Genomic DNA, 70,310 nt, shown 5'->3' with positions numbered 1-70,310 from the left:
TATGTCGTCTTGCCGAGTAGCTTGTGAAGATACAAGCGATTTGTTGCATGACAAGCTGTCTCAACCACTTCCACCCAAAAGTGTTTTCGAGTCTTGTACTCATAAAGCATCGTTCTAGCCATCTCAATAAGAGTTCAGTTCTTCCTCTCAACAACTCCATTTTGTTGAGGCGTGTACGTAGCCGAGAACTCATGTGAGATCCCTTCTTCGTCAAGAAAGGTATCCACATTTGCGTCCTTGAACTCTGTTCCATTGTCACTGCGAACCTTCTTGGTCTTCATTTCGAATTGATTTTGGGCCTTCCTAGCAAAGTTCTTGAAGATCTTTTGGACCTGCGATTTATCATCAAGAAAGAACACCCACGTAAATCTTGAAAAATCATCAACTATAACCAGACCGAATGAGTTACCACCGAGACTTTTATAAGCATTGGGACCAAAAAGATCCATATGAAGTAGCTCGAGCGGTCTTCTCGTGGTCATAATGTTCTTCACGGGGTAACTTCCTCCAACTTGTTTTCCTGCTTGACAAGCACTACAAAGTCTATCCTTGTCAAATATAACATCTTTTACTCCAAGGATATGATCACCTTTAATAAGCTTATCAAGATTTCGCATGCCCACATGACCTAGCCTTCTATGCCACAACCAGCCTTTAGAAGATTTAGCAATTAAGAAAGTTCTAGGTTGAGCCTTTTTAGTGAAATCAACAATGGAAAGATCACCTCTACGTATACCGGTAAAGACCATTTTATGGTTATCTCTACGAAACACTCGGCAATCTACTACAGTAAATAGGACATTGAAACCAAAGTCAGCAAGCCTAGATACGGAAAGCAAAATGTAGCCAAGAGATTCAACGAGCATAACATTTTGTATGGAGCTATCATGTGAGATGTCCACCTTACCAAGGTCAACCACCTTACCCTTTGAGTTATCACCGAAAGTGACATACTTTCGAGGGCCGTTGTTTTCAGCAAGCTCACGAAACATATCTTTGTCTCCGGTCATATGATCAGTACATCCACTATCAAGGACCCATTCCTTTCCTCCAACCATGTAGTCGCGAAGATTAGCCATAAGACCAAAGTGTCTCATCGCATCATCAAGATCATAGTCACTATCATCATCCTCATCATAGTATCCATGTTCAACATCGTCATGTGATGGATCAACTCCTAGAGAGGGTAATTCATTAGAAGTATGACCGTAACAATGTTCATCTCTATGGATTCTAATGACTTCGGAAATGATATTGCTAATAATTCCAACATCTCCTTTTGCACTCGTAAGATTAGTAAGCTCAAAAAAGCAATCACCAAACTTGGGATCATTAGAACTCATCTTACTCAAGGCAATAGACTTATGAAGAATCTCATCTAGAATTTTTAAGGAATAATTTGGGAATCGTTCCTCAAGAAATCTCCATAAGGTGTAGGCACAATCACAAGTAGGCAAGCTAGCAAGCAAGTTTCTAGGCAAACCTCTAGTGATTAAATTGACCATTCTAAGATTACGGATCATTTCAATAGACTCATCAAGGGTAGGATGCAAAGGATCAACAATGCGAGCACAAGGAGTAGTAATGTACTTGGTCAAATGATATTCATTGAAGATCTCAAGCATCTCATTTTTCCACTCATGAAAATACTCTCCATCAAGAATAGGCACTCTACATCTAAGACTCCACAACATAGACTCATCCATCTTCCTCCAAAGGTGTTTAAACCAAAGAAATGGAGACTAATGCTCTAATACCAATTGTAGGATCGAGAAGAGGTGTCTAGAGGGGGGGTGAATAGACTCTTAGCAAGAAAAGTTACAGTTTTTAATTTCTTTAAGTTGAAGTGGAGTTTTGGCACAAGTTTGAACATTCAGAATACATATCAAGCAAGCATGACAAGAGTATATGAGCAGCGGAAAGTAAATCATGCAAGTTGCAAGAATGTAAAGGGATGGGATTGGAGTGTGCAAACGCAATTGGAGACACGGAGATTTTTGGCGTGGTTCCGATAGGTGGTGCTATCGTACATCCATGTTGATGCAGACTTCAACCCACGAAGTGTAACGGTCGCACGAGTCCACGGAGGGCTCCACCCATGAAGGGTCCACGAAGAAGCAACCTTGTCTATCCCACCATGGTCATCGCCCACGAAGGACTTGCCTCACTAGGGTAGATCTTCATGAAGTAGGCAATCTCCTTGCCCATACAAACTCCTTGGTTCAACTCCACAATCTTGACGAAGGCTCCCAAGTGACACCTAACCAGTCTAGGAGACACCACCCTCCAAGAGGTAACAAATGGTGTGTTGATGATGAAATCCTTGCTCTTGTGCTTCAAATGATAGTCTCCCCAACACTCAACTCTCTCTCATAGGATAGGATTTGGTGGAAAGATGATTTTAGTGGAAAGCAACTTGGGGAAGGCTAGAGATTAAGATTTATGTGGTTGGAATGAAGTATCTTGACCTCAACACAAGTGTAGGTGGTTCTCTCTCAGAAAATGTATGTTGGAAGTGTAGGCATGTTCTGATGGCTCTCTCCACGAGTGAAGAGTGGGTGGAGGGGTATATATAGCCTCCACACAAAATCTAACCGTTATACACAAATCACCAAACTCGGTGGGACCGAATCATACAACTCGGTCAGACCGATTTAGTTCATAATGTGACCGTTAGGGTTTTCGGTGGGACCGACTTGATCAACTCGGTGGGACCGATGTGCTAGGGTTAGGGTAAAGCCTCGTCTCGGTTGGACCGATTACACAAATTCGGTGGGACCGATGTCATGTTTCGGTGAGACCAAAATTAACGCAATAGGCAATAGAGAGTTTGCAAGCCCATCTCGGTGAGACCGAATTGATTAGGGTTTCTGGCAGTGGCTTTGTCAAGAGAACTCGGTGGCGCCGGATAGAAAGTTTTGGTGGGGCCGAGTTTGACTTTTGGTTTGGGACAAATGTGGATATGAGAAAGCGGTTGAGGGCTTTGGAGCATATCACTAAGCACTTTGAGCAAGCAAGCCATTAAGCAACACCTCATCCCCTCTTAATAGTATTGGCTTTCCTATGGACTCAATGTGATCTTGGATCACTAAAATGAAAAATGTAGAGTCCTGAGCTTTGAGCTTGAGCCAATCATTTGTCTTCATCATCTTGAAGGGGTCCCACATCCTCTAGTCCATGCCACTCCACTGTTGGACTTATGTGAAATATGCTAGATGAAAGTATTCGTCCAACAAGAGATATATTGACATTAATTACCAAAATCACCTGGGGAGCACTTGTGCTTTCACCGGCGCCAGATCTGGTCACGAGCGGTAGCAAGCAAGCCCCTCTAGCTGCAGCCCGACGCACCATGGGTGCCACCTGACGTTGCCGCCGGGAGGGCACTCGTCGCGTCACCGCGACCCACCAACCGCGATGCACTCGCCGTGTCGCCGTGACCCACCAACCATCGGGACGAGGAGGCGCCGGCCAGGCTTTGACTGGGCACGCCCTGTGACAGCGACGATAGAAGGGAGCAGAAGGTGGGAGGAAGGCCAGCGGCGGCTAGGGTTCCCTCCCCATCGCATGTGAGGGTGACGTGAAAGGGGTGGGTGGAGAGCATGCTCTCGCATGTAGTGTCGAAAAACTTTACATTATGGGACGGAGGGAGTACTAAGGGCATGGCCAACGGGCCAAGCTGGACGGGTGCCCCATGTGCCACATCGTCCTGCCGAACGCCAGCTCCGCTGAACCTGCTGCTTGCAGGGAGAAACGGGATCCCGCAGAAGAACTAGCCTCCTCCCTACCAAAAGCACTGAGGCAGCCGCTCGGGCGACACGATGTGAGTTTCGTAGCTCTGCTCGGTTTAGTACCACCGTTTGCATGAGTTGAAAAGTGGGTGGGATAAAAAGTAAAGTGATGACATAAAGAAAGTAGCCTCCATTGGATGACCGTGGCATAAATCATAGCTTGATTCAAGTTTATCTAGGTGGAAGAGGTTTTTTTTGAAAAGGGGAAGCTCCCCGGCCTCTACATCAGAACGATGCTTACGGCCATTGTCGGTGTCAAAACCGGCGGATCTTGGGTAGGGGGTCCCGAACTGTGCGTCTAGGCCGGATGGTAATAGGAGGCAGGGGACACAATGTTTTACCCAGGTTCGGGCCCTCTTGATGGAGTTAAAACCCTACGTCCTGCTTGATTGCTATTGATGATATGGGTAGTACAAGATTAGATCTACCACGAGATCGAAGAGGCTAAACCCTAGAAGCTAGCCTATGGTATGACTGTTGTTCGTCCTACAGACTAAAACCCTCCGGTTTATATAGACACCGGAGAGGGCTAGGGTTACACAGAGTCGGTTACAATGGTAGGAGATCTACATATCCATATCGCCAAGCTTGCCTTCCACGCCAAGGAAAGTCCCTTTCGGACACGGGACGAAGTCTTCAATCTTGTATCTTCATAATCCAGGAGTCCAGCTATCCGGACACCCCCTAATCCAGGACTCCCTCAGTAGCCCCTGAACCAGGCTTCAATGACGACGAGTCCGGCGCGCAGATTGTCTTCGACATTGCAAGGCGGATTCCTCCTCCAAGTACTTCATAGAAGATTTTGAACACAAAGGTAGTGTCCGACTCTGCAAAATAAGTTTCCACATATTGCCATAGAGAGAATAATATTTACACAAAACTAATCTGCTGACGTATTCCGTAGCGTGACATCACACCACGGCCAAGTCTCTATTCGAATCGTTTTACTGTCCCACCTCAGCGCGTTTAGCGAGGCGGTTTCCTTGACACGTCTTGTCAAAGCAGAGATCGTGTCCCCTTATTCCGGGATTCTCATGAATATGGGTGTGGGTAACCCAACCGCGCCATTGATTACGGCGCTTGGGAGATAAGCAAGTTTTACCAGGCTGGTGGGGGCGCATAGCCGCGTCCACCCATATAAGGGGATAAGGATCCACCTTTTCACCCACGCCTTCTTCCTCCTTTGCCTATCCATTTCCGCACACTCGAGCTCCAACGCCCAAGTCCGCACACCCCACCTCAACCTTCTCTAGTCATGTCCGGAGCGGGAGGCAAGTGGATGGTCTCCTCCGTCACGGAGGGAAACATCAAAAAACTGAGGAAGGCCAGATACTTGTCTAACGACATTGCGCACCGGCTTCCCGAAGAGGGGCAGATCATCCCCACCCCTAGGCCCAATGAGAGGGTGGTGTTCCTCCCCCATTTCCTCCGCGGACTGGGCTTCCCTCTCCACCCATTTGTTCGGGGGCTCATGTTCTACTATGGCCTGGATTTCCATGATCTGGCCCCGAACTTTGTCCTCAACATCTCGGCGTTTATCGTCGTGTGCGAGGCCTTCCTCCACATCCGCCCCCATTTCGGCCTATGGCTCAAGACTTTCAATGTCAAGCCAAAGGTGGTGCGCGGCACCCAGGCGGAGTGCGGAGGAGCCATGGTGGGCAAGATGCCCAACGTCCTATGGCTCAAGGGCTCCTTCGTGGAGACCCTAAAGGGGTGGCAATCGGGGTGGTTTTACATCACCGAGCCGCGGGACCCTAAATGGGTCGCAGCCCCCAAGTTCCGATCCGGACCCCCTACGCGGCTCACCTCCTGGAAAGAGACGGGCCTGTCGTGGGGTAAAAAAGTAGAGCTGACCGGACTCCAAACATGCGTTCAAACCCTGGTGGACAAGAAGCTCAAACTTGTCAACGTAGTCCAGGTTATGCTCATCCGTCGGATCCTCCCGTGTCAACAACGGGCTTTCAACCTGTGGGAGTTCGACCCGGCGCAGCACCGAACTCTGAGCAGGCTCTTCGACACGATGTACGAAGATGCCTGGAAGGTGCTTTTCAAGGGCGCTGAGGGCCTCGCATCCGCTACCGAGGATCGCGGATTCAGCACGCAGCGTCACGCTAGTGCGGTAAGCCATTTTTACCTTTTACAGGGTATTAGTTTTTCATAGTTTGACTCCATGCGGGATCTAAGCCCCCTTACCTTTGACAGGTTTGGCAGGAGACGTCCAGACAGATCAACTGTCTAGCTCCTTTGCCCGAAGGCCCAGCGGACGCTCGCTTGGCGAAGCTGCTGGTTCCGGCACCCTATGTGGTGCCGGAGAAGAAGGCCAAGAAGAAGGCCATGGGGACTCGAAAGAGTGCCCAGCGCCAGGAGGTGTCAGATTCATCATCCGACGACTCCAAGGCGTACTCCTCCCGTGAAGACGAGGAGGAGGAAGAAGAGACCTCTCCCCCTCCAGCGGGGGAAGGAAGAAAAGGAAGGCCGCCCCAACTGGGGAGGCCGAAGGGTCCAAGAAGGGGAAAACCCTTCCTTCGGACTACTCCACCAACACCGACGATGGCGAAGAGGAGTGGCCACTCAGGGCCAAGTCCCTGGCGAAATCGTAAGTATCCGGATACCAGAGTGATTCATAGTATTCCTCCATTGCACAGCTTTTCCTTACATCGAACGTGTTTATGCAGTCCACCCAAAGACCGGCTCGACGTGTCGTCGAGCGGTTCCCTAGATTCGTCGGATGTGAATTCGCTTCCGATGGCTACCTCCCCCCACCCTACGAACGACACTGAGGTGGCGTCCCAACAGGTTCCAAGCCAGGAGGAGGTGGTCCTGGGGGCGCCGCAAGGCGACCTCCCGGACTACAGGCGTAAAGGGGATAGAACCCCCAAGGGCTCCAAGTCTGGCCTTGAGCCGGACACCACGCCGGAACCTTCAACGGTTCTGGACTCCGGTAGGCAGCCTCCCTCCAAGAGTAGCAAGCCTACCGAGCCGGCGACCTCCGTCCAACCGGAGGCACCGGACAATTTGCTAGAGGTGCTTAACGGCGCCTCCATCAACGAGGAGCACCGCACTATTATGAGTGCGGTGATCCAGAAGGTTCAGTCCACCAAGAGCAGACTGACTGAAGCCTGTGCCAGCCTTCTAATAGGCTTTGAGGTAAGTGAAGAATATGTAAAAATATTACCACATAGACAGTAGCCCCTGATGCTCTGTTCGGCGTTCGGAAAGAAAAGCCGAATAGAGGATCTAGTAACATTCGCAGGAGTCTAACATAATCAAGTCAATATGCGTATGCAGGCTTCGCTGCTGGCCTCCGCCGCATTGACTGCGGAGGTGGATACGTTGAAGCAAAACCTCGCGTGGTCCGAGAACGAGCTCGGCCATGCCAAGAGGCAACTCGAGGAGAGGGAAGGTAAGTAATACCTTGCGCAAGTATATAGAGAAGATGTGGTTGCAAAAAATGACAGGATCAACGTGCTATTATAGGGGCCACGACCGAGATGGCAACCCTTAAGCAAGCGTTGTCCGAGGCCGAAAACAGAGCGTCCGCGGAGCGCACAGAGAGAGGGAAGCAGGAGGTGCGGGTGGAGCAGGTGCAGAAAGAGCTCCAGGCTCTCGTGAAAAAACATGAGAGTTTGGAGCTTGACTCAAAGACGCAAGCATCCGAGCTTGCGGCAGCCCTCAAAAGCGCGAAGTCTGCCAAGGCCGAAGCCCATAAAGCCCTCCAAGAAATTGAAGCGATGAAGAAGATAGCGGCGGGTAAGGCATTCATTATGCAAAGCAAGCACGTGAAAGTGAATTACTTGTTACTTACCCGAGTCCGGAGCTCTCCAGGAGCATTCGCAGATTGGCCCCGCAGTGTGTCTGATGCTGCCGCCTACTACCGAGCCGAGGAGGGGAGCTCGACGGAGAAGGTGTTCTGGTCTCAGTATGCTGAGGCCGGACACCTGGTGCCTTTGAGCGACCAGCTGAAGCAAATGGTCGAGCTCCACAAGGTGGCCGAACAGGCCATAAAGGGCCTCATAGTTCGGCTTTGGCCTGGGGAGGCTCTGCCTAGGAGCTACTTTGGGCTGATGAGGCGGCTGGTGGATGCCTGTCCACGGCTTGAAGTAATCAAGCGCTCCGTCTGCATCGAAGGTGCCTATAGGGCGCTTGCCCATGCTGAAGTGCACTGGGGCAAGATGGATGCGGAGAAGCTGGTGAAGGATGGGCCGCCGCCGGGCAAGGAGCATCACGTCCCGGAAGCGTATTATGAGGGCGTCCTGAAGGGTGCCCGCCTTATAGCGGATGAATGCTCCAAAGATGTAACTTTTGAGTAAACTCGCATTTGTGATCCTGTACGCTGAAAACTTGTTCATATGCGCTAAGGAACGCTTTTGAATTTAAAATATTACCTTATGTGCGGTCGTTTATCAAATTTGAGAGATGGCGAGTCGTCGGCTTCTGCCCCCATGCCGCGAGTGCTGGGGTGTTCGGGATAAACATGAGCGCTCTTTTTCCCATTTTTGGGTCCTTCGAGGGAGGCGCTCAACACAACGAATAAGGCAATCGGACTATAATGCTTGAACACTCTCACTTAGCCATAGAATTCTATAATTTTAAATTTTGGCGAAGCCCCTAGTGTTTGGAAGACCGAGTTCGGGGCGCTATCCACGCCTAGGACAGACAAAGCCGACTCCTCGCTCTAAGCGGTATAAGTCTTTAGGGACTCGAAAACCTCTCGAACAGCGACCAGCTCTCGCCTCATCATGACGGTCAGTTTTAGCTTTCTCTACTGAGGTGCTTAGCCCAGCTCAACTGGGGCACAATCGCAGTAGTTCTCCTAGTGCTACCTTAGCCGATATAACGGAACGCAAGGTACCAAAACATAGGAGCTGGGCAAACCCAACTATTGACCCAAGACATGATTCGGAGCCGATGCATATAATGCTATAAGTTCGGGGTGCCGCACTTGTGAAAGTGTTCGGACTTCTCACACCATATTGTGGGGTACTTAAGCCCCTGGCGTATTGGCCGTACCAAAGTGTACAGGTGCAACATGTCATTAATGACGTAAAAAAAAGTAATGCAATAATAGACGGAAGCTATGCATTGTTTATGTAAAAAAGCTGCGATCAAAGTAGAACGATACGAATAGTGCAATAAGCAAAAGATGGGACTATTTAACATGTCCTTTCCAGGGGCGAGCTACGGAATGGTATTTGAAACAGGTATACTGCTCGTTATAGAGACCACCTTAGAGTTCCATAGTGCGGCATAGCTTTCTGCTTCCCTGGTTGTATTGTTTGTGCGGCAATTGTATTGCCGGACAAGCCTTCCAAAGAATGGAGTCCTGAAAATAAGACAAAATTAAGAAATCGGCAGCCCCTAGTGCGGTTTAAGCCGCGTTTCGGGCATGCCGTGATGGTGCCCCTCTCCCTGTGCCCATGGTATTTCCAGAGCGTAGTTATGTACGCGCATCACTAGTTTCGCAAGTTCGCGAGGGCTGGGGTTGGGGCCGCATTGCTACGCTTGCTCGGAACGTGCCAGGCGGTCTTGTTGTAGGTTACTCCGGGTGCGCTTGACGGTGTCTAGACGTTTAATGGACGGACTGGAGAATTGCCTTGAGAGGCTGCTTTGTACTTCCGCCGCGATAGCCGCCGTATGCTCCTCCGTTTGGAGAGAGCGTTCGGTGTTTCCATTGACCATGATGACTCCTCGAGGGCCTCGCATCTTGAGCTTGAGGTATGCGTAGTGCGGCACTGCATTGAACTTAGCAAATGCGGTTCACCCGAGCAGTGCGTGATAGCCACTGCGGAACGGGACTATGTGGAAGATTAACTCCTCGCTTCGGAAATTATCCGGAGATCCGAAGACCACTTCAAGTGTAACTGAGCCTATACAGTTGGCCTCTACACCTGGTATGACGCCTTTAAAGGTCGTTTTAGTGGGTTTAATCCTCGAGGGATCGATGCCCATTTTCCGCACTATATCCTGGTAAAGCAGGTTCAGGCTGCTGCCGCCGTCCATAAGGACTCTAGTGAGGTGAAATCCGTCAATAATTGGGTCTAGAACCAATGCGGCGAATCCGCCATGACGGATGCTAGTGGGGTGGTCCCTTCGATCAAAAGTGATCGGGCAGGAAGACCATGGGTTGAACTTTGGGGCGACTGGCTCCATCGTGTATACGTCCCTTAGCGCACGCTTCCGCTCCCTCTTGGGGACGTGGGTTGCGTATATCATGTTCATCGTCCGCACTTGTGGGGGAAAACCTTTCTGTCCACTGTTGTTCGGCAGCCGGGGCTCCTCCTCGTCATCGCTATGCAACCCCTTGTCTCTGCTTTCGGCATATAACTTGCCTGCCTGCTTGAACACCCAAGAATCCCTATTGGTGTGATTGGCTGGTTTTTTGGGGGTGCCATGTATCTGGCATGAGCGGTCGAGTATTCGGTCCAAACTGGACAGGCCCGGAGTATTTCTTTTGAATGGCTTTTTCCGCTGACCGGGTTTAGAGCCACTGAATCCGGCATTAACTGCCGTATCCTCAGTATTGTCGCCGTTAATGCGGCGCTTTTGCTTGTTGCGACGCGACCTGCCACTACTGTTCTTGGTATCCGAATTACCAGGGCTCTTGGTCATGTTATTGCTGCGAGCTAGCCAGCTGTCTTCTCCCGCGCGAAAGCGGGTCATAAGTGTCGTGAGGGCTGCCATAGATTTCGGCTTTTCCTGTCCTAGGTGTCGTGCAAGCCACTCATCGCGGATGTTATGCTTGAAGGCTGCTAGGGCCTCTGCATCCGGACAGTCGACGATTTGATTTTTCTTGGTTACGAACCGTGTACAGAATTGTCTGGCCGACTCCTCTGGCTGCTGAATTATGTGGCTTAGGTCATCGGCGTCTGGTGGTCGCACATAAGTGCCCTGGAAATTGTCGAGGAATGCGGCTTCCAGGTCCTCCCAACAACCAATTGATTCTGCTGGCAAGCTGCTAAGCCAATGCCAAGCTGGTCCTTTAAGCTTGAGTGGGAGGTATTTGATGGCGTGTAGGTCATCACCGCGGGCCATGTGGATATGAAGGAGATAGTCCTCGATCCATACCGCAGGGTCTGTTGTGCCATCGTATGATTCGATGTTCATGGGTTTGAAACCCTCGGGGATTTGATGATCCATTACTTCATCTGTGAAGCATAGTGGGTCTGCGGCGCCTCTATATTGGGCTATATCATGACGCAGCTCAAACGAGTTTTGTCTACTGTGTTTGGCCTGGTCGGATTTACTGTATCCGGAGTGACGATTACCGTCTCGAGCCGTGGGGCGCCCACGCGATCCGTAGATCGATACTGTTTGCCTTGCCTTGTCCTCCAATATATCTCGCAGGTCTGGCGTATTTTCCCGTGCCTTGGTATTTTTTGAGCGGCGTCGGGGTGCGGCTTGAGTGGAGGGCCGAGAGGCCTCTCTGTCGCGGCCACGGGGTGGCCGGTTGGCCGCATCATGCGCTAGTGATGTAGGTTTAGGTGCTTGCTCCTCTAATTGGGGTAGCAACCTATGCTTTGGGTAGCTATTGGAGGGGCGTTCGAGTTCATACTCTTCGGCCGCAAGGACTTCAATCCATCTATTGGCTAGAAAATCTTGATCAGCTCTAAGTTGTTGCTGTTTTTTCTTGAGGCTGCTCGCCGTGGCCATAAGCCTGCGTTTGAAACGCTCTTGTTCGATGGGATCCTCCGGCACGACAAATTCGTCATCGTCGAGGCTTGCCTCGTCTTCGGAGGGAGGCATATAATTATCGTCCTCGACCTCTCTATCTGTCGCTCTCTCATGAGGGCTGGCTTCTCCATCCTCCTGTGCTGAATCTTGCTGGAGGTGGTTGTCTTCGGCACTGTCCGGGATGTTATTATCTCCCGTGCCAGAATCACCGTTTTTGCTTTGGCAGGATTTAGAGCGGCGCCGCTGACGCCGGCGCTTAGGCTGCTTCTTGGAGGGGTCATCCTCCGCTGTTCCATCGCCATTGCCTTATTTTGGGGTGTCCACCATGTATATATCATACGACGAGGTGGCTTTCCAGTGCCCTATAGGCGCTGGTTCTTGATCGTCTCCTGCATCGGCGTCCATACCGTCGATGTCTTCGGAGTCGAAGTCAAGCATGTCGGTTAAATCATCGACAGTGGCTACGAAGTGGGTGGTGGGTGGGCTTTGAATTTCTTCATCATCCGCATCCCAACCTTGCTGACCATAGTCCGGCCAGGTCTCTCCTGATAAAGAGAGAGATTTTAGTGAATTCAGAATATCGCCGAAGGGCGAGTGCTGAAAGATGTCCGCGGTGGTGAACTCCATGATCGGCGCCCAATCGAGTTCGATTGGTAGGGGCGCAGAGGGCTCGGAGTCTGGAGAGGAGTCCGGCTCCTTGGAGTCACGGGCTTCGCAGAGAATAGGGCTGGTGTTCGGCTCGATCACCATAGAGATTGCAGCCCCCGAGGCGGTGTCCAACCACCCATCCTCGATTGGCGCAGTTGGCTCCGAATTAAGGGTAGGAGCTGATGCAGGTGCGGCCTCCAGGGCACTATTCGGCGGCAGAGCTAGATCATGCCCATCGTCACAGTGCGGCGGGCTCGGCTGCGGCTCGAATCCGTCGAAGATCAAGTCTCCGTGGAGGTCGGCAGTGTAGTTCAAACTTCCAAATCTGACCTGATGGCCAGGGGCGTAGCTTTGGATCTACTCCAGATGGCCAAGCGAATTGGCCTGCAGTGCAAAGCCGCCGAATATGAAGATCTAACCGAGGAGAAAAGTCTCACCCTGGATCGCATCGCTGTTGATGATCGGAGAAGCCATCGGGCCTAAAAGTAACGACACAGAGGAACTCTCAATGAAAGCACCAATGTCAGTGTCAAAACCGGCGGATCTCGGGTAGGGGGTCCTGAACTGTGTGTCTAGGCCGGATGGTAACAGGAGGCAGGGGACACAATGTTTTACCCAGGTTCGGGCCCTCTTGATGGAGGTAAAACCCTATGTCCTGCTTGATTGATATTGATGATATGGGTAGTACAAGAGTAAATCTACCACGAGATCGAAGAGGCTAAACCCTAGAAGCTAGCCTATGGTATGATTGTTGTTCGTCCTACGGACTAAAACCCTCCGGTTTATATAGACACCGGAGAGGGCTAGGGTTACAGAGAGTCGGTTACAATGGTAGGAGATCTACATATCCGTATCGCCAAGCTTGCCTTCCACGCCAAGGAAAGTCCCTTCCGGACACGGGATGAAGTCTTCAATCTTGTATCTTCATAATCCAGGAGTCCGGCCGAAGGTATAGTCCGGCTATCCGGACACCTCCTAATCCAGGACTCCCTCAGCCATGCTTATTAATAAGCAAAAGGTTCAACACAAGTCATCATGTCTCAAACAAAAGAAAGAAAAATGCTCACAAAGAGCAGAGAAAGAAAAATAAAGCCACAACCGGCTGGCATAAAAAGGATAGGAAAACTAATTTCCTATCCTATTACATAACCGCCATCTAAACCGGTTGAAAATAGCCCATGCTACCATCTCCCATCAGATAGATCCAGTAACCATATGCTCCCTGGCCTCCGTCGGAGTGAGTAGAGACCACATATGGATCAATGCAGTGGCTCGGAAAATAACCTACAAAAAATGAATATTTGTTGTTCTGTTAAAGACCAAATCATTTCTGTAGTTCCATACTGCCCATAATAAAGTACATACTCCTACACGAATGTATCTCGCTATTTGAGAACCTATCCCGTCAAGACATGTCCCAAATAACGTGTTGATATTATTCGGAGGAGTAATATTAAAGGCTATGTGAACCGTCCGCCATAATTTTTTTGCCAAAGGGCAGTCAAGAAATAGGTGTTTGATGGATTCATCCTGAGGACAAAAACTACATCCTGTAGATCTTGTCCAGTTGCGTTTTGCCAATTGTCCTTAGTTAAAATGACTTGTTTATGTACAAACCACATAAACACTTTAATTTTGAAAGGAACTTTGACGTTCCAAACATGTTTTGAACTAGGAATAGAGCTAGGGTTGATAACATCCAGATACACGAATTTAATCGTAAACTCTCCATTCCTAGTTAGCTTCCAGCACAATTGATCAGGCCGTTGAGAAAGTTGAACATCCATTAGTCTTCTCACGAGATGGAGCCAGGCTTCCCAATGGTTTCCGGTGAGCGTCCTCCTGAAGTGAATATTGAGAGGAGTGGACTGGAGTACTGTTGCAACGTAAGCGTCTCTTCGTTGAACAATGTTATAAAGAGAAGGATATTGAAGCGCGAGGGGTGTTTCCCCTAGCCATGTATCCTCCCAGAATCTCGTAGTGGTACCGTTTCCAACTATAAACTTTGTCCTATTGAAAAAAAACTGACTTAACTCTCATCAGTCCTTTCCAAAAAAGCGAGTCCGTCGGCCTCACTGTCTCCTGGGACAAAGTTTTGGAATGAAGGTACTTACTACGCAGAATCTGTGCCCATGTGACCTCCATCTCTACAGATAGCTTATACAGCCACTTGCTGAGAAGACATATGTTCTTCACCTCAAGATTTTCAATGCCTAGACCCCCTTGGTCTTTCGGTCGACAAATAATATCCCATTTAGTGAGTCTGTATTTTCGCTTAAGTTCATCACTTTGCCAAAAAAACGTGATCGATAGAAATCAAGCCTTTTCTGAACTCCAACTGGTACCTTGACAAAGGATAAGAGAAACATTGGCATACTCGTGAGAATCGAATTAATGAGAATTAATCAGCCTCCATATGACATTAGCTTGCCCTTCTAGTAGCTCAGTTTCTTCTCAAATCTATCTTCAATGCACTTTCATTCTCTGTTTGTTATCTTACGATGGTGGATTGGTATACCCAAATACGTGAATGCTAACGCTCCCAATTCGCACCCGAACAATTGTTTGTAAGCATCTTGTTCCTGATTAGCTCTACCAAAACAGAACAGTTTGCTTTTATGGAAGTTAATCTTTAACCCGGTCAATTGTTCGAATAAGCATAACACTAGCTTCATGTTTCGTGCTTTTGCCAAGTCATGCTCCATGAAGATGTTAGTATCATCGGCATACTGTAGGATAGCCACGCCTCCATCAACTAGATGAGGAACCAGGCCACCTACCTGACCAGTATCCTTTGCCCTTCCTATTAGAATCGTCAACATGTCGAGTACTATGTTGAACATAATAGGTGACATCGGATCTCCTTGTCTTGGGCCCTTATGTATTTGGAAATAGTGACATGTGTGGTCATTCACTTTAATTCCAACACTCGCTTTTTGCGTGAAAGATTCGACCTGGTGTCTCCATGCCTGATCGAAACCTTTCATACGCAGGGCCTGTTGAAGAAATGGCCATTTGACTTTATCGTACACTTTCTTGAAATCCACATTGAAAACAACCCTGTCTAGTTTTTTCATGTGAATTTCATGGAGAGTTTCAAGAAGGACCACAACCCCTTCTAGGATGTTTCTGTCCGGCATGAAAGCGGTTTGGGACGGCTGCACCACAGAGTGCGTAATCTGCGTAAGTCTATTAGTCCCATGTAACACCCCGATAGATCAGCTACAGTAATCCCCTTCTAATGATGCCTTCTCATCATTGTTACTGTTGCTAATATCACTTCGATTCAAATCCGGTTCAAATTTCAAATTCAAATTAAAGTCCAAAACTCAAAGTTTTCAAACATGAAAGCTAAAATGTTCAAAGTGTGGCAAATAATCCCTGGATATTTGTCATGTTGGAACCAACCACTTTTGGATTCCCAAATTGCCCCTAGGGATTTATTTAGTGGCCCAACAGCATCTTAATGAACTTTTTAAATTCAAACATGATTCTAAACTCTTCAAATTAACCTCGAACATTTTATGGCAGTGTCAAAAGTTGCAATACAAATTATGAGCCAAGTTTAATATATTTGCTTAATCTTTTGATAGCCTAAATAAGTACACACAATGCCATATATGAGAAAACCGAATACATAAAGGCAAAAATAAAAATAGGGAGAAGGCCCCCTGGCCCAACGGGGCCAATTGGCCCAGCTAGCCTCCCGAACCAGGTCGGCCCACCTCTCCCTGCTTCTCCCATAAGCCCCCCCCCCACTACCCAACCATAAACCCTAGCCCACTCTCCCTCCCCATGAACCCCACTCACTCCTCCCTTCCCCCCCATCGCGTGATCTGGATCGGGCGAGTGCCCCGATCCCATCGCCCCCGACGCCGCCCATCACCAACCCGGTCGCACCTCCGTCCTCCTCCTCGGCGTCACCTTGCCGGCGCCGCCTCACCGCCCCGACCCCGATGCCGCGCTGCCCCCGTCGCGCCAAACCTCCCCGGTCCGCCGTCGTCACCGCCTCCTGGACGCCGCTGCCCCTGGCGCCGATCGACACCAACCCTCGCCGGAGACACCCTGCGTTGCCTCGTCCTCGACCTCCTCCTCAACCGCGGCTCCTCCGAGCCTTGCCGGCGTTCCCCTGCAACGGGGGTGAGCCGCCGTCCGTCTTCCGCTTCCCCCTCTGCCCTGATGCGTCCACCACACCCCGCGCCTCACCCCGCCGTGGCCACACGCCGGTCGCGCCCGTGTAGCGCCGGCCACACCCGACGCGTGTGCCTGCGAACCGCGGCCCTTCTCGGCGCCCTCACTGCGCCCGCGCCCCGCCTCTGTCCCGCGACCGCCGGAGCTCTGTCGCTCGGGCCGCCCCTGCACCCCGCGGTGGCCTCGTCCGCCGTCCTCGCCCCGCAACGCCAGCGACGCCGTGTCGCGCCCTGCCGCCCCTTCGCCACTGGTCGCCGCCGTTCCCGGTCGGGACCGGCTCTGCCTGCCAGGGCCTCACGCCCCCGCTGCGGTGGCCTCGGGCATGGGCGCCCAGGACCACGCACTGCCCGATAACGCCCACCCGCTATGGACCTGGGCCACTGGCCTATGGGCCCCATTCCCTTTTGTGTAAAAAAGAAAAACAAAAAAAACGAAAAAGAAAATGTAAGTTAAAAATAAAAATAATTAATTAGTTAATTAATTAGGTAATTAATTAACTTAATTAACTCTGTTTAGTACCTAATTAACTTGATTAGTTAATGGAAACTGTTAATTAGTTGTTAGACTATGACAAAACGGCCCCACGAGTAGTTGACCCAGTCAACAGCACAGTTGACTGCTGACGTTAGCATGATGTCATGATGACGTCATCATTTACTATTCTGGATAATGTTGAAATAAATAATTAAAATTCCAGAAATAAATAAAAACTTTAGAAAATCATATTAAAATAATCCGTCACTCGGATCGAAGAACTTTATATATGAAAGTTGCTCAGAACGACGAGACGAATCCGAATACGCCCTACGTTCGTCTATCACACGTCCCTAGCATAGCAAACGTTGAACTTTTCCCCTTCGGTTCATCTGTCTGACAGACGTCCGGAACCGGGAAAACATTCCCGGATGAATTCCCCCTTCACCATATCGTGTAGCCATACGTTAGGTCACACCCGACACAGCATATTGCCACGTTATGTTTTGCGATGCTTGTTTGCCCCGTATTTACTGTTTCTTCCCCCTCTTCTTCTCCGGTAGACCCCGAGACCGACGTTGATGCGACTAAGTACGACTACATCCCCGACGACCCCTCCTTGCCAGAGCAACCAGGCAAGCAAACCCCCCCTTGAGCATTCCGATATCGCCCATTTCTTTCCCTCTCATGCTTGCATTAGAACTGCTACTGCTTTCTGTATGATCCTACTCTGATGCATAGCCTGTTGTTGTTACCTGCTTTCATACCTTACCTGCTTATCCTAAACTGCTTAGTATAGGTTGGTTAGTGATCCATCAGTGACCCCCCCACCTTGTCCCAGTTGCCTTGCTTTATGTTCGATGACTCGATCAACGTGATCGACGTCCAGGCCCCGACACCGCACATCACCCCCTAGTTGTACGACACTACAGAGTTACAATCGAGTGCAGAGGGTGAACCTCATACATCACTCCTGATGAGATCTCTGTAGTGTAGCTATACGGTCGAGGTCATCGAGGGTGATTTCCTCCTTAACCACTTCCGTTACCGCTCTGTCGTGCAACCCCTCAAGTGTGAACCTCGAGGGTGGATCCTCTTACGTTCGCCTTGATGATCACATCGAGTGGGATTCACCGGGGGTGATTCCTCGGGTTTTCCCCTTGGTGTTAGACACACCGTTACTATGGTTACTATGACTTTACACTGAGCCATGTTACTAAAGACGGGTCGACCCTGAGGGGTACCTGCGCGAGCTTAATTGCGAGTGATGTGGAGTCGGGTTGACCTGGAAGGTGCCTGCGAGATACTTACAAGGCGTGGCCGGGCATTCTTAGCCCTTGCCGCAAGTACTCAAGACGGGGCGACGGGGTCACATCAATCGTGAGTCTTTGTTCGTTACCGCGCGTTCCTAATCCACTACGATTTGGATATTTGATCCGAGGGGCCTCTAGCCTGATAGCACTAACCATCACGTGGGCATAGTATGGGCGTTCTGCGTCGTATACATCAGCTGAAGCTGAATAGACGTCAGCGACTGAGCGGCGCGTGCCGGGTTGGACTGGAAAGCACCTACCTTGTTGAAGGAGGTAGCTAGGTCTGCTCACCGGCCGCGTACGCAACGTGCAGGAGTTCCTGGGGAGATGGCCCATGACCCCTGGGGCATAGGTTTAGTCCGGTGTGCTGACCTCTCTATTAAGCCTAGGTTGGGTTGCGGCGTATTGTTTGGCCGAGGCCGGGCATGACCCAGGAAATTGTGTCCGGCCGGAGTTAATCGAGCGTGGTGGGTAAGTTGGTGCACCCCTACAGGGAAGAAAACATCTATCGATAGCCTCTCCTACGGTAACGGACACTTGGAGTTGTATCCCGATCGATACAACTAGAACTGGATACTTATGATGAGAACTGGATGCTGATGAGAATTGGATTGTGATGATAACTGGATAATATGGCTCTGGGATCACTTTCTCGCAGGGAGTCGAGAAAGGAATTCTGGCCAAGGTTGATAACACTTCTACTACTTTACTTTATGCTACTCTACTCCCTCCTGTTGCTGCAAGATGGTGGTTTCCAGAAGATGCTAGTCTTTGATAGGCTAGGCTTTTCCCTTTCCTTCTGGCATTCTGCAGTGTAGTCCATAGATACAACCCATTCCTTTGATACAGATGCATACTTAGTTTAGATCTGATGTAAGTCTTGCGAGTACTTTGGATGAGTACTCACGGTTGCTTTGCTAGTTCCTTTTCTCCCATACCCGATTGTTGCGACCAGATGACCGATCCCAGGAGCCAGACGACGCCACTGATGACTACTACTACCCGGAGGATGCCTACTACTACGTGAAGACCGCAGACGACTAGTCGTAGTTAGGAGGCTCCCAGGCAGGAGGCCTTGCCTTTTCGATCATTGTTGCTTTTGTGCTAGCCTTCTTAAGGCAATCTTGTTTAACTCATGTGTGTACTCAGATATTGTTGCTTCCGCTGATTCTTGTGTTTTCGAGCTTATGTATTCGAGCCCTCGAGGCCCCTGGCTTGTAATATAAAGCTTGTATTATTTCAATTTGTGTCTAGAGTTGTGTTGTGATATCATCCCGTGAGTCCTTGATCTTGATCGTACACATTTGCGTGTATGATTAGTGTACGATTGAATCGAGGCCGTCACAAGTTGGTATCAGAGCCGACTGCCTGTAGGTAGCCCCCTTTCCAACTCCTTGGCCGAAGTCGAGTCTAGTCACTACAAAAACTTTTACTAACATGGCTGTGTGGCTTACGAGCCCACGTCGCCCTTGGGTGGTATTAGAATCTTTTACTCCTCGTCTATACTCTGGGATTCTGATCTCTCTTCTATTCGGGTTAAATGATTTTGCTAACTCTGACTCTAGGATCTCGTAACCACTTCTTCCGGGAGAGCACCTTATTTCAGATGATCGATTGCTGCATCAGAAGATTCCGAAGATACTCTACGATATTCTGTCGAGACTTTGTGCCTGTGGCCTTGCAATTCCCTACCACCGAAATATCCTTATGGATAACTACACACACTTGCCAATCTTACATTCTATCCCACTGATCTTGTTATTACCAGATGCCCTGAACTGCTCTCCTTTGTTCTGAGAACCCTTTGAGCTTACTGCCTTGCAGTTCCTTGTCATCTGAATACCCCTACGAATAATTCCTCTCTATTATCGAAGATTCTTCATCCCCAGTTGTTTGAGTGTTTCACAAAAATCTACGAAATCCTATTCGTTCTTGTGAAAATCCTCAACAGCCTATTGTTCTTGAATTTCTTGCTTGCTTGCATTATGGTTAATACCATAAGTCTAGTAATCTTATTGTCAGCCTTTGTCATTATCATTATGAGTTCATTGATACAATATGTTGCGAATGCTCGCAATCCTCAATCAGATCCTAGAATTCATCCTTCCGGCTCAGACGTCATTCTAACATGTGCTGAATCTCGATCAATCAAATCACCATCGATTGTACCCCTAAGGCTATTCTACCTATCCATCCCTTATCAGAGCATTGCTTCTGATCCCTTGTCTTGGAATTCTTAATCCCTCTTGCAATTGAGCTTTGAGTTAGTCGGTTGTTTCTATAATCTGATCTCCTTGCATTCTTTCTTCCTCTGGTTAAATATTGATGCTCACATCAGATCCCTTGTGGACCACCAGACCCATTTTTTCAGATTTTATCCGATAACGTCCTTCATATTCAATAAGCTGGTGAGCCTTTCCTCGGATACGTAATGCTTTTGGTAAATTGTATCCTCCGCTTTCACAAGCATGCTCTACTATCGAGCTTGTGTTATTATTCTTGAAATTTATGATATATGTTCCTAAGATGCCCCGATGGGTTGAACCTATGCCTTCCCTAATTTGTGTGAACTCGAAAGTTATGCGGATTATACTCTACTGGCTTTCGTCAGATAAAATTTCAATACTACGGCTTCATCAAGAGCGAGAAGTAAAATGAAAGGTTATGCATTGTAGAAGTGGGAGTCGACCCTGAACCTTGTGTTCATGCCCACGAAAATGGTGTGGGACTTATCATGAAAGCTTCTTGCAAGGATATTTAATCATTTGAATAGTTCTTCTAGTGTCGTGAATTGGATCCCTTGTAGTTATGGTCCCGACCATATTTCCTCCTTGATTCCATTTACCAGATAAGTTAAAATACTTATCCTCTGCAAATCATTTACCCCGTCCAACCCCTACTCCGATTTACCTTCCGGCATTACACCTAGTACATGATATTGGGGAGTTTTATACCCCATCACATCATTCCTAGCCTGATCGGCTATATTTTTATCGTGTCAACTTTTAACTGTGCTACCTGGTCCTTATGCCTGGAGCAACTTCCGACGATGAGCTAAGCTTACGTCGATCTTCCTCATCTTATCATTTCTCCTCGAACAACAAGCTTGACTTTGAGCTTGTGTCGAATCCGTGGTTCTCATAGCTTTCACTTCATCCTTCCTTTTCTGCTCGGTGGCATTTTCTCAGAGTCTCTCGACAAAATTTGTCTTGACCACCGTCAACACTTTGGCTTCTTCAGAGATGCCAATTGAATTCATGGATAGAAATACCATATTTGCCTCTCGATGATTTGTGTCAGCATCAACAACATTCTTATCTCCCCCCCCCAACACAAACTTGATCATATTGATTTTGGGAATACATCCTTTTTGACATGTTGATGGATTGCTACTGAGCCCGTCGGCCACACCCTCATCTTTTCCCTACTAAAATGGTATGACTTATTTTCTAAGTTGTTTCCGATGGGTCCTTGGTGTATCCAAAGTCTGACCTTTGCTTGAAACCATGTCAATGCTATCTCGAAGCATGTCTGTGGTAATCCAATCTCCAATAAGAACATTTGAAGCACGATACTAAATCTTCTTTATCCATTATCCAAACACCGTTGTATGGGTAATGTCATGAAATTCCTTTCCCCTTACCTAAATGGTTTTATACTTCTATCCTGTCGTGGATACCATGCTCTGCTTGTCCTTGGGAAGGATATACCCCTGAAATATGTGTTTAAACACATTTTCCTTTCCATTGTTCTGTTTAATCTGATAATTACTTTTTCCTTTCCATTGGTTTGTTTAAACCTTATTGTGATCTATATTATATAAGCAGTAATATTTCCCTGCTTATATAAACACCTCGTTGTATCTCTCTGTCAGTAAGACCCTGTTACTATTGTTGATGACATTCCGGCAGCCACCGATGGACGAGAACCTTGCCTAATGGCCCACCTCATTCAACAAGCAGGAAAATGGTTCTCTTCGTCCCTCGCCCTTGGTACCGACGTTGTTGCCGACATAACTAACAGTCTGCCCTCTGACATGCCTTGCTATCATGACCGTGCAAATGCTAGCGCCCTTTCTACTTTTCAAACCACATGGTGGGCCCATAACCCATAGTTCCACAGGATCGAAACCTGACTCCTGTACATCCTTGATTCCGAAGTATCCTTTTTCACTTGCGTTCGCATGTAATTCATGAGCCACCTTCCTAGTATATATTCTAGTATCAGACGCAACAATTTTTATTGTTGTTGCTCTGAACCCCTTTCACCTTTTGATTAGGCATCGCATGATTGCCTGCTCGTTAAGACTTCTCATGGTACCTTCATACTTTGCTCTCAATATTTTATTCAGTTTCAACTCGAGAGATACTTCTGCCTCATTCCCTGAATTGTTCAGCAGATAATTAACCCTATAAGAGTCAGTTCACCCGAAGTTACTCTTTACTTCCCCACTAAAATCTCGGGACGAGATTTCTTGTAGTGGAGGAGATTTGTAACACCCCGATAGATCAGCTACAGTAATCCCCTTCTAATGATGCCTTGTCATCATTGTTACTGTTGCTAATATCACTTTGATTCAAATCCGGTTCAAATTTCAAATTCAAATTAAAGTCCAAAACTCAAAGTTTTCAAACATGAAAGCTAAAATGTTCAAAGTGTGGCAAATAATCCCTGGATATTTTTCATGTTGGAACCAACCACTTTTGGATTCCCAAATTGCCCCTAGGGATTTATTTAGTGGCCCAACAGCATCTTAATGAACTTTTTAAATTCAAACATGATTCTAAACTCTTCAAATTAACCTCGGACATTTTATGGCAGTGTCAAAAGTTGCAATACAAATTATGAGCCAAGTTTAATATTTTTTCTTAATCTTTTGATAGCCTAAATAAGTACACACAGTGCCATATATGAGAAAACCGAATACATAAAGGCAAAAATAAAAATAGGGAGAAGGCCCCCTGGCCCAACGGGGCCAATCGGCCCAGCTGGCCTCCCGAACCAGGCCGGCCCACCTCTCCCTGCTTCTCCCATACCCCCCCCCCCCCCCCCCCCCACTACCCAACCGTAAACCCTAGCCCACTCTCCCTCCCCACGAACCCCACTCACACCTCCCTTCCCCCCCCCCCCCCCCCCCCCCCCCCCACCATCGCGTGATCTGGATCGGGCGAGTGCCCCGATCCCATCGCCCCCGATGCCGCCCATCACCAACCCCGCCGCACCTTCGTCCTCCTCCTCGGCGTCACCTCGCCGGCGCCGCCTCACCGCCCCGACCCCGATGCCGCGCCGCCCCCGTCGCGCCAAACCTCCCCGGTCCGCCGTCGTCACTGCCTCCTGGACGCCGCTGCCCCTGGCGCCGATCGACACCGATCCTCGCCGGAGCCGCCCCGCGTTGCCTCGTCCTCGACCTCCTCCTCAACCGCGGCTCCTCCGAGCCTCGCCAGCGTTCCCCTGCAACGGGGGTGAGCCGCCGTCCGTCTTCCTCTTCCCCCTCTGCCCTGATGCGTCCACCACACCCCGCGCCTCACCCCGTCGTGGCCACGCGCCGGTCGCGCCCGTGTAGCGCCGGCCACACCCGACGCGCGCGCCTGCGAACCGCGGCCCTTCTCGTCGCCCTCACTGCGCCCGCGCCCCGCCTCTGTCCCGCGACCGCCGGAGCTCTGCCGCTCGGGCCGCCCCTGCACCCCGCGGCGGCCTCGTCCGCCGTCCTCGCCCCGCAATGCCAGCGACGCCGTGTCACGCCCTACCGCCCCTTCGCCACTGGTCACCGCCGTTCCCGGTCGAGGCCGGCTGTGCCTGCCAGGGCCTCGCGCCCCCGCTGCGGTGGCCTCGGGCATGGGCGCCCAAGACCACGCCCTGCCCGATAACGCCCGCCCGCTATGAACCTGGGTCACTGGCCTATGGGCCCCATGCCCTTTTCTGTAAAAAAGAAAAACAAAAAAAACGAAAAAGAAAATGTAATTTAAAAATAAAAATAATTAATTAGTTAATTAATTAATTAGGTAATTAATTAACTTAATTAACTCTGTTTAGTACCTAATTAACTTGATTAGTTAATTGAAACTATTAATTAGTTGTTAGACTATGACAGAACGGCCCCACAAGTAGTTGACCCAGTCAACAGCACAGTCGACTGCTGACGTTAGCATGATGTCATGCTGATGTCATCATTTACTATTCTGGATAATGTTGAAATAAATAATTAAAATTCCAGAAATTAATAAAAACTTTAGAAAATCATATTAAAATAATCCGTCACCCGGATCGACAAACTTTATATATGAAAGTTGCTCAGAACGACGAGACGAATCTGAATACGCCCTCCGTTCGTCTATCACACGTCCCTAGCATACCAAACGTTGAACTTTTCCCCTCCGGTTCATCTGTCTGACAGACGTCCGGAACCGGGAAAACATTCCCGGTTGAATTCCCCCTTCACCATATCGTGTAGCCATACGTTAGGTCACACCCGGCACAGCATATTGCCACGTTATGTTTTGCGATGCTTCTTTTCCCCGTATTTACTGTTTATTCCCCCTCTTCTTCTCCAGTAGACCCCGAGACCGACGTTGATGCGACTGAGTACGACTACATCCCCGACGACCCCTCCTTGCCAGAGCAACCAGGCAAGCAAACCCCCCTTGAGCATTCCGATATCGCCCATTTCTTTCCCTCTCATGCTTGCATTAGAACTGCTACTGCTTTCTGTATGATCCTACTCTGATGCATAGCCTGTTGTTGTTACCTGCTTTCATACCTTACCTGCTTATCCTAAACTGCTTAGTATAGGTTGGTTAGTGATCCATCAGTGACCCCCCCACCTTGTCCCAGTTGCCTTGCTTTATGTTCGATGACTCGATCAACGTGATCGACGTCCAGGCCCCGACACCGCACATCACCCCCCTAGTTGTACGACACTACAGAGTTACAATCGAGTGCAGAGGGTGAACCTCATACATCACTCCTGATGAGATCTCTGTAGTGTAGCTATACGGTCGAGGTCATCGAGGGTGATTTCCTCCTTAACCACTTCCGTTACCGCTCTGTCGTGCAACCCCTCAAGTGTGAACCTCGAGGGTGGATCCTCTTACGTTCGCCTTGATGATCACATCGAGTGGGATTCACCGGGGGTGATTCCTCGGGTTTTCCCCTTGGTGTTAGACACACCGTTACTATGGTTACTATGACTTTACACTGAGCCATGTTACTAAAGACGGGTCGACCCTGAGGGGTACCCGCGCGAGCTTAATTGCGAGTGATGTGGAGTCGGGTTGACCTGGAAGGTGCCTGCGAGATACTTACAAGGCGTGGCCGGGCATTCTTAGCCCTTGCCGCAAGTACTCAAGACGGGGCGACGGGGTCACATCAATCGTGAGTCTTTGTTCGTTACCGCGCGTTCCTAATCCACTACGATTTGGATATTTGATCCGAGGGGCCTCTAGCCTGATAGCACTAACCATCACGTGGGCATAGTATGGGCGTTCTGCGTCGTATACATCAGCCGAAGCTAAATAGACGTCAGCGACTGAGCGGCGCGCGCCGGGTTGGACTGGAAATCACCTACCTTGTTGAAGGAGGTAGCTAGGTCTGCTCACCGGCCGCGTACGCAATGTGCAGGAGTTCCCGGGGAGATGGCCCATGATCCCTGGGAGCATAGGTTTAGTCCGGCGTGCTGACCTCTCTATTAAGCCTAGGTCGGGTTGCGGCGTATTGTTTGGCCGAGGCCGGGCATGACCCAGGAAAGTGTGTCCGGTCGGAGTTAATCGAGCATGGTGGGTAAGTTGGTGCACCCCTGTAGGGAAGAAAACATCTATCGATAGCCTGTCCTACGGTAACGGACACTTGGAGTTGTATCCCGATCGATACAACTAGAACTGGATACTTGTGATGAGAACTGGATGCTGATGAGAATTGGATTGTGATGATAACTGGATAGTATGGCTCTGGGATCGCTTTCTCGCAGGGAGTCGAGAAAGGATCTCTGACCGAGGTTGATAACACTTCTACTACTTTACTTTATGCTACTCTACTCCCTCCTGTTGCTGCATGATGGTGGTTTCCAGAAGATGCTAGTCTTCGATAGGCTAGGCTTTTCGCCTTCCCTTCTGGCATTCTGCAGTGTAGTCCACAGATACAACCCATTCCTTTGATACAGATGCATACTTAGTTTAGATCTGATGTAAGTCTTGCGAGTACTTTGGATGAGTACTCACGGTTGCTTTGCTACTTCCTTTTCCCCCATACCCGATTGTTGCGACCAGATGACGGATCCCAGGAGCCAGACGACGCCACTGATGACTACTACTACCCGGAGGATGCCTACTACTATGTGAAGACCGCAGACGACTAGGACTAGTTAGGAGGCTCCCAGGCAGGAGGCCTTGCCTTTTCGATCATTGTTGCTTTTGTGCTAGTCTTCTTAAGGCAATCTTGTTTAACTCATGTCTGTACTCAGATATTGTTGCTTCCGCTGACTCTTGTGTTTTCGAGCTTATGTATTCGAGCCCTCGAGGCCCCTTGCTTGTAATATAAAGCTTGTATTATTTTAATTTGTGTCTAGAGTTGTGTTGTGATATCTTCCCGTGAGTCCTTGATCTTGATCGTACACATTTGCGTGTATGATTAGTGTACGATTGAATCGATGGCGTCACATCCCAACCTTGGTGAAAATTTTGAAACTTACATTAAGAAGACAGATCAGCTTGAACTGCTCAATTCTCACGGCCTCTCTTTTCTTAGGAAGCAAAGTTATCGTTCCAAAATTCAAATGAAACAACTGAAGCTGCCCAGAGAATAGATCATGGAACATCGGTATCAAATCCCTTTTGATAATATGCCAGCACTTTTTATAAAACTTTGCGGGAAAACCATCCGGTCCTGGAGCTTTATTATTCTTCATTTGTGAAATAGCTTCAAACACCTCTTTCTCCAAAAATGAGGCGGTCAAAATATCATTCTCATCCGCAGCAAGTTGAGAAACATCCTCAATCCTCGACTCATCCAAGGAAACGAAATTATCCTCCGGAGGCCCAAATAGCTGCCTGTAGTAATTGGTTATGTATACTTTTAGGTTTTCCTGTCCTAAAACCGTCCCCTCGTCTTCCTCAAGCTAAAAAATTCTTTTCTTTCTATGCTTGCCATTGGCGATCATATGAAAGTATTGAGTGTTATCGTCCCCTTGGACAACTTTGCGAACCTTAGATCGTAATGCCCACTTCAGTTCCTCCTCCCGCACTCATCTCCGCATCCACTTTAGTTTCCAACTCCGTGGTCTCTAGAATTATGGACTCGGCTTTTAAGTCTAGGGACTGAGTAAGTGTAAGGAGCCTTTCCTTTTCAGCCTTATAAATCCTACTCAGAACATGCTTCCTTTGTACATGCCCTAATGAAGTTTGAGAGCTGGAAAGAGGAGAAAACATGGGTATTACTTCTTTTCTATAGAAACCAGTCTTTTCGGAGTTCATATATCAAATGTGGCGTGCATACAGTTGGGTGATTTACACGATTACTCACTGACGGTGTTAGTTGTCATGCTACACCGTCTTACTTGAATTAGAAAGGGTTAATTATCCTTTTGCCCTCAGTGGTGTCCATGTGCTCAGTTTTGCCCTCAGATGCGAATTGTCCTCAGTTTTGCCCCTAGTCCGAGCACAGCAACTATGACGAGGCCAAACGGCCATATTTGAGTCCATTCCGTCCGCCGACGTTAGTGGTTGTGGGTCCGGAGCTTACACGTGGGACCGCATGGACGTGGGTCCGGAGCTGACATGTAGGCCCGTGCAACTAAATCCCCAAATCATTCTAGCTCACACCCATCCGCCCGGTCGGCTGTCCTGCGCCGCCGCCGCCACCTGCGCCGCGGCCAGCACCTGCCCCGCCACCAGCTGCGCGGCCTGCTCTGCCGCTACCTCCCTGCGCCTATGCTCCACAGCTACCTGTGACGCCCGCCACCTTCCTGCGACGCCACGGGTGGGGCGCCCACCACCTGCTCGATCCGCGGCGCGGCCTCCTTCCGTGCGCCCGGCCGGAGCGCTCAAAGGTGGGGGGCTGCTAGAGCTATTTAAACTAGGAGGAAGAACCCTAGGGCAAAATGGTGAGCAGCGGCGACCTCGAAGTATTTGGTGAGGCAGGCATCGGGCTGGAGATCCGCCGCGTCCACGACTGGGTTCCCGAGGGGTAAGTCTCGCCTCTTGTTTAGATTGAGCTTAGTTGTGCATTTGAACACTCGATTTGAGTAGGTTTGCCCAATTAGTGTGCTGATTGCGCCTCTGTTTTTCGCCGGTTAGGATGGAGTTGCGGTTTGCTTTCATGGTGCACATTAGAAGGGACCGGTATGTAACACCCCGGATGTAACTTTCCCTATTTGTACTCCAACTCTTGCCGTTTCCGGCGTTAAGTTATATTTATTTCCTCGGGTTCGGGTCTTTGTCTCCGTGTGTTGTTGTCTTTGTCATGCATCTCATATCATGTCATCATGTGCATTGCATTTGCATACGTGTTCGTCTCATGCATTTGAGCATTTTTCCCGTTGTTCGTTTTGCATTCCGGCGCTTCGTTCTCCTCCGGTGGTCATTTCTAACTTTCTTTCGTGTGTGGGGATTAAGCATTTCCGGATTGGACCGAGACTTGCCAAGCGGCCTTGGTTTACTACCGGTAGACCGCCTGTCAAGTTTCGTACCATTTGGACGTCGTTTGATACTCCAACGGTTAACCGAGGGACCGAAAAGGCCTCGTGTATGTTGCAGCCCAAAACCCCTCCAATTTGGCCCAAAACCCACCAAACTCTGCTCCATGTCCTAGAGCGTTCGATCACGATCGCGTGGCCGAAAACCGCACCTCATTTGGACTCTCCTAGCTCCCTCTATGCCTATATATACCTCACCCTTCTAAAAAAAATCCCGGATCCCCTCTCCCCGAAACCCTAAATCTCAGATCCGCCACCGCCGGACACGTCCGACGGGGCCGGACACGTCCGTCCGACCCAGCCGTCAGCCGCCACGTGTCCCTTGCGGCCCAGTTCCTCGCCCCGCCGCCCGGCTCGTCCCGCTGCCCGCGCCCTCGCCGGCTTCCTCGACTCCGGCGCCGCCACGCCAGCCGCCGCCGCCCTCCTCCTCGCCGGCGCAGCCGCCACCTCGCCGGCGCGAGCCAGCCGCCGCCCGTGCTCGCCGCCACCGGTCCCCGCGCCGCCCTGCTCCATCCTCCTCCTCGCCGGCTCCCCGCTCCGGCGCCACCCCGGCGACCCCGAGCCCCGGCCGGTCCTCCCTCCTCCTCCGGCGAGAAGCTCCGGCGAGAGCCCGGCCACCTCGGTTCGCGCGCCGCCCCGATCCAGATCTGTTTTCAGGGTTGACCTAATTTTTTTCACTAAGTCCCGGATATTTTTAGTTCATATGCCCCTGTTCGCGGCCTCCTAACTTTGCATCTGTAGCTCCGATTTGGGCATATAGCATATCAAAATGTTCATCTCAGAGAGTACATCATTTCATTCCATTGCATCATTTTAATTTGAGCTCATATTGATGCCCGAAATGCTGTTAGAAGAGGGCTACTTGAGTTAATTGTTAGATCTGTTACTCCGTTTAGCATTTTTGTCATTTTTGCCATCATTAATGTGTGCATGATATGCCCGTGAGTTCTTCATATGTTTTGTTAAGGGTTTTGTCATATTTCCAGAGGTGCAACCCATGTATTTTTAGGATGTGTGTGGTGACTTATGCAAGCTTGCAAAGTGGTGCACTTGCTAATTCTGTTTTCAGGGACTTAGTAGTTTCACTGTCCTGGGATTGTTTATCTCATGATGCCATATGTTCATGTTGTTTCCTAGTGATCCGTGCCACTTTTGAGGATGATCAGTAAGGGAGTTTTGTTATATTGTAGTGCTCTATCCATCCATGTCTTTGTTTGCAATTATGGAGCACCCTAGCTTGAGTCAATAGAGCTCTACTTTTGCTTCGTTGCGAATCTGGGCAGATCGTCAACTTGTTTGCGATTTTGCCGATGTTATTGTAGTTGATCCGTGCATGCTATGCCATTGTTCTTGCCATGTATAGCTTGCATTTTGTGCCTTATTAAGGGATGTATGCTTGTGTTGCCATGACTTGCACCGTGGTGAGTGCATCGAGCTCGTAAACATGCCTTCGTGAGTTATGTTTCAGCATGTCCCAGTTTTCACTAAGTCTGAAAACTGATTATGTTTTTGCTATGTTCGTGTGCTTGTTACTATATTTTGTGATCCCTTTTGGCTCAAGGTCACTAAGGGACTTTTGTTAAGCTTGTTGAGTAGCTCCATGCAATGTCTTTCTTTGTCATATTCAGGTCCTGTAGCATGTTGTTTTGTTGCTCCGAAGAGGGCTATATGATCTGAAATTCCAGACAAGTGTTAATTTCGCAAAGTCTGAGATCTGTTTGCCATTTGCGTTTTTTCCATGCTTGTTTGATCCTGTTAATGGATGATTTGGCCGTAGCTCAGTGCTAGACTTTTGTTAAGCATCTTGAATGCTTCCCTGCCATGTATTTTGTTGTCATGTTTGGTGGCTGTAGCATGTTCATTCCGTTGCATTTAGACGCCTACTTGCTGTAAATCGCAGACCGGTGTCATATTTGAATCGCTTGCCATTTCCAAACCGTAACTCCGATTCCGGCGTTCTTTATATCGTTTTCAAGCGATTTCATCTCATCTTTCCAGTGGCACACTTGTAATTCCAAGTTGAGGCCAGGTTCATGCATTTCCTGTCATATCTTGCATTTTGCATCCCGCATCGCATCCCGCATAGCATATCATCTTTGCATCGTGTTGTTTGAGTTTGCACGTGGTTGATTGTATCCTTGTTGCTTGTTTGTCTTGTTTGGGTAGAGCCGGGAGACGAGTTCGCTAACGAGGAGCCCTTTGAGTTTGCTTTCGAGGATCCAGTCAACTCTGACAACTGTGTAGGCAAGATGAACATACCCTCGAAATCACTACTATCTTTGCTATGCTAGTTTGCTCGCTCTTTTGCTATGCCACTGCTACGATGCCTACCACTTGCTTGCAAGCCTCCCAAATTGCCATGTCAAACCTCTAACCCACCATTGTCCTAGCAAACCGTTGATTGGCTATGTTACCGCTTTGCTCAGCCCCTCTTATAGCGTTGCTAGTTGCAGGTGAAGATTGGAGGCCGTTCCTTCTTGGAACATCTTTTATTTAATTGTTGGGATATCATTATATTGCTATGTTATCTTAAATGCATCTATATACTTGGTAAAGGGTGGAAGGCTCGGCCTCTCGCCTAGTGTTTTGTTCCACTCTTGCCGCCCTAGTTTCCGTCATATCGGTGTTATGTTCCCAGATTTTGCGTTCCTTACGCGGTTGGGTTATAATGGGAACCCCTTGATAGTTCGCCTTGATTAAAGCTTTTCCAGCAATGCCCAACCTTGGTCTTACCATTTGCCACCTAGCCTCTTTTCCCTCGGGTTTCTGGAGCCCGCGGGTCATCTTATTTTAAACCCCCCCCCCCCCCCGGGCCAGTGCTCCTCTGTGTGTTGGTCCGACTGAGTAGACTGCGGGGCCACCTCGGGGCAACTTGAGGGTTGGTTTTACTCGTAGGATGTCTCATCTGAGTGTGCCTTGAGAAAGAGATATGTGCAGCTCCTATCGGGATTTGTCGGCACATTCGGGCGGTGTTGCTGGTCTTGTTTTAACCTGTCGAAGTGTCTTGAGTTACCGAGATACCGAGTCTGATCGGAACATCTTGGGAAGAGGTCTATTCCTTCGTTGACCGTGAGAGCTTGTCATGGGCTAAGTTGGGACTCCCCTGCAGGGATTAAACTTTCGAACGCCGTGCCCGCGGTTATGGGCAGATGGGAATTTGTTAATGTCCGGTTGTAGATAACTTGAACCTTAATTCAATTAAAATGAATCAACTGAGTGTGTTACCGTGATGGCCTCTTCTCGGCGGAGTCCGGGAAGTGGACACGGTGTTGGAGTAATGTTTGCGCAGGTTGTTCTCTAGCTTCTTGCTCATGCTTTGCCTCCTCTTCTCGCTCTCTTTTGCGAATAAGTTAGCCACCATACTTGCTAGTCGCTTGCTGCAGCTCCACTCATATTTTACCTTGCCTTACCTATAATCTTAAATAGTCTTGATCGCGAGGGTGCGAGATTGCTGAGTCCCCGTGGCTCACAGATTACTATTACACCAGATGCAGGGCCTGATGATTCCGCTCCAGGAGACGCGTATGAGCTCAAGTGGGAGTTCGACGAAGACTCTCAACGATACTATGTTTCCTTTCCCGATGATCAGTAGTGGTGCCCAGTTGGGGGTGATTGGGACCGTTGTCGCATGTTGGGTTCTCTTTATTTTGGCGCTGTAGTCGGGCCATGAGTGTTTTGGATGATGTAATGTTATTTATGTACTTGATTGACGTGGCGAGTGTAAGCCAACTATGTTATCTCCCTTTTTATTATCATATTACATGGGATGTTGTGAAGATTGCCTAACTTGTGACATATGCCTTCAATGCGATTATATCTCTAAGTTGTGCCTCGACACGTGGGAGCTATAGTCGCATCGAGGGTGTTACAAGTTGGTAATCAGAGCCTTCCCCGACCTTAGGAGCCCCATTCCTTGATCGTTTTTAGCGGCCGAGTTGTGTCTAAAAAAATGTTTTGAGTCTTTTAGGAATTATATATCGGAGAGATTAGGAATTCTTTTTACTTCCCAGTCTCCTCATCGCTCTGGTAAGGCATCCTGACGTAGAGTTTTGACTCTTCTCTTCTCAAATTTCACAAAAAAAAATTTAGGATCACGCGGGTATCTTGGAATCGTTCCGATGGTTTTATGATGAGAACATTGTCTTGGTGCCTCCTGTCAGGGGTTTAGTGGAAGTGTCCCGGGGAGTTGAGCTCTGAGGTGTTGTCATCATAATTTTATCGTTGCAATTCTGGAATACCTGAGTTTAGTACGCCGACATCGAAAATCTCTTTTATGCAGTTCGTTGGTGAGATAACCTCGACGCCACCCAGTACTGGGGCGGGAGTTCGGGAGTATCGCCATAACTTGTATAACGGATGCTTTTCGAAGGTTGAGGTAGATGGTTTCCGAAGGTTTCTTGGTTATGTGTTGAAGGATGGATACAGCTGGATGTAGGATTTGCTAGTTTGGGTGAGCTATTATGCTTCCCCTGTATCCCCAACACCTGATTGCATAACCGGAAAGGTTGGGAGTTTCATAGGTGGGAATTCTAGTAGCTCTAGTTCTTCTTCCACGGATATTGGTTTGAGATTGGGATTTCTTACCGATTATTCGTTCTTGTTCCGTACCTTGTTGGTTTATTTCTCTACCTTATTTCTACGTGGCTTCTCAATTTATGGATATGTGACCATTTCAAGAGGAATGCATTCGTTCATTTTGTTCAGATGTGAAGACTATATGTTGCAATTTTCATTCCGTTGGATTCAGCTTCAATATTTTATCTATCAATGTGCTAATGGTGGTCACCCTCTTCAAGATGGCTCCTCCAACGCGCACGACTCCGAATCCTGATCTGCCACCACCTCCACCTCCTCCAGAGGCATGGCAAGCTGTGATGGCCGCAACCAATGCAAACACACAACTGATCATGCAAAATCTCCAAGAGCGCAATCAAGGCAGTCAAGGGAATCAAGGCAGCAATCAGAGTCACTTTGCTACACTCAACCAGTTCCTTGCAAATGGGCCAAAGACTTTCAGCAATTGTGTTGAGGCAACCGATGTTGATGATTGGCTTGTGGATCTGTGCAAGCATTTCGAGTGCAGTAACGTCAGGCCTGAGGACTTTGTTAAGTTCGCTTCCTTCCAACTCAAAGATCAAGCTGCAGAATGGTTCCAGCAGTACAAGGACTCCAGAGGTGGACGTGTTATCACTTGGGATGATTTCCGTTGAGATTTCCGAGCTCATCATATTTCGCAGAGCATGGTTGAAAGCAAGCGTGAGGAATTCCGCAATCTGAAGCAAGGCTCTTTGTCTGTCTATGACTACAACAAGTTGTTCCAGAAGCTCGCCCGCTTTGCCAAGCAGAACGTCCCTGATGAGAAGAGCATGATATATCAGTTCAGGGGTGGTCTCAGAGAAGAAATTCAGCTCGCTCTTGTTCTCTTTGAGCCCTTGAGGTATGATGAGTTCTACAACATGGCACTGAAGCAAGAGGCTGCTCAGTTGAGGTGTGATGCTTCCAAGAAGCGAGTCAGAGATGTTACTCCTTCTTCCTCTACTCAAGTGGCCAAGCAGCAGAAGTTTTGGCTTCCTCCTCCTCCGTTCCGTCAGCCGTATCAGCAGAAGAGCAAAGGTGGCAGTGGTTCTTCCCACCCACCCAACCCTGCTTTCATAACAAGACTTCGTCTCAAGCTCCAAGATCGAGTGCTCCGTATCACCGTCCGCTTTCAGAGGTCACGTGCAACAAGTGCCAACAGAAGGGTCACTATGCCAACAAGTGTCTCAACCAGAGGCGTCTTCCTCCTCCTCCTGTCAGATCGACAAGTACAGCTGTGGTCAAGCATAACCCCAAGCATGCCAAGGTCAATTTGATGAATGCAGCTCAGGCAGAGGACTCGTCAAATGTGATAATGGGTAACCTTCCTGTTAACGATGTTCCTGCAAAAGTTCTTTTTGACACTGGTGCATCGCATTCCTTTTTGTCATGCCCTTTTGCATCGAAGCACAATGTTGATACCGAGATTATGCCCAAAGTCATGCAAGTTGTTTCTCCCGGCAAGCTTTTGACTTCTAGTTTGGTTGCTCCCGATATGTCTATCACATTGGGTGATTACAAGTTTCTCTCTTCTCCGGTGGTTCTTGGTAACTCGGATATTGATCTTATTCTCGGAATGGATTGGCTTTCTAAGCACAAGGCTCAGCTTGATTGTGCAGCCAGGCAGATTCAATTGACTCATTCGTCTGAGGATGTAGTTGTCTTTGCTGCTCGTGATGATACTATCCGTCTATTTTCTCTCAATGAGAAGGGTGAATTGGATGCTATCTCTCAAACTCCAGTCATTTGCGAATATCAAGACGTCTTTCCAGAAGAGCTCCCAGGAATGCCTCCGCACCGGCCAGTTGAATTCGTTATTGATCTTGAGCCTGGCACGAAACCTGTGTGCAAACGTCCTTACAAGCTCGGACCTAAAGAGTTGAAGGAGCTGAAGAAGCAACTTGATATGCAAGAGAAAATGGGTCTCATCCGGCCTAGTTCTTCTCCGTGGGGTTGTGGTGTTCTTTTTGTGAAGAAGAAGGATGGGACGGACCGACTTTGTGTTGATTATCGTCTAGTGAACAAGAAGACCATCAAGAACAAATACCCACTTCCCAACATCAATGAGCTGTTCGAACAACTCAAAGGTTCCCAAGTATTCTCCAAGCTTGATCTCCGTATGGGTTATCACCAGATTCGCATTCGTGAAGAAGATATTCCCAAGACAGCATTCAGAACAAGCTTTGGTTCATATGAATACATTGTCATGTCTTTTGGCCTTGCCAACGCTCCTCCGACGTTCTCTCGCATGATGAACTTCATCTTCAATGCCTACACCAATGACTTCGTTTTGGTCTATCTTGACGACATTCTGGTTTTCTCCAAGAACAAGGAAGATCATGCCAAGCACTTGCGTTTGGTTCTTGATAAGCTCAGAGAACATCAGTTCTACGCCAAGTTCTCCAAGTGTGAGTTTTGGCTCGATGAGGTTCTTTATCTTGGTCATATCATCTCTGCCAAGGGCATTGCCGTGAATCCTAAGAAGGTGTCTGCAATTGTGAATTGGGAACCTCCTCAAAACATGAAGCAACTCCGCAGTTTTCTCGGTCTCGCAAGCTATTGCCTAAGATTCGTTGAAAACTTTTCCAAGATCGCGAAGCCTCTCTCTAATCTCCTTCAGAAGCACGTCAAGTACGTTTGGTCTCCGGAGTGTGATATTGCTTTCAACACTTTGAAAGAGAAATTGGTCACTGCTCCAGTTCTGACTCCGCCTGATGAATCCAAGCCGTACGAGGTCTTTTGTGATGCCTCTCTCCAAGGTCTTGGCGCAGTATTGATGCAAAAGAAGAAAGTTGTTGCTTATACATCTCGCCAGTTGAAGCCTAATGAGAAGAACTACCCCACTCATGATCTCGAGTTGGCGGCAGTTGTGCATGCTCTTTTGACTTGGAGACATCTTCTATTGGGAAGAAAAGTGGACATTTTCACTGATCACAAGAGTCTCAAGTACATATTCACTCAGCCTAATCTCAACCTCAGCCAAACTCGATGGGTCGAAATGATTCAAGAGTATAATCCGAGTATTGAGTATACTCCAGGCAAGGCCAATGTGATTGCTGACGCTTTGAGCAGAAAAGCTTACTGCAACAGTCTAATTCTCAAGCCTTATCAACCCGAGCTTTGTGAAGATTTCCGCAAACTTAATCTGCAAGTTGTTCCTCAAGGTTTCCTCGCCAACCTTCAAATCTCTCCTACCTTAGAAGACCAGATTCAGCAAGCCCAGCTTCTTGATGCTATGGTGAAAAAGGTGAAGATTGGGATTGCCAAGAGTCAGTCCAAGTACAAGTGCTACCGCCTTGATGACAAGGACACTCTCTTCTTCGAGGATCGTACCGTTGTACCCAAAGGTGACCTCTGTAAAGTGATCATGAACGAGGCTCACAATTCTCTCCTCTCCATCCACCCTGGGAGCACGAAGATGTATCAGGACCTTAAGCAAGCTTATTGGTGGACTCGAATGAAGCATGAGATCGCTCAATTCGTGAATGAATGTGATGTCTGCAGAAGAGTGAAGGCAGAACACCAAAGGCCAGCTGGTCTCCTCCAACCTCTTGCCATTCCAGAATGGAAGTTTGACCACATTGAAATGGACTTCGTGACTGGGTTTCCAAAGTCCAAGCGTGGCAATGATGCTATATTCGTTGTCATCGACAAACTCACCAAAGTGGCTCATTTTCTGCCTATCAAAGAGTCGATCACTGCAGCTCAATTGGCGGAACTCTATACCTCTCGCATTGTCTCTCTGCACGGTATTCCTCAAGTGATCTCTTCAGACCGTGGAAGCATCTTTACCTCGAAGTTTTGGGATTCTTTCCAGAAGGCTATGGGCACAAACATCCGCTTCAGCACAGCTTTCCATCCTCAAACAAGCGGTCAAGTTGAGCGTGTCAACCAGATTCTTGAAGATATGCTCAGGGCTTGTGTGATCTCCTTCGGCATGAAGTGGGAGGATTGTCTTCCTTATGCTGAATTCTCCTACAACAATAGTTTTCAAGCAAGTTCGGGCAAGGCCCCTTTTGAAATTCTGTATGGCAGGAAGTGTCGTACCCCTCTCAACTGGTCTGAAACCGGTGAACGTCAGCTTTTGGGTAATGACTTAATCACGGAGGCAGAAGAAATGTGCAAAGTCATTCGTGATAACCTCAAAGCAGCCCAATCCCGTCAGAAGAGCTACTATGATAGTAAGCACCGTGATTTGGCTTTCGAGATCGGAGATCATGTTTACCTCCGTGTCTCTCTTATGAAAGGTACTCGTCACTTCGGTATCAAAGGGAAGCTTGCCCCTAGATACGTGGGACCTTTCAAGATTGTCAGCAAGAGAGGCGACCTCGCCTATCAACTCGAGCTTCCTTCAAACTTTGCAAATGTTCATGACGTGTTCCATGTCTCTCAGCTTCGAAAGTGCTTCAAGACTCCTGACCGCACCATCAACTTCGAGGACATTGAGCTCCAAGAAGATCTCTCTTATCGTGAGCACCCAGTTGCTATTCTTGAAGAGACTGAACGCAAGACTCGCAACAAGTCAATCAAATTTCTCAAAGTCAAGTGGTCACACCATTCCGACCGTGAAGCTACCCGGGAACGCGAGGATCACCTCCGTTCTGAGTACCCGGCGTTCTTTCAGTCCTAGATCTCGGGACGAGATCCTTTCGTAGTGGTGGAGTGTTGTAACACCCCGGATGTAACTTTCCCTATTTGTACTCCAACTCTTGCCGTTTCCGGCGTTTAAGTTATATTTATTTCCTCGAGTTCGGGTCTTTGTCTCCGTGTGTTGTTGTCTTTGTCATGCATCTCATATCATGTCATCATGTGCATTGCATTTGCATACGTGTTCGTCTCATGCATTCGAGCATTTTTCCCGTTGTCCGTTTTGCATTCCGGCGCTTCGTTCTCCTCCGGTGGTCATTTCTAGCTTTCTTTCGTGTGTGGGGATTAAGCATTTCCGGATTGGACCGAGACTTGCCAAGCGGCCTTGGTTTACTACCGGTAGACCGCCTGTCAAGTTTCGTGCCATTTGGACGTCGTTTGATACTCCAACGGTTAACCGAGGGACCGAAAAGGCCTCGTGTGTGTTGCAGCCCAACACCCCTCCAATTTGGCCCAAAACCCACCAAACTCTGCTCCATGTCCTAGAGCGTTCGATCACGATCGCGTGGCCGAAAACCGCACCTCATTTGGACTCTCCTAGCTCCCTCTATGCCTATATATACCTCCCCCTTCTAAAAAAATCCCGGATCCCCTCTCCCCGAAACCCTAAATCTCAGATCAGCCGCCGCCGGACACGTCCGCCGCCGCCGGACATGTCCGACGGCGCCGGACACGTCCGACGGCGCCGGACACGTCCGTCCGACCCAGCCGCCAGCCGCCACGTGTCCCTTGTGGGATCGCTTCGCCGCCGCCGCCGCTGAGGCCCGCCGAGCCCAGCGCGGGCCCCCGCGGCCCAGTTCCTCGCCCCGCCGCCCGGCTCGTCCCGCCGCCCGCGCCCTCGCCGGCTTCCTCGACTCCGGCGCCGCCACGCCAGCTGCCGCCGCCCTCCTCCTCGCCGGCGCAGCCGCCGCCCGTGCTCGCCGCCACCGGTCCCCGCGCCGCCCTGCTCCATCCTCCTCCTCCTCGCCGACTCCCCGCTCCGGCGCCACCCCGGCAACCCCGAGCCCCGGCCGGTCCTCTCCTCCTCCGGCGAGAAGCTCCGGCGAGAGCCCGTCCACCTCGGTTCGCGCGCCGCCCCGGTCCAGATCTGTTTTCAGGGTTGACCTAATTTTTTTCACTAAGTCCCGGATATTTTTAGTTCATATGCCTCTGTTCGCGGCCTCGTAACTTTGCATCCGTAGCTCCGATTTGGTCATATAGCATATGAAAATGTTCAGCTCAGAGAGTACATCATTTCATTCCATTGCATCATTTTAATTTGAGCTCATCTTGATGCCCGAAATGCTGTTAGAAGAGGGCTACTTGAGTTAATTGTCAGATCTGTTACTCCGTTTAGCACTTTTGTCATTTTTGCCATGATTAATGTGTGCATGATATGCCCGTGAGTTCTTCATATGTTTTGTTAAGGGTTTTGTCATCTTTCCAGAGGTGCAACCCATGTATTTTTAGGATGTGTGTGGTGACTTGTGCAAGCTTGCAAAGTGGTGCACTTGCTAATTCTGTTTTCAGGGACTTAGTAGTTTCACTAAGTCCTGGGATTGTTTATCTCACGATGCCATATGCTCATGTTTTTTCCTAGTGATCCGTGCCTCTTTTGAGGATGATCAGTAAGGGAGTTTTGTTATATTGTAGTGCTCTATCCATCCATGTCTTTGTTTGCAATTATGGAGCACCCTAGCTTGAGTCAATAGAGCTCTACTTTTGCTTCGTTGTGAATCTGGGCAGATCGTCAACTTGTTTGCGATTTTGCCGATGTTATTGTAGTTGATCCGTGCATGCTATGCCATTGTTCTTGCCATGTATAGCTTGCATTTTGTGCCTTATTAAGGGATGTATGCTTGTCTTGCCATGACTTGCACCGTGGTGAGTGCATCGAGCTCGTAAACATGCCTTCGTGAGTTATGTTTCAGCATGTCCCAGTTTTCACTAAGTCTGAAAACTGATTATGTTTTTGCTATGTTCGTGTGCTTGTTACTATATTTTGTGATCCCTTTTGGCTCAAGGTCACGAAGGGACTTTTGTTAAGCTTGTTGAGTAGCTCCATGCAATGTCTTTCTTTGTCATATTCAGGTCCTGTAGCATGTTGTTTTGTTGCTCCGAAGAGGGCTATATGATCTGAAATTCCAGACAAGTGTTAATTTCACAAAGTCTGAGATCTGTTTGCCATTTGCGTTTTTGCCATGCTTGTTTGAACCTGTTAATGGATGATTTGGCCGTAGCTCAATGCTAGACTTTTGTTAAGCATCTTGAATGCTTCCCTGCCATGTATTTTGTTGTCATGTTTGGTGGCTGTAGCATGTTCATTCCGTTGCATTTAGACGCCTACTTGCTGTAAATCGCAGACCGGTGTCATTTGAATCGCTTGCCATATCCAAACCGTAACTCCGATTCCGGCGTTCTTTATATCGTTTTCAAGCGATTTCATCTCATCTTTCCAGTGGCACACTTGGAATTCCAAGTTGAGGCCAGGTTCATGCATTTCCTGTCATATCTTGCATTTTGCATCCCGCACATCCCGCATAGCATATCATCTTTGCATCGTGTTGTTTGAGTTTGCACGTGGTTGATTGTATCCTTGTTGCTTGTTTGTCTTGTTTGGGTAGAGCCGGGAGACGAGTTCGCTAACGGGGAGCCCTTTGAGTTTGCTTTCGAGGATCCAGTCAACTCTGACAACTGTGCAGGCAAGATGAACATACCCTCGAAATCACTACTATCTTTGCTATGCCACTGCTACGATGCCTACCACTTGCTTGCAAGCCTCCCAAATTTCCATGTCAAACCTCTAACCCACCATTGTCCTAGCAAACCGTTGATTGGCTATGTTACTGCTTTGCTCAGCCCCTCTTATAGCGTTGCTAGTTGCAGGTGAAGATTGGAGACCGTTCCTTCTTGGAACATCTTTTATTTAATTGTTGGGATATCATTATATTGCTATGTTATCTTAAATGCATCTATATACTTGGTAAAGGGTGGAAGGCTCGGCCTCTCGCCAAGTGTTTTGTTCCACTCTTGCCGCCCTATTTTCCGTCATATCGGTGTTATGTTCCCAGATTTTGTGTTCCTTACGCGGTTGGGTTATAATGGGAACCACTTGATAGTTCGCCTTGATTAAAGCTTTTCCAGCAATGCCCAACCTTGGTCTTACCATTTGCCACCTAGCCTCTTTTCCCTCGGGTTTCCGGAGCCCGCGGGTCATCTTATTTTAACCCCCCCGGGGCCAGTGCTTCTCTGAGTGTTGGTCCAACCGAGTAGACTGCGGGGCCACCTCGGGCTAACTTGAGGGTTGGTTTTACTCGTAGGATGTCTCATCTGAGTGTGCCCTGAGAAAGAGATATGTGCAGCTCCTATCGGGATTTGTCGGCACATTCAGGCGGTGTTGCTGGTCTTGTTTTAACCTGTCGAAGTGTCTTGAGTTACCGAGATACCGAGCCTGATCGGAACGTCTTGGGAGGAGGTCTATTCCTTCGTTGACCGTGAGAGCTTGTCATGGGCTAAGTTGGGACTCCCCTGCAGGGATTGAACTTTCGAAAGCCGTGCTCGCGGTTATGGGAAGATGGGAATTTGTTAATGTCCGGTTGTAGATAACTTGAACCTTAATTCAATTAAAATGAATCAACTGAGTGTGTTACCGTGATGGCCTCTTCTCGGCGGAGTCCGGGAAGTGGACACAGTGTTGGAGTAATGTTTGCGCAGGTTGTTCTCTAGCTTCTCACTCGTGCTTTGCCTCCTCTTCTCGCTCTCTTTTGCGAATAAGTTAGCCACCATACTTGCTAGTCGCTTGCTGCAGCTCCACTCATATTTTACCTTGCCTTACCTATAAGCTTAAATAGTCTTGATCGCGAGGGTGCGAGATTGCTGAGTCCCTGTGGCTCACAGATTACTATTACACCAGATGCAGGGCCTGATGATTCCGCTCCAGGAGACGCGTATGAGCTCAAGTGGGAGTTCGACGAAGACTCTCAACGATACTATGTTTCCTTTCCCGATGATCAGTAGTGGTGCCCAGTTGGGGGTGATTGGGACCGTTGTCGCATGTTGGGTTCTCTTTATTTTGGCGCCGTAGTCGGGCCATGAGTGTTTTGGATGATGTAATGTTATTTATGTACTTGATTGACGTGGCGAGTGTAAGCCAACTATGTTATCTCCCTTTTTATTATCATATTACATGGGATGTTGTGAAGATTGCCTAACTTGCGACATATGCCTTCAATGCGATTATATCTCTAAGTCGTGCCTCGACACGTGGGAGCTATAGTCGCATCGAGGGTGTTACACGGTACATGTTTGATGCAAAGGACAAGAAGAAATACCAAGGAGGTTTTGATTATCGGTTGCCAATGGCTAGTAATTGGAGTTTCAGACAATTTGGGGAGGTAATTTGTAGCCAATATCCTTGGGGTTTGCTTGATGAAGTGGTATACAAATACTATGATGGGGAAAAGAATTGGGTGACAGTTAGTAATGATGAAGATCTAGCTACCATGTTTGTTTGGCATAAAGAGAAAGATAATTTTCATGTGAGGCTGCAAGTTGATGTGCTTGAGCAGGCATTTGGACCTAGGATGGCGGGTGCAACATCTCGGGGAGAACCAAGTCGTCGTAATGGCTTCTCTAGCCAGAACAGTTCAGTTGGTGCACGGCGACGTGGTGGCTCGACAAGTGTGGGCAACAGCAGCAGGGTCCCCCTTGAAGTGGAGCCTGATGGCTACAATTCCGGGGTTGATGAAGAGAAGCTATATTCTGATGTTATTCGGAATTTACGACGGGCACCTAGGACTGAAAATCAAGATGAGGCTCACAATGCAGTCCGTGTGGATGATGATGCGATGGGTGAGGACGAAGACCTTGCAGCTGTTGAATGGGACCCTTTGAACCCTCATATGGAAGAAGGTACAGTTTTTGCATCCATGAATGAGTGTAGAAATGCACTTGTGACATGCTGCATCAAGGTAGAACATACTTTCAAAGTTGACAAGAGTGATCAAGTACGTTACAGAGTGCACTGTCCGACTGAAGGTTGTCCATGGAGGCTGCTTGCATCTAAAATGCGGAATAGCACTAATGTTCAGGTCAAAGTGAACCGTTTTAAGCACACATGCCAGGAATCAACCCTTAGGAAGGATACAATCAGTAGAGCCAAGTCAAGATGGGTGGCAGAAGAAGTAAAGAAGTGGGTGAAAGAAAACCAGCAAGTGGGTCCAAAGGAATTGCAGAAGAACATCAAAGATAAGTTCAAGATAGATTTACCATACATGAGGTTGTTTAATGGTAAACAACATGCTATGGATTCTATTTATGGTAACTGGCAGGAAAGTTTTCAATTGTTGTATTCATTCAAAGGTGAAGTGGAGAGGACAAGCCCATGTAGTATTGTAGATATTGATCACCACACCGTGGAGTACACATTCAGGGGAGTGACAAAGACCAAGGAATGCTTTAGGAGGGTTTTTGTCTGCTTTGAGGCTTGTCGCCGGGGTTTTTTGGCAGGCTGCAGGCCTTATTTGGCTATTGATGCCACTTTTCTCACAGGGAGGTTTAAAGGACAGTTAGTAGCAGCTTGTGCAGTTGATGCACATAGTTTTGTATTTCCAGTTGCCTATGGTGTGCTGGAGACAGAGTCTGAGGAGAGCTGGACTTGGTTTTTGCATAATCTCCGCTGGGCTATTGCACATCCCAATGGGTTGGTCATTCATACATATGCCTGCAAAGGTTTAGAAGTGGCCGTGGACAATGTGTTCCCTGGAGTAGACCATAGGGAATGCATGTGTCACCTTGCTGCAAATTTCATGAAGAAATTCAAAGAAAAGGTGTATACCGACAATTTATGGCCAGCATCTTTGACATGCAGTGTGAAGAAGCACAACTACCACTTGAGGCAGTTATACATGAATCCCAAAGTGAAAGAATACTTGGAAACACACCACTCCAAGTTATGGGCCAGAAGCCAATTCAGTGAAGTGAGCAAAGTTGACTATGTGCACAATAATCTAGCAGAGTCTTTCAACTCAACGATCCGGAAACTAAAGGGTCATTATGTGGTGGATTTGCTTGATAGGATAAGGATAGAATACATGCAGAAATTTCATTATCGTGCAGGAATAGCCGAGGCAAAATTCATGGGCCACATTATCATCCCTGTCGTGATGAATGAACTGAAGCAGAAGACAACAGGCTTGGAAATGAACATGACTCTTTGCTCGGGTACCACAACAGAGATATCATATTTGGATAAAGAGAAGAGGGAATGGAGATATCTAGTGGATTTAGAAGCTAGAACTTGCAGTTGTAGGCAATGGCAGATAACTGGGTTGCCATGCATTCATGCCTTGTTTTTCATCACTTCTCTCCCAGGTCCAGCAGGGAACATACAGCAGTATGTGCATGATTACTACTCTGTTGCAAGGTTCAAAGCCACATATGCTTATGCCTTGCCTGCTATGGAGGGAAAACAACAATGGGACATGGTGGACCCTGGATTCAAGCTTTGCACTCCAATTCTGAAGAGAGCAGCAGGTAGACCAAGGAAGAGTCGAATCAGACCTCGCAGCGAAGGAGCTGGACTTGGAGCGAGGAAGCGTAAGTGCACAAGGTGTGGTGGGTCTGGTCATTTTGGTAAGTATTGTGATAACACAGTAGATCCAGCGTTCGGAGAGAGTTTCGATGAAGGCTTCGATGAAAATGTTGGTCAGCAGCCGGTTGCCTCAACAGATGATGAAAATGATGGTCAACAGCCGGTTGCATCAGATGAGGATTTTGACGAGGTTCCAAATGATGATGGTTAACAGCCGCATGATTTTGACGATGATCCAAAATATCCTCCAAATAATGATTCAAGTGAGGCTCCAAATGGTGATCCAAGTGAGGCTCTAAATGGTGATCATGGTGATCCAAGTGAGGCTCCAAATGATGATCCAAGTGAGGCTCCAAATGGTGACCACCCTTCTATTGTTGTGAGTTTTGCTAGGTATGTAAATCTTGCAAGGGTCAAATACTACTGTACATCTATCACTTGACATGATCTCATTACTGTTTATGTTTTGCACAGCTCTATGGTAGGTTTGAAGAAGACGCGCAAGGTACCGACAACCAAGAGAAGAAGAGAAGAAACAATGAGCACAAGGTGCACGAGGAGCAAAGTGATGGCAAGAAGCTCAAGGAACAGACAGAAGCCCCAATGCTATCTATGAATAATTATGAAACATTATGAATAAGGGATGATGTTGTATTATGAAACATTTATCACTTGACATGTTGTATTTCTGTTGGATGATGTTGGACCTATGTTAGAAGTATGTTTGACATGATGTTTAAATATCTGTTGGATGATGTTTGAATGAGCACATGGTTTTTCCTTTTTTTGATTTTTTTGAATTTTGTCTTGCTCATTTAAATTCTGGTCAAACCTAACTTTGACCAAGATTTAAACAAGTCTAAAACATCAAAATGAAAAACTAAGCCTGGATACTTCTTAGTCAATCCAAAAGGAAGTTGTGGTGAGCTTTTTGAAATTTTCATGAAAAATGTGCTAAAAAGAAGGGTCCAAAGGTAGGGTAAACGACCTCATTTCTAAGCAAAAAAAAATCGACCTTGTCTAAATCAGCCAAATAACTTTCCTACACATATATTCTATATGTACAGACTATGTGCGCTGGTTTTTCCATTTTTTGATTTTTTTTAATTTGTTTTGCTCATTTGAATTCTGGTCAAACTTAACTTTGACCAAGATTTAAACAAGTGTAAAACATCAAAATGAAAAACTAAGCCTGGATCCTTCTTAGTCACTCCAAAATGAAGTTGTGGTTAGTTTTTTGAAATTTTCATGTTCATTTCCCCAAAACACTTCTCTTCACTTCATACAAGAGAGTTTGAGATACTCGAGATATCATACAATACACATGAACTTATCATTTAAATGTATGCAAAGCTTGTTTATCAACTTAAATCGTTAGTATATGACATAAGAAGACTATGTGCGCAGGTTTTTTATTTTTCTGATTTTTATTTAATTTATTATGCTCATTTGAAATCTGGTCAAACATAGCTTTGACTGCTCCAAACCCCTCCCAAACCCCGCTAACCCTAGCGCTGAACAAGGACCGTTCATCTAACCCTAGCAGCGATCAAGGACCGTCGATCTAACCCTTCTAGAAGGAATCTGCGGGGAGGAGGGGGGCGATCCGCGAGATGCAATCTGATTGGCTGGGAGATTGTTTTTTAACAAATACCGGGCGCGCTGGATGGACCGTTGGGCTGTCTCGTGCTCTGGGCCTGAGACCGCAGTAAATAGCCCGTCTCAGCCTTTCCAGACCTTGCATGCATGGAGGCGGCGACGTGGGTTTGCATGCGCAGGAGGCGGCGACGTGCATGCATGCGAGCGAGGTGAGCGAGGCGCGCTAGGTGAGCTAGGCTAGCGAGGCGAGCTAGGTGGTTCAGTGCAGTGGTTCAGGGCAGCGATTCACATGCACCGCCCGGTCAAAGAGCTATGTAGTGATTCAGATGCACGCACGCGCCCCATGCATCGTTTTTGTGCAAAAATTTAAGTGTGCAAAACGTAACGGATACACACACGCGTCCGGATTCACACACGCACCGTTCTCATCCTTTCTCTCTTCCTCTCCCACCCACAGGCCTATAAATGGGGTGCCTCTCTTCCTCTCCCACCCACAAGCCAGATCTGATCCTCTCCAACTTCAAACACCCAAGCGATCGAGCCCTCCCCAAGCGAGACCAAGTGAAGATGCAGTTCAACGGGCCGACCTTCAACCGTCCGCTTGTCGTGCTGGAGCTGCGCTACCCACCAGGCGTGCTCGTGGAGAGGGAGCTCCGTGTGTGGGCTATTTCAAGGTGGAGGGGTTCCGTCGAACTCACCCGCGCCTTCCTCAGAGCCGGCTATGCCCACCTCCCACGGGGCTCGACGAGGATGTTCACCCTCAACGAGGTTCGTGACCGCGGCGGCATCCTCCTACTGCTCACGGTCACCTTCACCAACCCGTTTGACGCGCGCGAGCTCCTCGGCCAAGTCTTTTGGTGCGGCTGCGAGGCCATCTTCTTCACCGTCTACAACATCTACACCAACTACGAGCGCATCTTCCCCGCTCCAGGCCAGATGCACTCCCTTCCCTACGACGAGGAGGAGGAGGTGTGAAGATGAAGACGGTGTTGAAGGGGCGTGCACGGCCAAGGTGGAAGAAGAAGGTCAAGATGAAGATGTTCAAGCCCGGAGTCAAGCTCGTCATGTTTCGTTTTTTATTTTGTTGCTTTTCTATGTCGTGTCGTGTCGTGTCATGTTTCGTCATGTGTCTGTGAACTGTCCGTGAACTTATCTAAGTTATTGCAATGGTACGGTGTGTTCCATCTTATCTAAGTTATTAGGGTTTATTATGTGTGTTAAAAAATGTCCGTGCCCAAACATATCATTTCTTTCCTAAACAAGTCATGAAGTTCGAGAACTTGTGGTTTTCATTAATGAAAATCGGAGGGGGTGAGAAGCCCTCTGTTTCATTCAAACAAAAAGTCATGAACTAACATGCAAATTTATTCCCTTTAAATCCTAAACCAAGTGCCACTCTAACCCTAAATCAAGTGCCACTCTGACCAAAATCATGTGGTAGTGCAACATACATTTTCAACCTTCCAACCCTCCAAAATTTAAGTGCAAAACAATGGAAAACCACTCTCACGCGTGTGCAAACATACACGGTCTCACTATTTTTTTAACAAAAAATTCACAATCTCACTATGTATACCTTCCTTCCCTATCCATGTCAAAGTCTTGGCATCTGTCCTAGCGGTTACCAGCGCATCCCTAAACACCACAAACCCACGCGGTCCTGGGTTCGAGTCCCCAGCCGCACCAATTTTTTGTGCATTTTCCGCCCTTCCTTTTTTTAGACAAATTATGTTTTTCTCAATGTAATGCCCTTAAAAATTGTTCATTTATTTTGGCACCTGGCGTAAACCTCTACCACAGCTGAGGCCCATTTTCCATGACATTTTGGTCTTTGATTTAAATCACGGTGTATTTGAATTGGATTAATTAACAGCTCCAAAAAATTTCTAACCTTAATTGTTTGGCTCCGGAATAATTCAATTAGCTTCCACAAAAAGTTCCAGCATTATGATTTACTGCCTAAATTAAATCAGAATAGAAAACAGAAAAATACGCAAGAGAACCCCCGAATGGGCCTAATTGGATGCAGTTGGCCCACTAGTCTAGCCTGCACTTGGCTCTACGCTTTGAATTTGGCCCAAGAGCAACCTTTTTTGGACAGAAAGGCAGAGCAGAGAGCTGCATTTCATTGATCAAAAGTTTCTGAATTCCTAATTTCTTCTCTTTTTTCCAACATATTTAAATGTTGGTCACTTCTTCTCTTTTTGTTTCAACATTTAAACAACTTTAATCAACATTTAAACTAGGTGGATTTCTCAAACAATTTCAAGATTACAAATTCCTCCATAATTCATGCCTTTCCATACATTTTCAACATTACAACCAGTGCGATTACCATACCTACAAATGCCCAAAAGTATTTGCAAATGGGTATTGGTAGTGCTTGATCTTCAAGCTTCCTAACCTTCTTCTTCAACATCCTAAGCTCAACAGCTAGCTCTCTGTCAGTGCGTGCTTCGCCCTCCATCTCTTCTTCCGGAGCTCGTGGTGCGGCCACTGCCGTTCGTGGCAGCATGCGCAACCATTCTTCATGCTCTTCTTGCAGTTCATTCATCAGAGTCTTGGCCAGAGCATCGACCCAAAGAAAGAAGCATGTCACCTGCATGAACACCAAACAGATCAACCCATTTCTCAAAGATCCCGACCACGAAAATGGTGCAATTGCCTCGATTCTTACCCCATTCTCGCTGCACACGTAGAACGGACGATTCTGGTTCCTCGGTGTCTGAGAAACCCTCCGATCAACGCCCGCCCGGCACCGCGGACAGACGAAGACAGGCATGTCCACACGCGCCCGGCTCTGCATCCGCGAGGTGGCGCGGGAGCTTGAGGAAGACATGGAGCTCGGAGCCGAAGGGATCTCAACGCCGCCGCGCCCTCCACTGTTAGCTTCCCACCGCCGCGCCCTCCACAGCTAGCTTCCCGCCGCCGTGCTCTCTCTCTCTCGCCGTGGTCACTGCCGTGCTCTCTGTTGCCGTGGTCATCGCCGCTGTCGCCCGCTTATGTAGCACACCCGCCAACGGCTCTCTGCTCAACGGCTCTCTGCTGGGTCCCACAAGCCACGCGTGCAACGGTCTGAATAAAATTGGCCGTTTCTGCCACCTGGTCCCACCTGTAAGGGCCGAGTCAAAAGGTTGACCTGACAGAGACGGCAGAGTTCACGGAACGAGTCGGTGCGCACAGGCTAGAGGCAAAACTGAGCACAATTCGTATCTGAGGGCAAAACTGAGTACATTAACACCATTAAGGGTAAAAGGATAATTAATCCAATTAGAAAATGTCACTTCCATTATCACAACAGGCAATGGTGAGTTGGCAAGTAACTCCAAATCCCCAATGACGCCAAGCCAACTACCAACACTAAAGTCGACTCTTGTACTGCTGTACTCAGCAACAATATTTGGATGGAGTGACCCGGCTTATTTGTCCCATACCCCCTCGAGCGATGCATGCTCTCTTCACAAGAAGTGACCATCTGGGAGCTCACTCTACGCCCTCATGAACACCATGGCCGTGCAGCAAGTCGCATGCTACCTCCTCTGCATCGTCCTGACTCTGCTTCTCCCTCCGCTGCTCCTCAAGCTCGTGAAACGTGGCGGCAACAATAGCCTCAACCTGCCGCCGGGCCCGTGGAAGCTGCCGGTGATCGGCAACCTCCACCAGGTCGCGCGCGGCGGGCCGCTGGTCCACCGCACCATGGCCAACCTCGCGCGCCGGCTCGACGCGCCGCTCATGTGCCTGCAGCTTGGCGAGCTCCGCGTCGTCGTGGCCTCGTCCGCCGACGCCGCCCGGGAGATCATGAAGACGCAGGACGCCACCTTCGCGACGCGCCCCTGGAACGCCACCACGCGGCTGCTGAGGGCCGATGGCGAGGGCCTCGTGTTCGCGCGCTACGGCGCCCTGTGGCGGCAGCTCCGCAAGCTGTGCGTCGCGGAGCTGCTCAGTGCCCGGCGCGTCCGCTCGTTCCGCCGCGCGAGGGAGGAGGAGGCCCGCCGCCTCGTCGCGGCCGTCGCCGAGTCGGCGTCCTCGGGCCAGGCCGTGAACATCAGCGAGCGGATCGCCACGGTCGTGGCGGACTCGACGATGCGCGCCATGATCGGAGACAGGTTCGAGAGGCGGGAGGAGTTTCTGGAGGAGCTGGCGGAGATCATCAAGGTCGGCGCGGGGTTCAGCCTGGACGACATGTTCCCGTCGTGGAGGCTCGCGAGCGCCGTCGGCGGCATGGCGCGCCGCGCGGAGCTTAACCACCGCAAGACGTACGAGCTCATGGACTGCGTCTTCCGGCAGCACCGGCAGCTGAGAGAGGCCGTAGCTGAAGGCACCATCAAGGAAGAGGAGGAAGACCTTGTGGACGTGCTCCTTAGGATACAGAAGGAAGGCGGCCTCGAGGTGCCTCTCACCACGGGAAACATCAAAGCCGTCATCCTTGTAAGTCCCATTTTACTACTGTCACCATTTGTATGGGAACTAAAAGTGGTCATATCATATCTCTAATCCAACGATTCTCACTAACAAGTCACAAGTCACTCCATATATCTCCTTTCTACAAACCAGAAACTAACATTTCACTGAACTTTCGTACCCTAAAGAACACAATTTTGGACATCATGATTTGCAACATTCATTGAGATTTTCAGCAAGTTTCTGGCGATCGAGAATTAGCAAAAGTGCCGACTATTTCCTGGGAATCATAGTTAAAATCTCAGTCATATTTTAAAGCAAACGGTCCTAATAAACAAGTCATTCCATATAGTATTCATAATCTACAAACCAGAAATTGAACTAACATTTCAGTTAAGTTGCACACATACAAAGATTACAATTTCAGACTTTATAAGAATGTGCAACGTGGCCCAGATTTTCAAGAATTTGTACCGAGGATTAGCAAAACTGAAACTACTATTTCTGAGAAATTGATTTACTTCATGCACTACGTTTTTTCCTAAAGCTGGTGGATAAGTTGTGCATTGGCATACAGGACCTCTTCAACGCCGGGAGCGAGACGTCAGCGAATACACTCCAATGGGCCATGTCAGAGCTAATGAGGAACCCACCAGTGATGCACAAGGCACAAGTCGAGCTGCGGAATAGCCTCCAAGGGAAATCAACGGTGACCGAGGATGACCTGGCTGGCCTAAAGTACCTAAAGCTCGTCATCAAGGAAACCCTGAGGCTGCACACGGTGTTGCCACTGCTTCTCCCGAGGGAGTGCCGGGAGACGTGCAATGTCATGGGGTACGACGTGCCCAAGGGCACCACCGTGTTCGTGAACGCATGGGCGATCAGCAGGGACCCAAAGCACTGGGATCACCCGGAGAAGTTCAAGCCGGAGCGATTTGAGAGCACCACGGTTGACTTCAAGGGCACCGACTTTGAGTTTCTTCCGTTTGGTGCTGGGCGGAGGATATGCCCGGGCATCACGTTTGCGCAGGCCAATATGGAGATTGTGCTCGCCACACTATTGTACCACTTCGACTGGAAACTCCCTGGCAAGGCCATGCCCGGCGAGCTGGATATGGCGGAGGAGATGGGCATCTCGGTCCGAAGGAAGAACGATCTTTACCTGTGTCCGGTTGTCCGTGTTAATCCATGTGCTCTTGCATAGCTGCTTTACTTATCGCACCAGTAGCTACCGGTCTATGCTATGCTTATGTAAGAAGTCACCCATTTGGACTATAAATGGATGTAAGCAACCGGTGTGACTATGTATGAAAAAATGTCCATTAATTTGGGGACTTAATAAAGGAGTGGAAAGTTGGAGCTGGAGCAAATCTCCCTTTGTTTTCTTTTTTTCTCAACCATGTTTGTAAAAATGTCCATTAATGTAGCGACTTAATAAAGGAGAAAGAAAGTGTAATGCAAATCAGTTTTCTGGGTGCTTTCTGTATGGGTATGTACTAACTGTTACATGGTCTGTGTGATATATCAAGGCCATTGAAACTTTGATTGAAAATGAGTTGTCAAAATTTTCCAAAACCGCAGAAGGTAAAGAATCATCTTACATGATCTTGTTGTGTTCTCTTGACTGGAAGTAGTACCGTCCTGTTAAACTTGGAGATGATTTCCTTGGTGTATCACAAATTATCCTACAAGGTTATTCTTTATGGCCAAAAATATTTTTATCCGAAGCTTTGGCATATTTTTTTGGAAAAGGGGGACTTCCCCGGCCTCTGCATCGGAAAGATGCATACGGCCACCTTTATTAATCAAGCAAATAGGTTCAACACCAGTCTAAAGTTCTCAAACAAAGCTGCTCACAGAGAGCTAAAGAAGCCAAACAAATGCCATAGCCAGCCGGCAAGATAAAGATAGGAAAACTAATTGCCTATCCTATTACATGACCGCCATCCAAACCGGCTGAACATATCCCGTGCAACCATCTCTCATCGGATAGATCCAGTAACCAAACGCTCCCTAGCCTTTGTCGGAGTGAGTAATGACCACGTACAGATCAAAGCAATGGCTCAGAATATAACCTGCAAAAAATGAGTATTGGATGTTCTGTTAAAGACTAAATCATTTCCGCAATTTCAAATAACCCATAATAACGCACATACTCCAACACGAATTTGTCTCGCTGTATAGGGCTCAATCATCCCATCCAACCACGTTCCGAATAACGTGTTAATATTCTGTGGAGGAGTAATATTAAAGGCTATTGTCACTGACTGCCATAATTTTTTTGCCATAGGACAGTCGAGAAAGAGGTGCTTAATAGTTTCATCTATATCACAAAAGCTACACCGACTAGATCCATTCCACTTTCGTTTAATCAAGTTGTCCTTAGTTAAAATGACTTGTTTATGCACAAACCACATGAACACTTTAACTCTCAAAGGAACTTTGACTTGCCACACATGTTTCGACTTATGGATAGAACTAGAATTAATGACATCCAAGTACATAGATTTAACCGTAAATACTCCATTCCTCGCAAGCTTCCAACATAACCGATCTGGGCGCTGAGAAAGTTGAACCTCCATCAGTCCTCTCACGAGATGGAGCCAAGCGTCCCAACGGTTACCGGCTAAAGCTCTCCTGAAGCTAATATGTAGAGGCGTGGACTGACACACCGTCTGCACGGTCGCATCTCTTCGTTGAACAATACTATAGAGAGAAGGATACTGAACCGCCAATGGCGTATCCCCTAGCCAGGTATCCTCCCAGAATCTTGTAGACGTACCGTTACCGACAACCACCTTGGTTCGGTTAAAGAAGAGCGACTTAACTCGCATCAGGCCTTTCCATAAAGGCGAATATGTTGGTCTCACCGTCACCTGGGATAAGGTCTTGGAATGAAGGTACTTATTACGCAGAATCTGGGCCCAAGTGGCCTTGGTCTCTTGAGAAAGCTTATATAGCCATTTACAGAGGAGACATTTGTTCTTTACCTCCAGATTTTCGATCCTGTGACCCCCTTGGTCCTTAGGTCGACAAATAATGTCCCATCTAGCTAATCTATACTTTCTCTTCAACTCATCGCTTTGCCAGAAGAAACGAGATCGATAGAAATTGAGTCTTTTCCGAACGCCCACTGGTACTTCAAAAAAAGACAGAAGGAACATGGGCATACTGGTGACCACTGAATTAATAAGAACTAACCGGCCTCCATATGACATTAGTTTGCCTTTCCAGCATCCCAATTTCTTCTCAAAGCGATCCTCAATGCACTTCCATTCTCTATTTGTTAGCTTACGGTGATGAATGGGTATACCTAAATATGGAAAAGGTAACGCCCCCAATTCACACTCGAACAGTTGCTTATATGCCTCTTGTTCCTCCTTGGCTCTACCAAAGCAGAACAATTCACTCTTGTGAAAATTAATTTTCAGCCCAGACAACTGTTCGAACAAGCATAACACCAACTTCATGTTTCGCGCCTTCGCCAAGTCATGCTCCATAAAGATGATAGTATCATCAGCGTACTGTAGGACAGATACCCCTCCATCCACTAGATGAGGTACCAGGCTTCCTACCTATCCTGCATCCTTAGCCCTCCCTATTAGAATTGTCAACATGTCAGCTACAATGTTGAACAGAATATGTGAAATTGGATCTCCTTGTCTCAGGCCCTTATGTGTTTGGAAATAACAACCTATGTCATCATTCACTTTGATTCCAACACTGCCTTGGTGCGTGAAAGATTCTATCTGTCGTCGCCAAGCGGGATCAAAACCTTTCATCCTCAACGCCTGTTGAAGGAAATGGCCATTTGACTTTGTCATACGCTTTTTCGAAATCCACTTTGAAAACCACCCCACCTAGTTTTTTTGTATGGATTTCATGGAGCGTTTCATGCAGGACCACCACCCCTTCAAGGATGTTTCTATCCGGCATGAAAGCAATTTGGGATGGCTACACCATAGAATGCACAATCTGTGTGAGTCTATTAGTCCCAACTTTGGTGAAGATTTTGAAACTTACATTCAGAAGACAGGTGGGCCTAAACTGCTCAATTCGGACCGTCTCTGTTTTCTTCGGCAACAAAGTAATAGTTCCAAAAATCAGATGAAACAATTGAAGCTGTCCAGCGAATAAGTCGTGGAACATCGGAAGCAAGTCTCCTTTAATAATATGCCAACATCTCTTATAAAACTCCGCTGGAAATCCATCCGGCCCTGGAGCAGAGTTACTCTTCATTTGAGCAATAGCTTCAAACACCTCTTTCTTGGAGAATGGGGTAGTTAAGATATCATTTTCATCTAAAGCCAACTGGGGGATATCCTCGTTCCGCGACTCATCAAGCGATACGAAATTATCCTCCGGAGGCCCAAATAACTTCTTATAATACTCCGTGATGTATAGTTTTAAATTTTCCTGCCCTACAATCGTCCCTTCTTCTTGCTCAAGCTGAAAGATCCTTTTCTTTCTGTGCTTGCCATTAGGGATCATATGAAAAAACTGAGTGTTGGCGTCCCCCTGGACCACTTTGCGTACCTTCGCCCGCAATGCCCACTTCAGTTCTTCTTCTCGCAGATGCTCTTTCAGTCTCATCTCCGCATCTAGCTTCACATGCAATTCCGTTGGATCTAGGATTGTGCACTCGGCTTTTACATCTAAGGCCTGGATAAGGGAAAGGAGCCTTTCCATTTCGACCTTATACACCCACTAAGATGCTTAGCCCACCCTCGTAAGAAACTTCGCAGGTGACGAATCTTATTTTGCCATCTCTCTATTGGAGTTCTACCTCCTGAATCTTTAGCCCATTCTCTGGCTATCAGATCCAAAAAACCTTCTATCTCAAACCACGCTAGTTCAAATGAGAAGATATTCTTGTTTCCCACGCGCGTTGCTTCCCCAGAGTCAACCAGCAACGGGGTGTGGTCCGAAATTCCACGCGATAACGCCTGTACGGTGACTAGAGGAAACTTCTGTTCCCAGTCAATGCTCGCGAGGACACGGCCAAGTTTCTCAAAAGTAGGAGTAGGCAAAGAATTATCCCATGTGAATTTTCGGCCGAAAAGCTCTATCTCTCTCAAATCCAAGCTTTCAATAATGGTGTTAAACAAGAACGACCACCTGCCATCGAAATTGTCATTGTTCTTTTCGTCCCTCCTTCTAATGATATTGAAGTCGCCCCCTACTAAGATTGGAAGCTGCTCTGATCCGCAAATACAGACCAGATCCGCCAGAAAGTCCGGTTTTAATTCTGGCTGTGCGGCACCATATACTGCCACCAAGGCCCAATTAAATCCATCGATCTTGGACCTAACCCGAAATTTGACAGCGAAGTCTCCCATGACCACACTCCGAACTTCCAGTGTCTCACATCTAACCCCAAGTAAGATGCCACCTGATCTTCCTCTCGGAGGTAGACAATGCCAATCAAAATCGGCCCCTCGCGACAGCGTATTAAGGAATTGGGGCGCAAAATTGCCTCTTCTGATTTCCAAAAGAGCAATAAAGTCCAGCCTCTGTTCGATCGATGCCTCTGCTAGAAAACGTCTTTTAGCCAAGTCCTTTAGACCTCTGCTATTCCAAAAAAAATCCTCTCATAGCTCATCATGAAATTTTTTGGTCATCCGGTTCCTAGCACTTCTACGCACTACCGAAGTCGGGTAGATTTTGCGCTGCCACTTGCGCTTAGGTTTGGGTAAATCCACCACCCGGTCCTCACAACCGGTGACAATGAGTCCCTCAGAAAGGACCTCTATATTATCTTCATCCCCAGTCGTTACAGAATCATGCTCCTCCCCTGACCCGGGGGGAGGGGGGCAATATCTGCGCAAAGCGAATCTAACACCCTAACTCCCAACTGCGAAATCTCAGAATCGTTCATAGGTTTAACTGCTGCTAGATTGCGAATCATGTCTAAAGCACGATCCGCTTCAAGATCCAAGATATCATTTACTGAATGCGAGATTTCATTATCATTACTACCAAGTGAAACTCCTAACTGGTTTGCATTATGAATAATCTCAGCATCAGAAAAATGTAGAATAGAGTTGGAGGTGTTAACTGACATACCAGTAGTGACCTCCAGATCACGAAGCTTGGCCGCCCGCTTGGCGCACCTTAGCTGCATGTCATCAATCTCCGGTTGGTCCTGGAGGTGATAGCTCATCCGCCGCCCCTGAGACACAGGATCTGGGATCCCTCCGAAGCGATTACCTCCTCCCTAGAGACCTGGATAGGGGTCAGGCCTCCCGCCTCACCCCCACCACGCGGAAGACAAGGAGCTCCCGGCCCAGACCTCAGCTCCGTGACCGATGTGCGCACGGGAGAAGGAAAGTGAGGGGCCGCCTGCCCCCCTCCCTCCTTGTCGGGCAGAGCAGCCAGGCCGGCGGGTGAAGCGCCCAAGCTAGCTGGCGCCGGCGGTCCCGACCCCTGAGGCGAATCAAGGGATCGCCCGCCCTTAGCTCCCCCTGACGCCGTAAGAGAAGAGTGCGACTCCACCGTAGGAGAAGAAAGACCAAAGGCCTCCTGCCCTGGTCTCTCTCTCCCCACCGACCCGACGGCCGCGTGCAGTGAAGGCCCCTCCCCAATGGTCCTCGACTGAGGAAGCACCAGTGGAAGAAGGGGAATAGGGGGCCTGTCGTGGTTCTAACTCTGACAGTGAGGTAGGGGGGTGTGTATGGAGAGGCTAGATCTCAGCTATTGGGAAGTTGTAAACACACGAGGATTACGAGTTCAGGCCCTTCTCGGAGGAAGTAACAGCCCTACGTCTCGGTGCCCGAAGGCGGTCGATTGGATTATGTGTGTATGAATAACAGGGGTGCGAACCCTTCATACTGAGGAGGGGGTGGCTTATATAGAGTTCGCCGGCCCTCTCCTGCCCTCAGTGATGCAGGGTTTAAGGTACATTTAAGGTTGGGTGTTACTGGTAACGCCCCTAATAAAGTGCTATAATGACCATAAAGACTACTTAATAGCTGACCGTTTGCCTGCGGAGTGACTTTAGGTCCCCTGGCAGTCGAGTGGTTGGCTTCATGGTCGAGTGATAGCTTATTGGTCGAGTGTCTTGAACCCGTCGAGTGGGATACCTTCAAGTCGATTGAAAGGTGACTTCTTCTAGGGATGTCCTTGGGTAGGGCTCTTTGGATAGGTCCGTGCCCCTACCCTAGGTACATAGCTTCATCATTAGCCCCCGAATGGATCGAGGTTTGAGTGGGGAAAGAGTTGGAGATCCTTCCGACTGGCTCTTTGGGCTACATGAGTGCCTCGTTTTTGGGTCAATCGTCACGGATGACGTCATCAACCTCTTCCAGTCGCCTTGATCCATTCCAGGCCTTTCGTCGAGTGAATTTATTTACTTGTGACATACCGAGTGTCGGCGCGAGCGGGGTCTCCTGTTTTGACAAGTTGTTTTGCAGCCCCGAATGTCGTGGGGTTCGGATTTCGGGAAGCACGCGGGACGGGAGCGGCCGCAGTAATCGGAAGCGATAAAGCGGAAGCTCCTCGATTTCCGCTCCACCTTTTTCACCACGTACTGCGCGCGCGTCCGCTGCGGGATTTGACTGGATTGCCTGGGCCTACCGGTCAGCCACTCGGGAGCGGCCTCTTATAAGTAGCCGGCTCGGGGTTTCCAAACAGTGTGCTCTCTTCCTCCTCTCTCCCTTCGCAAGCTCCTCCGCCACCTCCGCTCTCACCCTAGCGCCGCAGACCCGTGCGAGATTTGCCGGCGACGATGGCGAAGGACAAGACATCCGCTCTGGAGCGCGTGAAGAAGGTGGCGGCGCAGGGGAAAGGGAAGAGATCTGCTCGGGGCGGGTCTTCCTCAAGGTCTGCTCTGCCCCGCGGCTGGATCCAGGGCGACTGGATGCCGTCGGTGATCCGGCAAGAAGACCTCGACGACATGGTCGTGGGGGGAGTCATTCCCCACGAAGCTGCGCGTCTCCTGGGGAGAGAGATCGAACCTCAGCCTCGCGACGGTGAGTGTGTGCTCCTAGCCACCCATATCGACCGAGGGTTTTCTCTGCCGCCCCATCCTTTTTTCCGGAGCTTTCTGAACTTCTTCGAAGCGCAGCTCCACCACTTCACTCCCAACTCCATCGCATATCTTGCTGCTTTCATTTCCATGTGTGAGGGTTTCTTGGGTTGCCGCCCCCATTGGGGACTCTTCAAGCACATCTTTACCTGCCGTTCTCAATCGGTCAAGAAGGCCAAGTCGAGTGACGAAAGGACGTAGGTGATTCAGCTGTGTGGAGGCCTGGCGATCCAGACGAGGGGAAAGAGTTGTTTTCCATCTATCATTTTCCCGGAGTCGGTCCGCGGTTGGCAGTCAACCTGGTTTTACTGTCAAGACCAGGCGACCCCAGGGCAGTCGACCGGACTTCCCCCCTTCTCTCTCGACCGAGCTGAAAAACCTGCTTCTCTGAAAGTGACGCTGGAGGAAAAGGCCCAAGTCAAAGTACTGGCTGGTCGAGTGGTTGAGCTTGTCCGTGAGGGCGTGACTGGTATGGACTTGCTGGAGGTCTTCCTCCGGAGGCGCATCCAACCGCTCCAGGCTCGTGACCACCCGATGTGGCTGTACTCGGGTCTCGACGACACCACTCGGGTCCACCCGGAGGAGGTTACTGACGAGATGCTGGAGGGGTGGCTGTCGAGTATCACGGGGAACAAAGACAACCCCCGAGGAGCCAGGAGGGTAATTCCACTCGACAACTCGTATGACGTGGACCGGGTATGTCTTTATGCTCCTGACTGAGATCTTGTTTTCTTCATTGGTCTTCTTTGAGTAGGTCGATTGACTTTCGTCTTGTCTGTTGTTTTCTAGGCGACTACCAAGATGTACTTGACGCCCAACGGGGCACAGGGGCCAACTGAGGAAGGGGAGGCGAGCGAAGGTGAGAGCGGAGACGACCAAGGCGAGTGGGAGTCCGACGGTGAAGGAGAGGGAGGCGACGACGTCGACTCCAGCGAAGAGGAGGAGGAGGAGGTTGAACCCCCCCCCCCCCCCGCCCGAAGGGGCGATCCAAGCTCACACACAACCCAGCGCGGGAGCGTGGTAGGGCGACTGCTCCTGTTGGGCAGTCGTCGAAACGCCCTCGGACCTCTTCTCCTACGCCGACTGGAAAGGCTCCCAAGCACCCACGCGCGACGCCGTCCAAGCCGCCCAAGGCTCTGCCCAAGATGAAGATGGCCGTCCCCACCATTTTTGGGTAATAATAAAACTTGTTTTCCTTTGTCGACCGTGGACAGATCCTTGGTCGATTCGTTGAGCCAACTGACTGACTTTCGAGACTTGCAGTGCTGCTACTTCTGAGATCTCCGCCAAGGACGATGACCAAGAGATGGAGGATACTGTTACCTCCAACCCTGGTACGATTACTGACGTTCCGCTTTGAGTCGACTGAACATTTATTGCAACTCTGGTCGATTGAATGTTTCCCTTGTAGCCCCTCCTCATGTTATCGATCTCCCGGATGACGACGACAACGAACCACTGAGAGTGAGGAGGAACAAGAGGGCATCAGCTGACAAGATCCCCCAATCTGCTCCGGCGTCTGAGGCCGTAGCTCGGGATGGTGGTGACACTACTCGGGCTTCTGTGACTTTCACCATTCCTCTGACAAGTGTGCGGCCTTCGACGTCGACTGTGGATCCGTCTTCGCTTTTTGCCGCGTACCCTGTCCCTGAGGACCAAGCGGCTGCCGCAAAAGAGGCTATACACCAGGCGGGGATCATGATGGAGCAAGTGAAGGTGGCTCGGGAGGCCAGCCAAGCAGCTTATGACGCGAGCTCGGCTCTTCAGAGCAACGTCCAGGTCAGTCGACTCAACACTTGTTCTGTTATGATATGCTGTTTGAAGAATCTCTTTTCCGAAGATCTTTGTATTTGTACACCCACTGGGTGTGTCTGCCAATTCTTGGACGAATGGGGGCACGCTGAGTGCACCCACTGGGTGTAGTCCCCGAGACTACGGTGGACTGCTGGCAGTCGACTGTAGTCTTTATATTGTGTTGCTGTAGCTGTATTTCTTCACTCGGTCTAGTCAAGCCATGTCGAATGGGACTGTATCCAGTCGATTGCGGGCAGTCGACTTTTTTTTTTACAGTGGGGGCACGCTGAGTGCACCCACTGGGTGTAGTCCCCGAGACTACTGTCGAATGTTCTTGATTCGGCTATAGTTTTAGAAACGTCACCATTGTCTCTTAGTTACTCGGAAGCAACTTACTTTGGACGCCTTGTCGACTGATTTCTCTTATTACAGAAATCCTGCAAACTTGTAGCTCGCTATACTGATTTGGAGAATCAGCAGATCCAGCTCAACCTTAACTTGAAGCTTGCTCAGGAGAATTTGAAGAAGGCGCAAGAAGAAGCAAAAGGTATGGCTGGTGAGGTTCTCCATTCTTGACGAGTGGCTTTTCTTTCTTGTCCATTCTTTGACGTTGATTTGACTCGACGCGCCGCAGATAAACTGGAGGAAGCTCTGAAGAAGAAGGATCAAGATCTTGCAGAGGCACAGAAGGAGGTCTTGGACAAAACGAGGCTTGCTGAAGAGAAAATGGCCTCGGTCGGAGCTCTTGAGTAGGAGAACTCCAGACTGAAAGCTGCTCTCGAGGTAGCCAATCAAGAGGTCAGCCGACTGAAGAATGACAACGTGGCTCTGCATGACAAGGCAGGTGAGCTGGCGGGGAAGAGGAACGATCTGGAGGCTTATCTCGGTGGACTCGCCAAGAAGCTATTCGTCGTGCTCGAAGGTAATTACTCTGCCCCGACTGTCTTGCAGTTACCAAGTCTGTGTAGGGTCACTGTCTTATTCTTGAATCGTGTTTGCAGAATTCTGTCAGAACTTTGAAGAGGAGACCAGTCGAGTGGAGCCGGGCTTGGACCCTGCTAACTCCCTTGTGAAGGACGAGGCTGCAATGAACGTGCTCCGTCTGGAGTCTCGTGTTGCCAGCGTGGTTGACTATCTTGCTCGACTGAAGGTTGCGATGTCGCGGATCGACACATCACTCTGGCCTAGGACGACGCTTCAGAACGACCTCGAGTCCCTGATGGCTCGACTTAATGAAGTCCCAGGTCGAGTGGAGGAATGGAAGAAATCTTCTGCTAGATGCGGTGCTGATGTCGCTCTGTCTCTGGTCCGCGTCCATTGCAAGGAAGCGCGAGAAGAAAAGCTGGCCGCCATCCAAGTTGCCAACACCAAGAAGCACAACTTTCAAGACTTCATGGAGACTTTCATTGCTGCCGCCACTCGTATTGCAGACGGGATCGACTTGGACGAGTTCGTCGCCCCTTCCAGTCCTCCTCCTGAGGAATGAAAAACTTTTATGCTTCACTTTAAATTTGCCTCGGAATGCCGAGTGGATTTGTAACCGTTAAACTCCGCCAAGCCGAGGGCTCGAGTACTTTGATCTGAGGTCTGGGACCTTTTAGGATTTATCTGAACTTGATTTCTCTTTGAATATCTTCATGGTTTGATCCGTCAAGTGGAATTCGATCTTCACTCGGAATAACCTTGTATTTGCGGCGCAACTCCGAAGGAGAAGGTAGCAGTCGACTTGCTCCTCGTCATCCTTGCGGATTGAGTTGTGTCATGTACTTAGGCGAGCACTGGGCCGCAGCTAAGCCCCCAAGTGGGAGGTTTGCTCTCACTCGGTAGGATTTTTAAACACTTAGGCGAGCGCTGGGCTGCAGCTAAGCCTCCGAGTGGGAGGTTTGCTCTCACTCGGTAGGATTTTTAAACACTTAGGCGAGCGCTGGGCTGCAGCTAAGCCTCCGAGTGGGAGGTTTGCTCTCACTCGGTAGGATTTTTAAACACTTAGGCGAGCGTTGGGCTGTAGCTAAGCCTCCGAGTGGGAGGTTTGCTCTCACTCGGTAGGATTTTTCAAACTTAGGCGAGTGCCTGACTGCAGCTAAGTCTCTAGGTGGGAGAACTTAGGCGAGTACTGGACTGCAGCTAAGCCCCCGAGTGGGAGGATTGCTCTCCACTCGGTAGGATTTTTAAACACTTAGGCGAGTGCTGGGCTGCAGCTAAGCCTCCGAGTGGGAGGTTTGCTCTCACTCGGTAGGATTTTTTCAAACTTAGGCGAGTGCCTGACTGCAGCTAAGTCTCTAGGTGGGAGAACTTAGGCGAGTGTCGGATTGCAGCTAAGCCCCCGAGTGGGAGGATTGCTCTCCACTTGGTAGGATTTTTCAAACTTAGGAGAGTGCCTGACTGCAGCTAAGCCCCGAGTGGGAGGATTGCTCTCCACTCGGTAGGATTTTTTCAAACTTAGGCGAGTGCCTGACTACAGCTAAGTCTCTAGGTGGGAGAACTTAGGCAAGTTCTGGACTGCAGCTAAGCCTCCGAGTGGGAGGTTTGCTCTCACTCGGTAGGATTTTTTCAAACTTAGGCGAGTGCCTGACTGCAGCTAAGTCTCTAGGTGGGAGAACTTAGGCGAGTGCCGGACTGCAGCTAAGCCCCCGAGTGGGAGGATTGCTCTCCACTCGGTAGGATTTTTTCAAACTTAGGCGAAAACGGATTCGCAACTAAGTCACCCACTAGGGGATTTCGTATGCAAACAAAAGCGACAGTAGTTATTGGAACACTCTTGTCTTTGATAAAAATGCACTGCAGGAAATTTTTCCTTATTACATCTCGTTCGAGTGAGAATTCAAGTGTAAAATGGGCGGAGCAGTTCCGCATTCCAAGCTCGTGGTTCGTCGATCTGGCGATCAACATTGTAGAGGTGATATGCTCCATTGTGGAGGACTCTGGTGACGATGAAGGGGCCTTCCCAAGTAGGAGCAAGTTTGTGTGGTTTCTGCTGATCCACTCGGAGGACCAAATCTCCTTCTTGGAAGGTTCGGCTCTTCACATTTCTGGCATGGAATCGACGCAAGTCTTGCTGATAGATGGTCGATCTGATCATAGCCATTTCCCTCTCCTCCTCTAGGAGGTCGACTGCATCTTGCCGAGCTTGTTCTGCTTCATCTTCGCTATAGAGTTCGACTCGGGGTGCGTTGTGAAGAAGATCACTCGGCAGAACTGCTTCGGCTCCATAAACCAGAAAGAATGGAGTTCTTCCAGTCGACCGGTTCGGGGTGGTCCTCAATCCCCACAGTACTGACGGAAGCTCGTCGACCCAAGCACCTGCCGCATGCTTGAGATCACGCATCAGTCGAGGCTTTAGTCCTTTGAGAATCAGACCATTTGCCCTTTCGGCTTGTCCATTCGACTGGGGATGGGCGACTGATGCGTAGTCGACTCGTGTGCCTTGAGAGGCGCAAAAAGCTCTAAACTTGTCTGAATCAAAGTTTGACCCATTGTCAGTGATGATGCTATGCGGGACTCCATATCTGAATGTTAGCCCTCTGACGAAACTGATAGCAGTGCAAGCATCGAGATTCTTGATGGGCTTAGCTTCAATCCATTTGGTAAATTTGTCGACTGCCACAAGCACATGAGTGAAATCGCTCCTGCCTGTTCTCAGTGGACCAACCATGTACAGTCCCCAGACAGCAAAGGGCTAGACGAGTGGAATGGTCTTCAGGGCTGATGCAGGCTTGTGTGACATGTTGGAATAGAACTCGCAGCCTCCACACTTGTCGACTATCTCTTTTGCCATCTCATTTGCTCTTGGCCAGTAAAATCCCGCTCGGTATGCTTTAGCCACAATGGTCCGAGAGGACGCATGGTGGCCACAGGTCCCCGAGTGGATATCATCAAGGATTATCTGACCCTCTTCTGGTGTTATGCACTTCTGACCGATTCCAGTCGTGCTTTCCCTATACAACTGTCCCTTTATGAATGTGAAGGCCTTGGATCGGCGGACGATCTGTCGAGCCTCTTCCTCGTCCTCCGGGAGTTCTTTCCTTAGGATATACGTGATGTACGGTATCGTCCAGTCGGGAGTGATTGCCAAGACTTCCATGATTAGGTTGACCACAGCGGGAATTTCGACTTCAGTCGGACCTGTGGCACTTTTCGGTTGCGGGGCTTCTTCTGTAAAAGGATCCTCCTGGACCGACGGCGAGCGGATGTGCTCCAAAAACACATTGCTGGGAATGGCTTCTCTCTTGGAGCCTATCTTTGCCAGATCATCGGCTGCTTGCTTTCAGTCGGGGGATGTGATGAAGCTCTAACCCCTCGAATTTCTTTTCTAGCTTTCTTACTGCGTTGCAGTAGCCAGTCATAGCTGGGCTTCTGACGTCCCACTCCTTCATCACCTGATTAACCACCAAATCTGAGTCGCCGTAGACCATGAGGCGCCGGACGCCGAGTGAAATGGCCATGCGCAACCCATACAAGAGTGCTTCATATTCTGCTTCATTATTGGAGGAATCGAAGTGAATCTGGAGAACATATCTGAGCTTATCTCCTCGGGGGGAGACCAATACTACCCCAGCACCGGAACCATTCAGCATCTTAGATCCATCGAAGAACATGGTCCAGTGCTCCGAGTGAACTTGGGTCGAAAGCTGCTGTTCAATCCACTCGGCGACGAAATCTGCAATTGCTTGGGACTTGATAGCCTTCTTTGCTTCAAACTTGATATCTAGGGGAAGGAGTTCAATCGCCCACTTCGCCACTCGACCAGTTGCATCTCTGTTGTGCAAAATCTCTGACAGTGGAGCGTCGCTGACGACTGTAATGGAATGGTCGGAGAAGTAGTGTGCAACCTTCTTCGTGGTCATGTAAATCCCATATACGAGCTTTTGGTAATGGGGATATCTTTGCTTCGAAGGAGTCAAAAATTCAGACACATAATATACTGGGCGCTGAACTCTGAAGGCCTTTCCTTCTTCTTCCCGCTCGACCGTAAGTACTGTACTGACAACTTGTCCTGTGGCCGCAATGTAAAGCAGCAGAGGCTCTTTACTGATTGGGGCAGCAAGCACCGGCTGGGTGGAGACCAGAGCTTTGAGCTCTGCGAACGCTGCATCAGCTTCTGGAGTCCACTCGAACTTGTCAGACTTCTTCATCAGTCGGTAAAAAGGCAACGCCTTTTCACCGAGATGAGAAATGAATCGACTTAGAGCGGCCAAGCAACCTGTAAGCTTTTGGACATCGTGAACACGCACAGGGCGCTTCATCCGGAGTATGGTGCCAACTTTCTCGGGATTGGCGTCGATTCCTCGTTCGGAAACGAGGAAACCAAGTAACTTTCCACCTGGAACTCCGAATGTGCACTTTGATGGATTGAGTTTGATATCATATCTCCTGAGGTTAGCAAAGGTTTCGGCGAGGTCAGTCAGTAGGTCGGAACCTTTCCGTGACTTAACCACAATATCATCCATGTATGCTTCTACGTTCCGACTGATCTGAGTGAGCAGTCACTTCTGAATCATCCTCATGAACGTGGCTCCAGCATTCTTGAGGCCGAAGGGCATGGTGATGTAACAGAAGCACCCGAATGGGGTGATGAAAGCCGTTTTGATCTCGTCGGGTCCATACAGACGGATCTGATGGTACCCTGAATAAGCATCTAGAAAAGACAAACGCTCACACCCCGCGGTCGAGTCGACTACCTGGTCGATGCGGGGAAGGGGGAAATGATCTTTCGGGCAGGCCCGATTGATATGTTTAAAGTTAATGCACATGCGAAGTGACTTGTCCTTCTTGGGGACCATGACAACATTGGCGAGCCACTCGGAGTGGTAAATCTCTCGGATGAACTCCGCTGCTAAGAGCCGAGCCACCTCCTCGCCAATAGCTTTCCTCTTCTGGACGGCGGACCGTCGAAGATGTTCTTTCACAGGCTTGAACTTCGGGTCGACTCATAGGCGGTGCTCAGCCAGCCCCCTGGGAACTCCAGGCATGTCAGAAGGCTTCCATGCGAAGACGTCCCAGTTCTCACAGAGGAACTGGATGAGCGCTTCTTCCTATTTGGAGTCGAGCATCGTTGAGATGTGAGTCGGAGCAGCATCGGGGTCGGTCGGGTGAATGTGAGCTGGCTTAGTTTCACCGGACGACTGAAAAGCAGATTCTGAAGCAGGCTTCTTGGCTCGTAGCAATTCACTCGGATCAGCAGTCTTCTGGTACTCTTGCAGCTCAACAACTGCCATCTGAGCGTCAGCAATCTTTGATCCTTTCTGAGAACACTCCTCTGCTTTCTTCCGATTGCCTGTAACGGTGATCACACCTCTGGGGCCGGGCATCTTCAACTTGAGATACACATAACATGGTCGAGCCATGAAGCGTGCATAAGCTGGCCTGCCCAAAATGGCATGATAAGCACTTTGGAAGTCCACAACCTCGAATGTCAACTTTTCCTTGCGGTAATTCTTTGAATCGCCGAAAACCACATCGAGAGCAATCTGGCCGAGTGATTCGGCTTTCTTTCCAGGAATGACTCCATGGAAACTCATGTTGCTGGCACTGAGCCCGGACATCGGAATGCCCATCCCTTTCAATGTTTCAGTGTACAATATGTTCAGGCCACTGCCACCATCCATCAGGACTTTGGTCAGTCGAGTGCCTTCGACAACTGGGTCGACCACCAAAGCTTGCCTCCCAGGGGTGGCAATGTGTGTAGGGTGATCAGACTGGTCGAATGTGATAGCAGTCTGAGACCACTTCAGATAACTGGGTGTCACCGGAGCAACCATATTCACCTCACGGTTAATGACTTTCAGTCGACTTTTGCTTTCGACATCAGCAAAAATCATCAGGGTGGAATTGATTTGGGGGTATCCATCGTCACTATCTTCCTTGTCCTCAACTCTGTCCGACTCTTTTTCCTTATCTTTGGACGGTTTGCCCTGAAACTGCTGGATCAGGAGCCGGCACTGTCGAGTGGTATGCTTTGGGTAAATAAAATTACCTTCCTCATCTTTCTTGGTGTGGATGTGACATGGCAGATCCAAAACATCATTTCCATCTTGATCCTTGACTTTCTTGGGCTTCCAGGGGCCTTTGGGCTTTCCCTTGAAATTTCCCTGGGTTGCGGCCAGGGCCTCCCCAGGGGCGGCTGGCTCGGCCTTCCGCTTCTGTTTCCGACTGGAAATGCCTCCGGTTTCCTGGGCGACTGCTTTCTGCTTGCCACTCCGGAGTCGATCTTCATCTTCTCCGTTAGCGTACTTGGTGGCAATTTCCATCATCCGATTCAGAGACATTTCTCCGGTCCGACCGAACTTCAGGTTCAATTCTCTGTATTTAACGCCTTCTTTAAAGGCACAAACTGCTTGATGGTCAGGCACATTCTCAACTGTGTGATGCAACGTGATCCACCTCTGGATGTAATCCCTCAGAGTTTCATTCGGTTTCTGCACGCAAGAACGCAATTCTGTAAGGCCTGCGGGTCGCTTGCATGTTCCCTCAAAGGTTGTGACAAACACTCGGGAGAGGTCCTCCCAAGTGTAGATGTTGCTGGGCGCCAACTGATTTAGCCACGCTCTGGCTGAGCCCTCTAACATGAGAGGCAAATGCTTCATGGCCACCTCATCATTGCCACCGCTAATCTGTACAGCCACTCGGTAATCTTCGAGCCAAGTGTCAGGCTTAGACTCACCGGTGAACTTGCTGACTCCAGTCGCCAACCTGAAGTTGGGAGGAATCACTGCGGCTCTGATGGCTCGACTGAAACACTCTGGCCCCGAAACATGCACTCTACTGCTGGCAGGCGCATCTCTGTTGTGGCCTTCCCGATGAGCTCTGTTCCTGTCAACCAAACCTTGAACGAGGATAGACCTCGCGTCAAAGCCTGGGTCCCTGGGGTCGACTGGAATCCTCTGCCCAACACTATGAGGGCGCCTGTCATCTCGATGCCGAGGCGCATATGACCCACTCCTCGGGGGAGGGGTTGGCACTCGACGTCGATCATCACGGTCGGATCGGTGATCATACCGCTCATTCCTTCTGTACTGATCATGCCGGTCACCACGTCCCTCACGCCTCGGGGGCGATCTCGGGCTGTGAGCTGACTCGACTGTATCTGTTGCAACGGATCGACTGTGGATCCTATTCCGCGACTGAGAAATAGTGGAATTCTGGTTTCCCGCCGCCCGGAGCAACGCTCTGATCTGCAACAAGCCCCTGCCAGCCTCCGACTGGGAGGGCTGAATCGATTCTGCTATACGGGCCGCGGCGGCCAAATTCTGAACTGGGGTTCGGTATACCTGCGTCGGCGGGAAGAGCTGACGTCGACTAGACTCGGGAGCCCGCTGACGCGCTTGCTCGTCGAGTGCTCGCTGGAGATTCTCCAGTCGAGTGCGCTCGGCCAAATTAGCCAAGCGCGCGTCCTCCAAGGCCCGGGCCTCGGGGGTCTCTCCGACGATAGGAGTGTGGAGTGCGTCCATGTTCCGGCGGCGAAGCTCCTCTCGCTGTAATGACGTGAGAGGTTCGGGGAGATACTCATAGTGGGGGTGCGATGGGTCGCCCCCACCCGCGCCTCCATCAGCGCGAGGGAAACCGGGAGGACTGTGCGTTCCATCGACCGCCAGAACCTCAGCCGCTGGGTCGCTGCTGTCGCACTCGGATGCGGTCTCCACGGAGCCAGTCGACAGGTCGAACAGGCCGCAGAGGGATTCGTCGGGCTCGATTGCCGCGACTTGTGGGGCGGTCGACTGGCGAGCCATGGCATGCCTCACCCACCTCTGAAGTCTCGACCGACCGGAGCGCTTGCACCGGTGGGAGACAGAGCGGGGAGACGATACGGGGGCCGACCGATACTGGGTCGACGGCTGCCGCAGGAGGACGCCACGAACGCATGCGCGAAAATGCGTCGCACCGCGGACGGGGAGCGCGTCGATGTCGAGTGGTGCCTCCTGAAGCCAGGCGGAGTCGTCGGCGATGAACGTGAGCGCGCCGAGGCGGATCTCGCGGCCCTCCACCAAAACTCCGCACGAAACCATGATCAAAGGGATCGGAAAAATCGCAACTTCTCCAATCAGGCGCTAAGATTCCGGCCCCACGGTGGGCGCCAACTGTCGTGGTTCTAACTCTAACAGTGAGGTAGGGGGGTGTGTATGGAGAGGCTAGATCTCAGCTATTGGGAAGTTGTAAACACACGAGGATTACGAGTTCAGGCCCTTCTCGGAGGAAGTAACAGCCCTACGTCTCGGTGCCCGGAGGCGGTCGATTGGATTATGTGTGTATGAATAACAGGGGTGCGAACCCTTCATACTGAGGAGGGGGGTGGCTTATATAGAGTTTGCCGGCCCTCTCCTGCCCTCAGTGATGCAGGGTTTAAGGTACATTTAAGGTTGGGCGTTACTGGTAACGCCCCTAATAAAGTGCTATAATGACCATAAAGACTACTTAATAGCTGACCGTTTGCCTGCGGAGTGACTTTAGGTCCCCTGGCAGTCGAGTGGTTGGCTTCATGGTCGAGTGATAGCTTATTGGTCGAGTGTCTTGAACCCGTCGAGTGGGATACCTTCAAGTCGATTGAAAGGTGACTTCTTCTAGGGATGTCCTTGGGTAGGGCTCTTTGGACAGGTCCGTGCCCCTACCCTAGGTACATAGCTTCATCAGGGCCTCCTTCTCACTCTACCCCTCTCTCTCGGCAACGCCGTCAAACCCTGCAAAGTCCAAGGGTGGTGGCGTGTCCTCTAGCGCATCCTTAGACTCCAGCCAGTCGCTCCAGAGTCTCGGAGGAGCGGATGCAGGCTCAAACGAACCGAATCTCAAAGTGCTCATAGGCGTCGACACCGAAGGGGCCTCCCCAGACCCAGGTGCCTGCGAGGTGGAACTCGGCCTGTTGGCCAACTGATTCTCAACCTCATCCCCTCGCGATTCCGTGTTACCGGACCCATCATCCTTATCCTACATATGT

At 49.2% G+C, this 70,310-nt stretch overlaps 5 protein-coding genes across 6 annotated transcripts; 4 read left to right on the top strand and 1 right to left on the bottom strand.

Annotated features, from left to right (window-relative positions):
* The first annotated feature begins 23,235 nt into the window (after positions 1-23,235).
* Positions 23,236-26,647, top strand: LOC147964712 (uncharacterized). Of its 2 annotated transcripts, none has more exons than XM_087527448.1 (3): positions 23,236-23,550; positions 24,643-24,714; positions 26,350-26,647. In XM_087527448.1, the coding sequence occupies exons 1-3, from the start codon at positions 23,283-23,285 to the stop codon at positions 26,436-26,438; spliced, it is 429 nt and encodes a 142-aa protein (XP_087383574.1). In that variant the 5' UTR covers positions 23,236-23,282; the 3' UTR covers positions 26,439-26,647. The 2 variants fall into 2 exon arrangements, with proteins under 2 accessions (XP_087383574.1, XP_087383572.1); XM_087527446.1 differs by having other exon boundaries at positions 24,640-24,714.
* A 15,909-nt stretch (positions 26,648-42,556) lies between these two features.
* On the top strand, positions 42,557-44,776 carry LOC147964711 (uncharacterized). Its single transcript, XM_087530122.1, has one exon. It carries the CDS (start codon positions 42,557-42,559, stop codon positions 44,774-44,776), a length of 2,220 nt encoding a protein of 739 aa, XP_087386248.1.
* A 3,640-nt stretch (positions 44,777-48,416) lies between these two features.
* LOC147964710 (uncharacterized) lies at positions 48,417-49,124 on the bottom strand. Its single transcript, XM_087531350.1, has 2 exons — positions 48,842-49,124; positions 48,417-48,763 (listed from the first exon to the last, which is right to left on the bottom strand). The coding sequence occupies exons 1-2, from the start codon at positions 49,001-49,003 to the stop codon at positions 48,455-48,457; spliced, it is 471 nt and encodes a 156-aa protein (XP_087387476.1). The 5' UTR covers positions 49,004-49,124; the 3' UTR covers positions 48,417-48,454.
* A 468-nt stretch (positions 49,125-49,592) lies between these two features.
* On the top strand, positions 49,593-51,935 carry LOC125515787 (desmethyl-deoxy-podophyllotoxin synthase-like). The gene is made up of 2 exons (XM_048681286.2): positions 49,593-50,592; positions 51,143-51,935. The coding sequence occupies exons 1-2, from the start codon at positions 49,663-49,665 to the stop codon at positions 51,767-51,769; spliced, it is 1,557 nt and encodes a 518-aa protein (XP_048537243.1). The 5' UTR covers positions 49,593-49,662; the 3' UTR covers positions 51,770-51,935.
* Positions 51,936-61,373: 9,438 nt separating this feature from the next.
* Positions 61,374-61,871, top strand: LOC147964709 (uncharacterized; the record flags this gene model as incomplete). The annotated part of the gene is made up of 1 exon (XM_087530121.1): positions 61,374-61,871. A coding segment is annotated over one exon (498 nt), but the record flags the coding sequence as incomplete, so codon positions are not given.
* Positions 61,872-70,310: the final 8,439 nt, after the last annotated feature.

The sequence above is a fragment of the Triticum urartu genome, chromosome 6A (assembly GCF_056163025.1).
Source record: "Triticum urartu cultivar PI428250 chromosome 6A, HENAU_Tu73, whole genome shotgun sequence".
In the NCBI taxonomy this organism is placed as follows: Eukaryota; Viridiplantae; Streptophyta; class Magnoliopsida; order Poales; family Poaceae; genus Triticum; species Triticum urartu.
The sequence above is the reverse complement of the archived record's forward strand: the minus strand, read 5'-3'. Positions and strand labels throughout refer to the sequence as shown.

Excerpts from the sequence above, each read along its gene's own strand:
- LOC125515787 (XM_048681286.2), top strand. The coding sequence starts at position 49,663 with ATGAACACCATGGCCGTGCAGCAAGTCGCATGCTACCTCCTCTGCATC. Across the intron at positions 50,593-51,142 it reads ACATCAAAGCCGTCATCCTT|GACCTCTTCAACGCCGGGAG; the intron begins GTAAGTCCCATT and ends ATTGGCATACAG.
- LOC147964710 (XM_087531350.1), bottom strand. The coding sequence starts at position 49,003 with ATGTCTTCCTCAAGCTCCCGCGCCACCTCGCGGATGCAGAGCCGGGCG. Across the intron at positions 48,764-48,841 it reads ACGTGTGCAGCGAGAATGGG|GTGACATGCTTCTTTCTTTG; the intron begins GTAAGAATCGAG and ends GTGTTCATGCAG.
- LOC147964712 (XM_087527446.1), top strand. The coding sequence starts at position 23,283 with ATGCCGCCCATCACCAACCCCGCCGCACCTTCGTCCTCCTCCTCGGCG. Across the intron at positions 23,551-24,639 it reads AGCGTTCCCCTGCAACGGGG|TAGACCCCGAGACCGACGTT; the intron begins GTGAGCCGCCGT and ends CTTCTTCTCCAG. Across the intron at positions 24,715-26,349 it reads CTCCTTGCCAGAGCAACCAG|ATGACGGATCCCAGGAGCCA; the intron begins GCAAGCAAACCC and ends TGTTGCGACCAG.
- LOC147964711 (XM_087530122.1), top strand. The coding sequence starts at position 42,557 with ATGGCGGGTGCAACATCTCGGGGAGAACCAAGTCGTCGTAATGGCTTC.